Below are 72,089 nucleotides of genomic sequence, written 5' to 3'. Positions count from 1 at the left end.
TTGGAAGAAAAGATTGCTTAAGGAATTTTTAGATCTGTTGATTAAAGACGTTGGACTGGGTGGGACGCCTTTGATTCCAGCACTCAGGATGCCAGCCTGGTGTGCATAGTGAGTTCCAGGCCAGCCAGGCCTACACAGTTAGTCTGTGTCAGAGAGAAAAGCTCAGGTTCAATTCCCAGCACCCATGTAGCAGATCACAACTGACTATAATTATAGTTCCAAGGTCAGACACCTTCTGGCCTGCACAGGTACCAGGAATGCACCATATGGTGCATAAATTTAAATCCAGGGGGAAAAACACCTATACATAAAACAAGCAAACAAGCAAACAAACAACAACAAAAAAAGGAAATGTGTGGAACTCCGTATACTGCTTTCACGTATAGAAATTCATAATGCAAAGATTCACAGTAGCAGCTCTGAGAAGTCCCTCTGGTGAAGAAATCTATGCAGGATGGCGGCTGTATCTCAGTGGTAGAGTGTGGATTTAACATGTACAAGGCCCCGAGTTTCATATCCAGCACCAGAGTATAGAAAGAAAATAATTTAGTGTTTTCCAAACTTTTAAAAAAAATCTTTGTAATTTTTATGTATGTGTAATGTGTGAGAGTACATGCTCAAGTGTGTCCATGCAAGATGCAAGTATGTGTTCAGGTCAGACGACAGCCTATGGGTGTTGGTATTCAGTTTTCCATCTTATTTGAGACAGGTTCTATTCCTCTCTGGGTGAGTCAGGCCAGCTGGCCCTTTAGTTTTGGAGACACTCCTGTCTCTACCTCCAAGTTCCCTAATGAGCAGGGATTTCTGATGCTTGTGATAGTGAGTCCAGCTTTGATATGGGTTCTGGGGATTCAAATACAGATCATGTTAGTTGAATACTGCATATCATCTCCAAGAAACTGGAATGCTCAAAGCTGCACATAGGCAAATAACAGTGTTAACAAGCTGGCATTTACTACACTCATTTGCTTTGCTGTTACTGAAATCTTTGCCATAAAGGCCTGATTTTATTCTCCAATCTTTGCTTCCTTCTTGGCTTCTGATACTCTGTCTCTTTCCACTCTGTGTTACTGGCCTGGATGTTCTCTACCGTTCAGGTTTCAGCTCTGTTTGTTTATTTTTCTGTTCTTTCATCCTTGGGAATCACATACTTCTAATTTAAACTATCATTTGTATACAGACCTGGAGGAATCATTCCTGTGTGGTGGTTAGTTTTAATGTCAATTTTGCATAATCTGCAATCACCTGGAGTTTTTATGAAGCTGAGATTGGATTGTTGGCCTGTAGTAGATTGTCTTGCTTATGTTAACTGATGTAGGAATACCCAGGGTAGAAATGGGTGGCATCATTCTTTTTGTCTGGGTTCTAGACAATGTCAGGAGGAAAAAGTGACTAGCCTCGTGGCTAGCCCTGCCACCTTGACTTCCATGCTATGATGGGCTGTGTCTGGAGCTGTGAGGAAAAATTCAACCTTTTCTCCTTCTGAGCTTCTTCTATCAGGTATTCTGTCACAACAACTGCAAAGGAAACTAAGACACCCTCTCAAGGCAGCGCATGCCTTCACTCATGCACTCAGGAGGCAGAGGCAGGTAGATCTCTGTGAGTTCAAGGCCAGCCTGGTCTACAGAGCTGGTTCCAGGTCAGGCTCCAAAGCAATACAGAGAAACCCTGTCTCGAAAAACCAAAAACTCAACCAACCAAACAAAAAACCCCCAAAGACACCCTCTTCTAGTTCCAGTCTCATACCCTAAAATGGTGCTAAGTAATTTTCTTTTGTACATTCTGCTGATTTCTCAAATTTGACACATCTATGTTTCTCTTTCCATAAATCCACCCCTTTCAGACTTCCCTTAAGGACTCATTGCTAGGAATTTGGATTTGGGTAGAAAAATGTATTTTTAAATATTAGTAAAATCTTTATTCAGATAGAAATCTGTCTTTTTTAAACCATGTTTTCATCGGTTGGGACACTAAGAGAAAGAGTTGTTTAAAACTCAGTTGTATCAAGCTCATATAATGGAACACAGGTACAAGACTGGTGGCAGACACAACGTCTGTTTTTATCACCAAGAGTCACTACTATTTGGTCACCAAAGCCATTAACATTTTAAATGTAAAATAAAATGCCAAACATGAGTACCCTTCATATATATGAAGAATAACCACCTTTAGCCCATAAAGTTAGAGAAAAACCCATTTTAGTAGCAATAAAGAGGATTAAATACTCAGAAGTAAACAGTAACAAATGCACAAAACCCAGATGTGAACATCTTAAAGCATCTTGCCAGGCAGAGAGCAGAAAATGGAAAATCGTCCTCTGTTCTTGCATCAGATGGGTCAACATTATAAAGATGCCAGTTCTCCTTAAATCAATTTATAGAGTTAACACAGTTCCAATAAAAATTCCAAGAAGCTTTTTAAAACAGAGCTATATAAGTTGATACAGAGTTCATGTGGAAGAATAAACATTCAAGAATAGTCAGGACAACGTTGAAAAATAAAAAGAGAGACACTGAAGAAGATAAAATTCTTCCAGAGAAAAGGAAAGGGATTTAAAGAAAATAAACATTTATCTACTCATTAGTGTTAAAGATATGCAAAGAGGCTAAAGCAGAAAAGGGACAGTTTACTGACGGGAGTAGAGAGGACAGGGGTGGGGAGAAAACACAGCAAGACTGAGAAAGGCAATGATACTTCTGCATCAACCTTTTGGGTTTTTTGCTTGCTTGTTTTGGTTTTAAAAAAAAATGAATCCTAAAAGTTAGCATATAGAAGGAAGGGCTTCATCATGGTGTTTTCACAAATATATGCCATTAAAAATAGATCTTTTCTATAACTGGCTCTTAGAACTATGGTGATAAGACATATATCCTCCTCCCTGATAAATAAAATTAACTCCAGTCAGGATGTGAGGGAAAACAGAGGCAGAATATAAAGAGTGATAATAAATATAAGTGTATTAAATGAGCAACTTGTAACACTCAAGTGGTTAAGGAAAGAAAGCACTAACCTGGAAAATGGTATTAGAGCTATAAACTGTAAGATAAACTAACACATATCTTTGCATTGGGCTGAAGATATGGCTTAGCAGTTAAGAGCATGGACTGCTCTTGTAGAGGACCTGAGTTCAGTTCCCAGTACCCAAGTTAGTTAACTTACAACTACCTATTACTCCAGCTCCAGGGGATCTGCCACTCTCTTCTGGATTCTGAGGATATATATATATCACGCAATTCAAAAGTTAAAAATAGGAGCTGGAGAGACAGTTCAGCACTTAAGAGCCCTTGCTGCTGCTCTTCTGGAGGACCTGGGCTTGAGTCCCAGCACCTACATGGTAGCTCAACTGTCTGTAACACCAATTATAAGGAATCTTATGCCTTCTTCTGGTCTCTGAGGCACCAGGCATGCAGATGATGTACAGACAAATATGCAGGCAAACATATATATGTATATCAACTAACCAACCCCCAAAATACACTAAAAAAAAACCAAATTAAATAAACTTCAAGATAACCTTACTTATCAGTCATAAATATATAAGTACTCAAGAATTAAGATAAAAGCTTATTAGGAAAAGTATGATACTTAAGTTTTGACTCATGGTATATTTTAATCTGAATCACACTTAAAATATGTATTTTCTTACTACAACATAACCTGGCAGAGCTAATATGCTGTTTTTGTTTGTTTGTTATTTCTTCATATTATTTGGAAACAGTGTTTCTCTATGAAGCTCTGGCTAGTCTAGTACTTACTGTGTAGACCAGATTGCCCTGGTATTGAATTCACAGAGATCTGTCTGCCTCTGCCTCCCAAGTGCTAAGATCAAAAGATGGTTATATCATACCCATTAGTTTACTGTTTTCAAGTAGGCAAAAGCTTTTCTAAAAGCCTGTTGTTATGTTCATTAGCATGATAATGGGCATTAAACAATATATTATATATTATATATGTGGTAGAACAGAACATTACTTTAACTATGTAAAAATGTGTCACATTTGTTTCTGCTACATTTTTTAAAAATTATGTAAAGATATGTTGCTGTTTTTACCTTGCCAGCCTAAGGTACCAGATTGGTCTAATAAAAAGCTGAACAGCAAATAGCTAGGCAGAAGAGGGATAGGTGTAACTGGTGGGCAGAAGAGAGTAAATAGGAGGAGGAATCTAGGCTCTCAAAGAGAAAGACAGAATGAGGGAGGAAGAGAAGGAGATGCTTGGGGCCTGGCAGCCGCTAGCCAGAAGACACAGAATAGGACATACAGAAAGAAAGAAAGGTAAAAAGCCCCAAGGCAAGACATAGATGAAGAGAAACAGGTTAAATTAAGTTAAAGAACTAATGGGCCAAACATAAGGTGAGGCTGGAGGTCTGAGGAAGCCTGAAACATATACATGTATATCAAAAGAAGTATATACAGGCTAATTATATGATCTTTATTTTGCCATTAAGATCAAAGTAATTTTTAAAATAGAATTTATTCTTTCAGATATTCTCTATTCATTCCGACTTCAAGAATATGGTTATTTTCATATTTATGTTATGTACATGTACAACTATTTTTTGTTTTGCTTTATTTTTTTAAGATAGTCTCACTATGCATTCTAAACTGGCCTTGAATTTAGTATTCTACTGCCTCAGTTTCCTGAGTGCTGGGATTATGGGCCTGGCCACTTCTCTGGGTTGCCAACTAATTACCCTTATATAAACATATAAACTGGCTTTCTTTTCTCTGCTTTGTGGGGGTCTAGTCACAAATCTGGAGAAAACTGAATGAGGAAGTCATCCAGAGAAAATGAATTGTTTTTTATCTCTCCTAAAGCTAGTAAAAGTCCCCTCTGAGGGTTTTATTTTCATGTTTTTTGTTTCTATATATTTTACTTCTTTCTGGTTTTGGGGGGGGGGTTAGTATACAATGAAATTAGTTTCCTCATGGTATCTGTTATAGATCTGTGTCATTATATATATATATATATATATATATATATATATACACACACACACATATATACATATATATATATATATATATTTTTGAGGCAAAGGTTTTGCTATGTATCCTAGGCTTGTCTTAACTTCCTGAGTGTAGTGCTGGTCTTACAGATGTGCACAGCCACGTGTGAGTCTGAGGTATTAGATTCTTCAGCCTTGGACTGAAGTACATGCTGGGCTTTGAAAGCACCCTCCTCCCCCCTTTTATTTTTTGTCAGATTGAAGTAGTAGATCTCCAGTAGCCTGACAGCAATACCTGTATCATAAATGCAACTTAAAAAAACCCCAGAGGTCAGCCAGGCCTTTCATCCCAGCACTTGGGAGGCAGAGGCAAGGGGATCTCTGAGTTTGATGCCAGCCTGGTCTACAAAGCCAGTTCCAGGACAGCCAGGGCTACACAAAGAATCCCTGTCTCAAAAAATCATCCCTTCTCCCCAAAACTCAAAACACCAGAGGCAACAAACAATCAAATAACAAAAGCAGAGTGGTATTTTTACTTAAAATTAGGTTCTTTCTTGCCCTAAAATATACACAAACTAAGGAGAAGATCTTGATAGAGTTTGTGTGGATTCATGTGAATGACAGTTCAACAGTTAAGAGAGAAATGTTCAGGCACTTAAAAAGATTCCAGAGGGGGAAATGGGAAGAATTGCTGTGATTGGCAGGTGGTGCTGCTATCTGAGAGTAGCTGTTTCTATTCCTTTTGAGTTTCTGTGTTTTATTTCTGAAACTTTTTTTTTTTAAAAAGGAAATCTGGCAAAATACCAAATATTTTATCCTGATCATCATCTTAAAGTGATTTTTTGGATGATTTTGAAGAGTTATAGGGTGTGATGTTTTCATTTTATGTGGAAAGGAAAAAGCTAAGGAGTTATAATGAATAGAAGCGTGTTGTGCCTTTGAGGGATTGTGAGGTTCAAGGAGTGTGCCAAAATAAATTGTTCCCTGTCTCCACAAAGGCTACAGTTTTTGATGTCCTTTCAGGTTACTGAAAGCATTCCCTACAAGGGCAAGCGCCTAGTGCTTAGATACCAAATTTCAGAAAGTTTTGCATCTTGGAAGGACATTTCACTCACACTGAAGAGTTGTGTTGGCTCTTTCAACACAGTAACTTAAGTTATTTCTTAGGTAACACTGCCTGTAACTTGCATGGGCTCACACTTCCTCTGGCATTCATTCCACTTCATAGAAATGTCCTATTTGTGTCTCCATCTTCTCAGTTGAATTCTAAGCATCTAAAGAGCAGACACTAAATTTTGATTACTTAAATAACTCTGAATATAATCAAGAGCCAAGAACAAAAGTGGGAATGAGTGAGTAAATAAATCTTATGCTCTAACATAGATTTTATTTGAAAAGAAGACAAAGGAAAATGGAGTCTCCATGTTGCTTGGCATTTTCTACTAGGTGCCAGTTTTACCTGAGAGGTGACCTATTTCTTCATCATGGGGCTTTCCTCAGAGGGATTCCAAGTGCTCCAGTGTCTTTTCATATTTAGTGTTATAGGACCATCTCTTCATCAACTGTGTCACATATGTTATGGAAGCTATTGCTTTAAGGTACCTTAGTCATCATCACTATCCCTTCAGCTTTGTTAATGAGCTGAAAGGAAAATGTGACAACCTGGTTAAGAGTTACAATTCATCCCAGATCACTCCAAAAGCAAGTGTCTACAAGTGGTTTACAAAGTTTGTCAGCTTCTAGATCAACCCATTATTCTTGCCTATCAGTAGGTAGTCTAAGTAAGGATTTATAATCAAGAAAGAATGCACTTTGGATGTTGTTCTTTCTGTATATTCTTCTCTTGTTAATGTATCAGTGGATCTCTGCTGTGGAACATGGAGCTGGTCTAGGGTAGGATCTCAGCAATGCAAGTAACGAAACCTGTATCATGCAAGACTTGGAAGCAGAATGGCCCGGATACTTTTCATATTAGTCATCTTCAAAGAAATTCTAGCCTGTGGGATAGAAGAGTTATTTTTTGCTGATGATGTTTGAGACTGGGTCTTACTATATAGCTCCGGTGTCTTGAACTTATGTCTTTCTTTCCTAACCCTCTTGAGTGCTAAGATTACAAATATGTGCTGCCATGTCTGATTAAAATAGCTTTTGTTTTCTAAGTGGCAAAAAAAAAAAAAAAAAAATTACAGAAAATTTAAAAGGAAGCAAAGAGTTAAAATACCAAAATTCCATTCCCTTCTGTAGCAGGTTTATGATTTTTGAGATTTTTTTACTTTTTATAACTACATCTTTACATACTTATATTGCCAATAAAATATATTTTTTATTCTGTTGAGTTTTTTTGTTGCTTAATATTGCACTAACCACACTGCTTTCTATGCTGTTATATGGACTTTATACATACTAGTTATAGATTTAGGAAGAGTATATTCTTTCTAGTCAGATCTGGAAGGGTCATACACAGATTCATGAGCTGTTATTCTATTGCAGATACCCTCAGCAGCTCTGTTCCTTTTAGTTAAAACAGTCATCTGAATTCCTCTTCCCCTCCCCTGTGCTAGAGGCTGCAATTAAGGCATTTTTACATTTTATGACCCCCTTTATGGAAATGAAAAATATTAAAGAGCTTAAATGACTCATCTAAGTACCAAAACAAGTGATAGTCACAGTATAGCACTCCCTTCATTCCTACTGTGCACAGTGGTTCTGTGGTTTCGGCTGGCCTGCATATTTTCTCTATTTCCCTTATTGTAACAGGTCTCACCGCCCCTCCCCCAAGCCTGCTCAACCATCCAATCCCATTCCCTTGGACAGAATACTAAAGGTGGGGGTGAGAGCATGCAATTGCAGTTCTTTTAGGGTAACTTAGAAGTTGGGAGGATGCCAAATTTGTTCTTCTAGCAACAATTTTCCAGTTACCTGGAAAAGGTGTACTTTAAGATAAAAAGAAGAAAACTGGACAGAGATACAGAGATGAAGGGTGGAGAAAGAGACAGAGAGAGATGAAGACACACAGAGAGACAGGTTGTTGACCTGAATTTCTGGTTTAGGTATTTATCAATTCTGTGAATTATTGCTTTGTCTTTGTCTTTTCTATCAAAATGGGACAATAAACTTAAACTTGCTTAAGTTAGGTTTGATTGTGTTTTTATAACTTGCAACCACAAAAGTCCTAATTAACACAGTTCCTGTGGCTGTAGATAAGACATAGGTACCAGAGACTGGTAGTTAGTAAAGCAAATAGACCTAGTTCCTATAGCAAATTATGAAAGTGAGCAAGATGTTTAGAAGAACATGTCGGAAACAGCATTTTAATTATTTTGAAAACCATTAATATTTTAAAATCTTTGCCCACAACAATCAATCATGTAGCTATTTCTCAAAAAGTAGTCAAATATCCTTGTAGTTCACGTTTCAAATCATGGAGTGCTAGTGTAAAACAGGTGTTGTAATCAGGAAGTGGGGACAAAACGTATAAACTTTATTGTTCTGGTCAATTGTGATTCCTTAGGTATTTGTAAGGGGAGAAAAGGAATGAGAAGACATAAGGATGAACTGTTGATACATTTCTGGACCTTTTACCCTTGTAAAGCTTGTAAAGCTAGGTATGATGGCACATTCCTTTAATCTTAGCACTCAGGGAGATGAGTTTGAGGACAGTCTGGGATACACAGCAAGAGCTCCTTCACTCCAACTTAAAAGAAAAGAAAAATTAAAGAGAGAATTTCTTGGAGTAGTTTGGCGTTACCTACAGCTTGTTGTCTCTTAATTGAATAACACACTATTTGGGTTGAATAAATTAGCCATACTCAAAGTCGTTGATTGTGGAGGAGGGAACTAACTTAAGAAGTCTGGAATTTACTATTTTATTATCAGAGCAATAGTATCCTTTTGATGTATTAACGGATAAGAGTTTTCTCTTGCAGACATTTTTCAAAAATATTTGCACTAAAGTTTTACTATTCTGTTAGAGAAAAATAAAATAAACCCAAATATTTTAATGTTTACATATAATTAAAACAATAATTAAACATTTTCTTACTATGTAACAAAGTATAGGCTACAGACCTGCAAATACCCTATGACAGAACAATTTGGCAAGTAAGCAATTTTATTAGGACAAACAATAAGACTGTTAGTGTCATGCATTAATAATTTATTTTAAATAATTGTGTGACCATCCTTTTTGTAACATATGGATTCCACAGTACTTTTGTTTTATAACCTCATTCTTAAAAATTCCAGTGGCTTGTTTTCTTGTATTTCCCTTAATTGTGGTGATCTTAAACAGATCTTCAGTTTTAAATCTGCCAGTTGTTCTAATACAGATGCATAAATATATTTTCTCCAGTTGGCTCTTTACTACAAAGAAAGCTTGTTTGTGGACACCGTCAGGACATCTGCATCTTATTGGATTTAATTTTTAGTAATAAAGACCTCCCACATTACACATTCTTTCCAGCCTAAATTTGCCTGTGTGGGAAGCAAAAGAACTGTCAGTCAGAGAGAAAAAAGTAAATCCATATGCTGTGGAGGATTCAGCTTCCTTGGCTGCAATGAAAAAAAAAAAAGGAGTTGCGTATAGACAGTGTCCCAGCAGATCTTGTTTTTAATTTTTTTTTTCTCAAAAGGCTAGCTGCTGTGGTCTTAATGCTGGTATCCCTTCAAATTAGAATGTTGAAACACAGTCAGCAGTATGATAGTATTTAAGAGGGAGAGGCCTTTGGGAGGGTTCTTCCCTCATGTATGGAATTAAAACCCTTATTAAAAAGGCTTGAGGGAACTTATTAGTTCCCCCTTTCCTTCTACCATCTGAAGGCATGAGAAGGTACTGTTTAAGAGGAACTGTTCTTCTTGCAAGGCATTGGATCTACTGAAGCCTTGATTTTGGATTTCAGAGCTTTCCAAAATGAGCAATAAATCTGCTGGTTATAAATTACCCAGGCTGGCTGGATGTGGTGGCACACACCTTTAATCCCAGCAGAGGCATAGCACAGCTGTGAGTTTGAGGCCAGCCTGGTCTACATAATTCCAGGATAGCTCGGGTCATATAGAGAGACCCTGTCTCAAAACAAACAAACAAACAAAAAACCCAGAAAAAAAGATAAATTAACCAATCCAAGGTATTTTCTTCTAGCATCTATGACAGGCTAAGAGACTTTTTATAGCCGCAGATGTAGGTATATCCTAAACAAGTACACACACACACACACACACACACACACACACACACACACACACACATTTTATTTAAATTAGAAACAATCTTATTTTACTTATCAATCACAGTTCCTTCTCACTCCCATCCTCCCATGTCCCCCACTGATCCCCCATTCCATACCCCATCCACTCCCCTGGGAGGGTGAAGCCTTCCTTGAGGGATCATCCAAGTCTGTCACATCATTTGGGGTAGGACCTAGCCGTCCCCCCCACCCCCCCCACCCCAGTGTATCTAGGCTGAGAGTATCCCTCCATAGGGAATGGGCTTCCGAAGTCTCTTTGTGCACTGGAGATACATCCTAGCTCCAATGCCAGAGGTGCCATAGACTGACCAGTCCTCCTAGTTGACACCTATGTTCAGGGGGCCTGGTTTGGTCCTATGCTGGTTCCCCAGCTGTCAGACTGGGGTCCATGTGCTCCCATTTGCTCGGGTCAGCTGTTTCTGTGGGTTTCCCCAGCATGATCTTGACCCCATTGTTCATCACTCCTCCCTCTCTGCAACTGGATTCCAGGAGTTCGGCTAGTGTTTAGCTGTGGGTGTCTGCTTCTGCTTCCATCAGCTACTGACCCAGTACTTTTGATGCATCCCAGTTTATTGTGTTTAGCAAGCTATGGCTGCTTGACAAAAATTATGCACAAACATCCATTTTGCCTCACTTTTGCTCTGTTGTTCCTACATATATTCTCAGTCTCTGGCTCTAGCACTGTTTTCCATTTTGGGGTTCACCTCTACCCCTTATATTTATTGGTTTCATAGTCCAGTTGTTAAGACTGTTATCTAAGGACTTGGGCTCAAGTTGTGAAATAGAATACTAAAGCCATCCAAAATAGTCAAAACAGTATCTATAGCTTTAGAAACAAACAGAAGAGGCCAATAAAACTTGAACTGGTAATAGACTTTCATTTTTTTCAAGGCTATACATAATATTCCCTGTGCAGAGGACAAGAATGGAAAACTTGATTGGGAGGAAGATTCCAGAACAGCTCATTTCTCTAGGTCAATATCAACAACAGGATGAGGAGGGAATTGAACAACACATACTGCACTATTAGTGCTTCTTCCCTTAGCACAAATAAGGACAGCCTATCTTTCCTGTATTGCTATGAGCATCTCATTAACCATCCATTTCAGCCAGAGAAAAGATGCTATTAGAAATACTTTGTGTCTATTTAAATTAATGGGTAAGTTTAAACTTGGTCTAACAATCTTATTTTTTTGTGTGGAGCTACAAATATTGCTATGGTCTAGTCTTCAAAACTTTCTACTATTTTACATCCTCTGAGAAGACTTCTGCATCCCAGCCTCTGGTATCAATGGCTGTGACCTTATCTGGAAGTCAGCACTTTGCAGTTAGAATGAACAAGAGGTCTTTTCTAATAAAGTGGGCCTTAATCCAATGACTGGTGCTTCCAAGAGGGGGTTGTGGACAAAGAGACACACAGGGAGAATGTCATGTGCTGACGGAAGGAGAGGTTGAAGTGACGTGCCTAAGTCATGGAACGTCAAGGAGCACAGGCAATTCTACAAGTTATGAGGAATCAGGAAGGATGTTTATTTCAATGTCCTTGAGAGAAAGCAGAGTCTTGCCAATGCTTTCACTTCAGACTTCTAGAACTAGAGAACAAACACATCTGTTGTTTTAACCACCCATTGTGTGGTAATCCGAATGGCACTTTTTTGGGGGGGGGGGACTGTATGGCACTTAAAAGAAAGCAATATACTACTTTTGTATCAGTTAAGGAAGCAGAAATATGAACAATAAATTGTAAGGGAGGGTCAGTGATACATGAACATAAAGGAGACATACCTTTCCCAATGTCCTGGACAGTAATCCTTAGCAGCTTTTCTATGTACAAACTTCATAAGCTATGTGATGGTTTTGTGTGTGTGTGTTGAGACTGAAGATGGGAAGTAGGGTCTCAAGGTAGGCAAGAGTGTTACCAGGGAGCTATCTGCTCAGTCCTGACTTTTTGGCATACTGTTGTTGGTCTAATCCTTGAGATCCTGATTCTCAGTGAGACCCTATATGAAGAAAGTGAGGTGGAGAGTGACTCAAGAGGAACTTAGTCTCTCTCTCTCTCTCTCTCTCTCTCTCTCTCTCTCTCTCTCACACACACACACACACACACACACACAGTGTTCTTGCTTCTCTGAGACATTTTCTCATCACTGAAAGAGGCTTTGGCTCAACAAATGATCTCTGAAGTCTATTATAAGTGTAACTTCATGTTTCTAATTTGGCAATATCTACAATTGTAACCTATAATTAAAAAAAAAAAAGGCTAAGAGGAAAGACTCATGGGATTTAGTGCCCTTTCTTTACTGCTCCCTTTACACCCAGAAAACAAGAAATTTAAGTGTTTTATTCTCCCAGCTTCATTTTGGGTGCATGGACTTGAAAGACAAACCGTGTTTCAGCTCACAAGCTGTTCAAACCTCCTTCCGGCTAGAGCATTTGAATAAATAATTGACACTAATATCTGTCCAAGGGCCTCAAATCCTGCAGCTATTGGAACTGAGGGAATTCTGAGTTTCTGGGCCTCAGCAGCACCGCACCAGGCACTTTAACCCCTTCAAGCTTCTTTCCATCTTGGTAGGTTGCTGAAAGGATGCAATGGAATTCAAAAGCACCGATGTACCTGTGTATACATGTACCTAGCCACATTGCACAGAGAGAGCCTGATCTCCAAGGGTTCACACCGGCCCGGAGCGCGCTGGGCGGAGCAGCCGGAAGTGCCGGCGCGCGCTGTCAGCGACGCCGGAAGTCCTCGGCCGGCCTGGCGGTAACCTTGCGGGCCGGGCCGCCGCTGCCGAGGTGTGCTCTGCGCGTGTGAGCGTTGGCCCCGCGAGTCTCGTTAGCTGCTGGGGGCCGCCGAGGTCGCGCGGGAGGGCGCCGAGGGCCGCGGAGCGCAGGCGCGCGGTCAGGGCCTCGCAGCCGACATGTCACTGGTGGCGGAAGCGTTCGTCTCCCAGATCGCAGGTAGCCCGCGTGGGCGCGGACGGGGCGGGGGCGACGCGGGGCAGCGGCGGGCAGCCGCGTGGGGGAAGGGGCGGTAGTTTCCCTGCAGCTGTGGGGCGAGAGTCCGGAGCCCACAGCCCGGTTGGAGGCGGCCATGCAGGCCTGGCCTCACTTTCCGGAGGAGGAAACTGAGGACACGTGGCCAAGGTCACCCTGCCGGGGCAGAGTCCCGTCCACACTCCCCCCGCGGCGCTTTGTTCAGCGTTTTGGTGTGTGGAGGAGGCGCCGGGCTCGGTGGAGGTGGGGGCGTGGCCTCAGGGCCGTCCCCCAAGGCCTCTGTGGGTGTGGGGCAGCCTCTGGGGTGGTGGTTCTCTAGTTTGGGGTGCCCATCACCAGTCAGCTTCCCTTCTGTACCTGTTGTTGACAGGCCACCCAAGTTCTTGCTTCTCCGAGCCACTTGCAAAATCCGTAGGATTCTTTGAACTGTTCACAATTGGCATGAAGTTTTAAAAAAGTAAACACTTGATGGTCGTACTTGTTAACAGATTTATAATTTTTTTTTTTTTTTTTTTTCCTGATTGAGGTTTTTGTTTTGGTGAAAGTGACTATGGTAAAGAAAGTGAAGAGTTTAGGTTACGTGAGTTCGTTAAGGAGATAGGATAAACAGGAACATTTGAAATAAAGTAGTGTTTTGGAAATGGAAAGTATAATATGTTATTACTTTGCCAAGTGTATTGAATTTGTGTGAACAAAGATTTCCCTTTTCCTTTAAAATATAATTTTATAGGGGAGGGGAGAAATTTAAGTTAGATTTGTAAGCAGCCTGAAAGTAGCGATGCTTGTTTTGTTCCCCATTGTACCCTAGTACCTGTCTGTTGGTTCTCTATAAACACCATGACTTGAGTAAGTGAGATTTCAAGTAATGGTTATTTCTGTATGTTGTCATAGCTATTTGTAGTAATCTGTTGTGGTAGGAGGAAACTTTTAAAGATAGATAATTCTGTAAATAGTATTACAACAGCTCCTATTTCAAAATACTGCATGAATGAATTTTAGGTGTGTTAAATATTTAACTGTAACACAAACTAATTTGTAGTAAAATAATTAGAAGGAAATTACAAGGACGAGTACAGGATATTATTTTAACAATACTAGGTAGCAGAAGAGGTTCCTAGGCAAAACAGAATACACTCCATAATAGAAAATATTGGCATTTTCTATTGAAATATTGAATATTGAAAGCGTTTGAAGATAAAAGACATTGTGAATAGCTGGGTGTGGTGACTCTTGTCTGTAATCACAAACACTTGGAAGGCTGAGACACATGGATTGCAGGCTTGAGGATGGCTACCCTGGGTTTCAAATACAAAAATGCCATCATAAATAAATTTGTACATATTAATAAGAAAACCAATTAAAAAGAAAACCTTCCAAAAGAAAGACAAAGAATCTGAATGAGTATTTCATAAAAGGAGAAATACAAGTAGACAATGGACATGTGAATAGATGTGCTCCATGAATAACTGATAAATCTTCTACCTAGGCAAGTGTGAATATGATAATCTCTAGTATTGTCATAGAGAATAGAGAAACATTACTTTCTAACTTAGAGGGTATGTAAATTAGGTTCCCTTTAGGAGCAAAACATAGCAATATTTACTAAAATGTTATACTTTAACCCAGAACTCATCTGTATATGGTTTATCTGATAGAAATTTGAGCATAAATTCTTAAAAGAACTATACAATACTCTTTATTGTAGCCTTATTTCTGATAGCAAAAAATAAGAATGTTCCTGATGTATACAGACTTTGATATAACAATCCAATTTCATTTCAGTACCTAAAATAAATGAGTTGTCAGAAGAGATATTTACTCTATTATTAATATTCCTAATTGACAAGCTGTGGAAGCAAACTAAGTGTCAACAGATGAATGGGTCAAAAGGATGGGCATATATACATAAAGAATACTATTCAGCTTAATAAGAAGGTAATTCATTCATGATGATATGGATAGAGCTCGACATTATAGTAACTGACACCAGATAGGAATAGAATCACAGATACTGTTGCTGAACAAAGTTAATCTTGTGCAAACAGAGAGCAGACAGGTGATTACCAGAGGCTGGGGCACTGGGTGGTGGGTAGGGATGGGAGAGGTGGAAAGGGGCAACGTTGGTCAGAGGGCACAATCTGCCATTTAGACTCAAGGAGCGAAGTTTTGTGGTTTGTGTTCCTTCATGTTAACCACAGTTGGTAGTAACACTGTCTTCCTTAGGTTTCTAATGCTGTGATAAAGGCTATGACAAAATAACTTGGGAAGAAAATGTTTCTTTCAGTCCCTCATGAAGGGAAGTCAGGGCAGGAACTCAAGCAGGAACCTGGAGGCAGAAACTAGAGCAGAGACCACGGAGGAGGACCACTGCCTACCTGCTTGTTCTTGTAGTTTTCTCAACCTGCTTGCTTATACAACCAACCAGGACCACCTGCCCAGGGGCGGCACAATGCCCACAGTGAACTGGGTCTTCAGGTATCACTCATTAATAAAGGAAATGCTCCACAATCTTGCCCATTAGGCCAGACTGATGAAAGGATTTTTTTTTTTTTTTAATTGAGATTTCCTCTTTCATGATCTGAGTTTATGAACATTTGACAGAAACCAACCAGCACAAATGTGTTTTTCAAAATAGCCAAAAGGATAGATTTCTAATGTTATCACAAGAAAGTTGACTAGTTGATGATGGACATGTTAAGTAGCTTGATCTTTACATAGTATGTACCTATGTTAAAAACTTCACATTTGTCACTTCAAAAAATGAATTTATTTTTTGACATGGTGATAAACAGTTGTAATAGTAGCAGTTGGGAGGCAGAGACAGGAAGATTGCCAATTCCAGGTCAATCTGGGCTGTATAGAGAGATCCTGCCTCTAGGGGGGAAAAGGAAGAAAGAAAAATAAATTTATGAGCAAATATTTGTGTATTTACAGATACTAAAACTGAAGAAATACTATATATGTTAGCTTGTAGGCTAGAATTATACTAAGTAAAAAGTTACAGCATGACATTTGTCCTGTATATGAACACATATATGCTTACATAAGCAAAGAAAAACTTAGAGGAATTCAACAAATTCTCCTTAGGGTGTTTCAAGAAAAATCAAAGTGTTGATAGAGGGTAGAAGTTTGTGTTTCTGAATTGTTTGAATTACTGTAGTGTGCCTATTTTACTTTTGTAATTTAAATAATTACAAATTTTTAAGTTAAAAGATTATACTTAGTTAAGAACTGAAAAGAAAATGATCTGGGTTTGATCTTGACCTGTAAGTGATTTATAAATGTAACTCAAACCCAACAGCTATCCACAGTATTCTGTTTCTGGTCATAATTTCGTGTTTTTTGGTAACCTGTGGGGTAGAGATATGTATTTACATAGTTCTTGTTGTATTTTTTTTTTTTTTTTTTTCCTCCCTGAGACAGGGTTTCTCTGTATCTTTGGAGCCTGTCCTGGAACTCTCTCTGTAGATCAGGCTGGCCTCGAACTCACAGAGATTCACCTGCCTCTGCCTCCCGATTGCTGGGATTAAAGGCATGCACCACCATCCCGTTATAACAATAAATAATCATGACTTTTTTTGTAATTGAGAACTTAAATTTTAATATATATGATAGTTTGGTTATTCTTCCAGTGGACATGAACTAGCATACTTTTTTGGTAATGTCTTTTGGAAACTTTTAAGGCATCTGGTGTTTGTGGCATTTCTGCAGTGCCTTCCCTGAGAGGCTGATTTTTTTTTTTTTTTTTTAAATTTTAATTAGAATCAAGCTTGTTTTACATGTCAATCCCAGTTCCCTCTCCCCCCTCCCCCTCCTCTCCTGCCTTGTACCATCCCCCTATCCCATTCCCTTTTTGCTCCCCAGGGAGGATGAGGCCTTCCATGGGGGATCTTCAAAGTCTGTCACATCATTTGGAGCAGGGCCTAGGCCCTCCCCCATGTGTCTAGGCTGAAAGAATAACCCTCTATGTGGAATGGGTGAGAGGCTGAAGGACGTCAGTGAGCTGCTGTAGTGTAGGTTTGGAGTGTTCTCCAAAGACCCATGTTATCTAAAGTTTTGTTTCCCCTCTGTGGCATTGGGAACTAACTGGTAGAAACTAAGAGGTGGTGATTGTGAGACCTTGGTCTCTTTTGCTGTGTGTGAGCAGCTTTGTTTTGATAACACCTGCTTCACCACAGGTCCAAAGCAGTGAGGTGGCCCTAGAGTGAATCAAAACCTCCTGAGACAAAATAAACCTTTCTTCTTTGTAAGTTGATGATTTCATACATTTGTTAGAGTAATGAGTAATGGAAAGCTTAATACTAGAGAAGCTTTCTTTGAATTGCACTGTTTAACTGATCACTTTTGTCTCTTTACTAGCAGTGTCTCTCTCTTGCTCATAAGGGTTTCCAATTATTCCTTATCGAGGATTTCTCTGTCTCCACAACCCTTAACTTTTTTTTTCAAGGCTTTGTTAATTATTAATTAGCATATTGTTAGTCTGTGAATTAACTTTTTTTTTTGGGGGGGGGCTTCCAATCTTGCTTTACTCCTAAAATAATCTTTACATTGCAAGTTGCAGTGGGATTGTTGTCTTTTTAATTTTTATTTTCTTAAAATATTAAGTGAAACTTTTCTTGTTTCAACACCTTTCTTGGTTTCCCAATGTCAGTAGGGCTAAGTGTCTTAACAACCTCTCTATACGGAATTCCTAGTCTGTCATTCTGGCTTGGTCTTTTGCTCCTCTCTTCTCTCAGCCTCCAGCCTTTCTAAACCATTTGTAATATCCATCTTTATCCCATGCTGTTGTCTGCTTGAAGTGTCTATTTAAACAACTCCTGTTTCTTCTCAAGACTGAACACCATTTGAATGTGTGTCTCTGACATTTTTTCCTTGTCAAATGATATTAAAAAATAATAGTAATGATCCATGGTCATTATGGAGAATGAAAATAATCCAGAGAACTGTTAGGAATAAAGTAAAAATCACCCAGCAGCCTACTGCCAAAATTAAGACTTTAAAATCCCATCTCACATTCAAAATTTTGGTGAGCAAATCCATCATTTATTTCCCCTAAATTAAAAATACAGACAGATAATATAGAGAGTACATTTCCTTTGTCATATAATGGATCTCTTCTCATGTCTATGATGAAATTATATGCTGTCAGATTGAATGGCTATGTAGTATTTCATTATAGTAAAGACACCATAAATATGAGATCATTTTTTTTTTTTTTTTTTTTTTTTTTTGATACAGTAACAAAGTGTAGCCCTGGCTGTCCTGCAACTTTCTCTGTAGACCAGGCTCATTGAATTCACAGATCTTTGCCTGCCTCTGCCTCCCAAATTCCACACTTAAAGACGAGCACCACTACCACCTGGTCATTGTGAAATTATATTCTGATGGGTTTTTAGGGCTTTTGTTTTGTTTTGTTTTTATGAGACAGGGTCTCATGAAGTAGCCTTGCCTGGTTGGCCTGGATCTTGCTTATGTAGACCAGGCTGGCCTGGTCTCATAGAGCTGCCTCTGCCTCTGCCTCTGCCTCTCTGCCTCTCTGCCTCTCTGCCTCTCTGCCTCTCTGCCTCTCTGCCTCTCTGCCTCTCTGCCTCTCTGCCTCTCTGCCTCTCTGCCTCTCTGCCTCTCTGCCTCTCTGCCTCTCTGCCTCTCTGCCTCTCTGCCTCTCTGCCTCTCTGCCTCTCTGCCTCTCTGCCTCTCTGCCTCTCTGCCTCTCTGCCTCTCTGCCTCTCTGCCTCTCTGCCTCTCTGCCTCTCTGCCTCTCTGCCTCTCTGCCTCTCTGCCTCCTGAGTGCTGGGGTTTTTAGGCTGTTGTATCAATTCGTATAAATTAAAGGTTGGTGGCAGTTGGAGCTCTGTGTCTACACAGGAATACTTCTGTTATGTGGCTGACTAAGCAAATTCAAAATTTGAAAAGCAGACAGTAATAGTATCTAGGAAGAAGAGAAAACATTTTGGGACCAGGTGCTGTTTAGAATGTGTGATCTCAGACAAGACTTAGTCCCTCTTTTAAAAGGGCTTTTAGTTTTTAACCCAGGTTACCCAACATAATCTCCTTTTAAAAAGTCATATGATTATGAATTTTAATTGTGTCATTTGAATTCCTTCACCGTGGCACCTGCATAAGTATTAGAATAGCCAGGTGAAGGTGTTTTCTATGCCTCATGATGGCCGTTGGTCTTGTTTTGTATTCCTACCATTTATTGTGTAATAGTCTGGCAGTTCATATTAACTAGAGTAGAAAAGGAATTTGGCAAGTCAGTTTGGTTATGGTGATGTGTGCCAAAAACATTGAAGGTGTATATGATTTTTTTTTCTCTTTGCATTGGGACTTGTATTTGTGTTTCTTTCTTTCATTCATTCTTTTTGGGGGGGGATTGGGGGATAAATTTCTTAAAATGGAAGAGAAATTTGAATTACTCTTTTACCCAAGTAATATGGAAAGAATAATAATTTATGACTTTGAATGAACAGTTTGGTTCTCTAGATTATTATAGGCTAGATTTGAATTTTTGTTGTTGTTATTTTGTTTTTGAGATAGGGTTTCTCTGTATACCTTTGGAGCCTATCCTACAATGCACTAATTAGACCAGGCTTGCCTCGAACTCAGATCTGCTAGCCTCTGCCTCCTGAGTGCTGGACTAAAGGCCTGTACTACCAATACCCAGCTAGATTTGGAATTTTGAAAGGATTAAAAAAAAAATGGTACTGGATATTTGTCTAAATAATCTCTGTATTTTAAGTTTTTGTTGCTTCCTTTTTTTGTTTTTGTTTTTTTTTTTTTGTTTTTGTTTTTAGTGGAAACTTTACTAATACATAAGCTTCTGGTTTACTTATTTATTTTTAGTTAGTTGAGCATGAATATGTCCCTAAATGTAAGTATCTTGAAAATAAGTGGGATTAAAACAATCATGTTTAGCTCAGTGGTAAGGGACTTACCTATCATATGGGAGACCCTGGGTTTGATTCTAGCAACACACACACACACACACACACACACACACACACACACACACACCCACCCACCCCTACACACAAAAATGGGCATATTTTAAGAATGTATTTTATATTAATAAAATTGTGCTTTCTTCTATTTTTCCCCACATTAGTACAGGGCAATGTAGATTTATATAGCACCAAGAAAGGTTCTAGAGACTTAAATAAATGAAAAAATAGAGGCTAAAAGAATATTAATATTGGTAGAGCTGTAGTATAGCCCAGGGGAAGAACATATTCAAGGTCCTGTGTTTGATGTTCAACACCACCAAAAAAGTAGCATGGGTTTTGTGTATTTGTTTTTGTTGTGGGGCAGGGTTGTTGCTGTTCACAAGGCTATCATATTGAGGTCTCAAAGTATTTAATGATGAAGCTACAACAGATAATTGAAGAAATTTATTAATTTAAGAATATGTGCCAAGAACAATACATTCAATTCTTTTGCTCTTGAAAATAATTTGTTTTTAATATGCTGTTCTGAGGATTTTCCAGGGGTATTGAGAAAGGCACCAACAAATTACTGAGAAGTTATTGAACTGGCTGTTCCATTTCAGATAATTTTTGTTATCATATGAATAGTATTATGTTATGGAACTTTATTGATAGATGTAAAGTTGATATTGAAGGGGTAGGAGGTTTTAGGCAGACCTTTCTTACCCATCAGTTCCCAAATAACCAACATGGAATCTTAATATTAATTACAAATGCTCGGTATAGGCTTCTTACTAGCTAACTCTTACTTTAAATTAACCCATATTTCTTATCTATATTTTGGCATGCCCATCTTGGTTTTTTTTTTTTTTTTCTGCATTTGCTGGCAACTCCGCCCTTCTCCTTTCCAGCATTCTGTTTGGTTCTCCTGCCTAACTTAATTCTGTTCAACTATTGGCCAGTCAGCTTCTTTATTAAGCCAGTCACAGTGACATATATTCACAGTGTATAGGAGTATTCCACAGGTGATGAAACAGACAAAATAGGAAAAGTATAAGGTTATATTTCAGATGAGAGGCAGTGTATAGTTGATTGATAGGAGGATGACTATTTACATGTTCTTACTATATTCTCAAATATATTGCAAACTAGATTCTTAAAGGCAAATGCTTTGCTCCCTTTGAAAACTTCACTATGTTGCCAAGATTCTTTGAAAGACATGTTTACTGAAATAGTCCACAGTTGAGATATAATGTCAATTTTAGTTTTCTTGTAAGTTCTATTATAATTTGGTATTCTTAAATAACATCTCTCTGAGATGTGTGTGGAATGGAACCTAGTGCCTTGAGTATGTTAGGTAAATTTCCTGTCCATGATTTTTAATGATTTATCTTAAAAGATTTTGGTGATGGTTACCCTGTAAAATATGTCAGTATTATCTCTGAAGGCTTTTGAGTTATTAATGTTAGCTTAAGCTTTCCATATTTGAATGGAAATTGAAAGAAATATCAAATCTCTTAACATTTTTCAAATATTTAAAAAATATCTTGAGAAGTAGTTATTAGATAGACTGAAGAATAGATAAGATGTTGAAAATTCATATTTTCCATTTTTTAAGACAAATTATAATATTCAGTAAATTTAGCTAAACTCATTTACATGTAGAAGAGAAGTATTTGATTTGCCAGTAAGAAAAATGCATGATTTAATTTTTTATTGCTTTGTAAATGATCCTCTATTCTTGAACTCTCTTTTTATTTTTGTACAGTCTATAAATGAATCATGGTTTGAACTTTTTTACATCAGTAATAAAAATGAAAATTGATGGGTTAGTAATGAAGGCTCTTTTCATAAAAACAATCATTTTGTCATGACAATTTCCATTAATGTAACTGTGTTAGCAAAATAGAAGCCATAAAATGCATTTCATTGTGTGTTTTTGTGCTAATTGCATATTTTAATTACTAAGAACTTTTCTAAACCACAGAAATTTCTTTATAACTTAGTCTGCCTTTGGATTAAAAGAAGATTTCTGGTGTATATTTATACTATTGAATACAATGTTCTTCAATGTAATAGAATTTCTTTTTACATGTATTTCATTATTGGGCAATTGAAGCATTGACTAGAACTTTATGTAAATAAATTTTATCATCTTTTGAGTATTAAGAGGCCATCATTACTTTCCTTTTGTTAGTTTCCTTTTCTTATCAATCTTTATGGCAAACGAAAATGTTTTGGGGATGGAAGTATAACCCAGTAGAATACTTGCCTAGCATGCTGTCCTAGCATGCTTGAGGCCCTGGTTTCAGTCCTCAGCACCACAAAAACAAAAAAACAATTGTGGACATCTTGAATTATAAGTAATGTTTAATTGTTAATTTAAAGGGTTGTTACATTCTCATTGTTTTTACCATTACCATTTATCAGTTTAAGACACTGATTTGGGGCTGGAGAGATGGCTCAGCCATAGGCTCACAACCAAAAATATTAGACACTGATTTGGCTAGTGATGAGAACTAGTTATAATAATATAATAATTATTTAACTGGTAATTGATTTTTTTTTTGGTTCTTCAGTTGGAATTATGAATTATTGTTTCTATATTTTCCTCTGTACTAGGGGTCTACAGAGGAGGAAAGTCAATAGGGCATAGGTATAGACATGAATATGTGAGAGGGAATTTATTTGAGGAATTGGCTTATTTGATTATGGAGCATGAGATGTTGCACACAGGCTGTCTATAACCTGGAGACCTTGGGATGCTGGTAGTGGGTTCATTCCAAATCTGAAGTTCTCAGAACCAGGGAAGCTGATGTTTTAGTGTAAGACTGAAGGCTTGAGAGAACTCAGGGAGTGACTGATATTAAGTCTCTGGAGTTCAAAGATTGTAGTTCCCAGGGCAGGAGACTAGGACCCAGCTCAGGGAGGAGAGGAATCAAGCAAGAGAAGGAAGAGGGAGGAAGGGAACATGAATCTTCTCTCCTGCATTATTTATGGTGGTTGGAGGAATGTTTGTTTCATCTTACACTTTATAGTCCTTCATCAGGGGAAGTGAAGGGAAAAAATCAAGGTAGGAACCTGCAGGTAGGAAATGATGCAGAGGTCATTCATGGAGGAATGCTTCTACTGACTTGTGACCTGAACCTATAAGAATAAGGAAAGGGTCCCTGATGGCCAGGTGTTGAGGGGGAGAATTGGGGATGAGAAGATAAAGAAGGCAGAAAGCTGGGACCAGGAGTTCTTGCATAAGCTGATGGCTTATGAAAATTTATTAAAAAGTATAGTATCTTATACCCTGTTTGTAGGGGGAAATAGGCTGAAGTCAGCAGAAAGCTAAATCAAACAGAAGATACCTCAGACACAGCTGTTTTAGGACAGATAACCACACACTGAATTCCCAGGAACTGAAATAGTGACTCCTTTTAGGCCAGTGGTTCTCAACTCATGGGTCTCGACCTCTTTGGGGGGTTGAGCTACCTTTTCACAGAGGTTGCATATCAGATATCCTGTATATCAGATATTTACATTACAATTCATAACAGTAATAAAAATACAGTTATGAAGTAGCAACAAAAATAATTTTATGGTTGGGAATCACCAAAATATGAGGAACTATATAAAAAGGTCACAGCATTAGGAAAGTTAAAAACCACTGTTCTAGGCCATGGCTCTAGCCCCAGACCAACTCTTACCAAGTCTGCCCTTGGGCAAGGACACAGCTAAAGTTCCATTTGTCCTTCCATCAGGGCCTCTGAAAAAGTCTTGGATTGGCCTGGCTCCCAAAGGCTTGTTCTTAATGGCCTACTCAACCTGCTTTCTTATACATCCCAGGACCACCTGCTCAGGGTGGGTTTGGCCTTCATGTCAAATTTTAATTTGTTCTTGCCCCTTAGCTGATTAGGGGAAGAACATATTTACCAGTCTCTTCTGTAAACACCCTCACAGACACACCCACAAATAACACCTAGATTGTTCTCTGAATAGTCCTTGATCGCAACACCTAAAATTAAATCATTATAGTCCCCTAAAATATTTCTCCATCTTTTTCATGTGTTTGTATTTTAGAATTCATGGACAAATATTTATATTTCAACTTACTGTTTTAGATTATCTTTCTACCATAGATAATTGACTTTATTGGTCTGCCTGTAGAAAAAGATGTGGTAAGATTTGAGTTATGTTAGATGAATTAAATTATTTAATCTGTTGGAGTCATTGTTTTTCTTTTTGAATAATGTAGCAGCTGTCGTACAGATCAACTCTCTCCCTCTCTCTCTCTCTCTCTCTCTCTCTCTCTCTCTCTCTCTCTGTGTGTGTGTGTGTGTGTGTGTGTGTGTGTGGTTTAGACTTCTGTTGTCTTCGTTGCTTGCTGTTCACCTTATTAACTGAGTCAGGGTTTCTCTCAGTCTAACCCAGAGCTCACAAATAATGGCTACTCTGGTTAGCCATCATGTTCCAGGGATCCTTGTCTATACCTCCCATGTATAGGAACTAGGATTCTTAATATAATTCATCTAATTTTATTCTTTCAACAATCTTAGAAGACATTTACTATTTCCTCCTTTACAGTAAGATAATGAGGTCAGAAAAGGTTAAGCAACTTGGTCAAGTTTACTCAGATGATAAATTATAAAACTGGGAGAAGCTACATGACTTCAAGGCCTAAACTTTTTCTTTACAACACCTGTTTTCACTTACTGTGTTGTAAATGGTTGTTATCCCCTCTTGTTTCCTTTCCTTCCATGTTAACCATTCAGTAAAATTAAATTCTGGAGTACAATGACAATTTTATATTCATCTTTTTCTTATTAAAGTAATTTATGTTTTAGGCATTTATTAGCTTGTTTGTTCATTTAAATGGCTTTAATATTTTTTTTGGGGGGAGGGAATCTTAAAATTACAACATATCACCAAAGTATGTTTTAATACATAGTTTTCAGTCATATTCACAAATATATACTTGAGTAAATAGAGTAAGATGGTAAAAAATCTTTGAATTAATCTACAAAGAGCCTCAGTATCATTTTATCTGAGCTAAATGAGTGAAAGAGATGAAAATAATATAATCTTATTTTAAGTGCCACTTGTGTCTCTAGGTCATTTATTTTAAATGTGTATATTATGTATATTAAATGAACAAAAAAAATGGATCGTAGACCTGCTAAATGTACTTTCTGAAATGAATGTTATGTAGTTTATGTATTCACACACTGCAAGCAACTAAGGCCCAGATAACTTGTAACCAAGGCCGTAACTCTGTAAAACTTTCTCTCTCTCTCTCTCTCTCTCTCTCTCTCTCTCTCTCTCTCTCCCTGTCTGTCTCTCTCTCTCACACACACATATGTATGTGCTGAGATTATAGGCATGCACCACAGCACCTGGTTTTATAGGGCACTGGAGATTGCGCCTAGTTCTTTGTGTGCACTAGGCAAGCATTCTATAACTGAGGCACATTTCAAGCCCCACAGAACCCTCATTGAGTCCTTATTTGAATCTGTTAGTCTTTAATCTCAGTGTATGTACTTTCTTGCTTTAAATTCTAAATTGTGTTACCACTATGCTACACAATGCTGCTTACCTGTGTTTTAGATTTATGAAAATGATATTATGGCTCCCTTTTAGTTAAAAACACTTTCTGGCATTAACTGATCTCTCAAACTGTTGAGGTCCTGGGGGGATTTTTTTTTAATGAGAAAAAGATTTATTTTTATTTTTAGTTGTGTGTGTCTGTGTTGGTATATGCCTGTGAGTGCAGGTGCCTTTGGAGGCTAGAAGAGGTCATTGGATTCCTCAGAGCTGGAGTTAACAGGTGAGAGTGTGAGCTGCCCAATACAGGTGCTGGGATCTGAATGTGGGTCCTCTGCAAGAGGTCTTAACCACTGAACCATCTCTCCAAGCCTGGAAGAATGGTTTTAAACTCCTGTTTTGGGGAGAGTCACTCCTTAACACATTTGTTGTAAAGTCTTTAAACACCTCTCTTCACTTGTACCTTGGGGACATGATTTAATCATCTTGTGATTATTAGCTGGGATTTGTTGTTACTTTCTTTTCTATAGCTTGCAGGTCAAATTAATGTTGAATTTAATATCTAATACAACATTCCTTAAATTCCCATTTTGATAGTCATATTATATTTTAACTCTAACTATCTTAAAAACCCATTTAGTTATGTTTGCCTGACAAATGATGGGTTTTAAAATTAGTGTATTTGTTGGTATCACTGAGATCATCAGTCTGGTGTGTTATATCAAATTAGTGAATTTATTTCTTCTTTGTATGTTCTATGGTAACTCTTGATTAAGATCTGCCAACTGCTTGTTTGAGCATTTTGTTGCTTGTATTTGCATTTATACCTTCGGCAGAAAGTCATTTGAATTTGGATATAGACTGCACATGTGTCTTACTCTTTTTCTGTAACACTGTAAGTGGTGTTGCTGGGCTGAAGAAATGACATCTGTAAGCTTTTGGAATATAGTCGCCTAAGGATAAACGGAGTTTGACTTCATTAGTGTACAAATGATAGGTTTGTGTAGAGTTATTATAGCATTAATCAATTTGATGGATTGGAAAAATGACAGAATTGAAGTAGCATGTAATATTAGTGCCTATTATTCTACAAATTATGTCTTCACCTATGCTCATATGCCAGAGGAGTCATGTTATGCATTAGAAATGCAGAATTTAAGAAAGGAGAGACCAACAACAGAGGGCACCTCTTTTCATGGCCTGTCTCTTGTCCTCTTAGATTAGATCAAGAAATGGACCTTGGTACCTAGACTTTTTTATTAGGTTACCACTTTGATAGTGTGTGAAGTAACCCTGAATGAATGGGATGGAAGAATCATCTGTCACCAGAATGACTTATCACTTACCTTGACATTGAGGACACTGAAAGTGATATGTAAATTCTCTAAGAGACCTAATGATATACATATATGGATTTATTTGCTACCAGTCATTTCAATAGTATTATAATAGACTGCTAGTAAAGAATATTGATATTTAGGATTATATTTACTGATAAGGCTTAAGGCTAGCTTAAATACAATTAAAATAATGTTGAGCAAATATTTATGTTTGCTGTTGTTAGTTTATCATATATTTCTAGCAATTTATGCATTATTTTATCCCCTAAAGACTGAAACTTAGAGTTGTCTTCTTTTTTGCTTTTGGTAAAGGAAGACACTAAGTAGGGAGTAATCAGAGTACTGACTAGAGCAAAGTAGAAGTTGGTAAAGGACTGGCTAGCTTTTCAATAGCATCAGTTGGGATATGCACTTAGAGGGCTTTGATTTATTTCTAGTTCTTTATTATATTTACAAAATGGTAATATGTTTTCATAAAAATAATAAATTTAAAGGAAATTTGCCTGAGTACTGTTAAAGTAGCAATTCTATTGTTTTGAATTAAGATTTGTTTTATTATGTAGATGAGTGTTTTGCCTCTGTGTATGTTTGTGTACTATGTATGTGCTTGGTACCTACAGAATTCAGAAGAGGACATCAGCACTCTTGGAACTGGAGTTGGAAGCCATGGTGGTGAAACATGAACCTAGGTCCCAAGAATAACAAAAGCTCTAACCATCGAACCATCTCTTTCAGCTCCCATGTTAAAGTAGACCATTAAGAGTATCTTTGTTTTAGCATGGAAAAGATGAAATAGTTTTTTAATCTTAGAAAAAAGATGTATCTTAGTTTTATTTAGAATGTGTGTTTGTGTGTGCATGTACATGTATGCCATAGAATGTTTGGAGAGATCAGAAAAAAACCCCATAGGAGTTAATTTTTCTCTTTACACAGTGTGCGTCCTGGGGATTGAATTTAGGTCAGCTTTTACCTATTGAACCATATGGTAATTTCTTTTCTTAGGACAAATTAATTTCTCCAAAAGTGGGGAGTAGTTTTTGTGTTAGCACACATGTACATTCACATGTGTACACATGAAGGCCAGTGGTTACTTCCTACCTTATTTTGAGACAGGGTTTCTCACTGAACCTGGAGATATCCTGTCTGCCTTCCAGCTTTGTGGTTCTAAGCATGTGCTGGAGCGCCAGGGGTTTTCAATGGTTGCCGGGTGTCAAACTCAGGCCCTCATGTTTGTTTGAGTGACAAACATTTTACCAACTGACCTATTTCTCTAGCTGCCAAAGTAGATAGTTTTACTTTGGAATTCTTACAAGTATATTAGCTTGAAATGGTAATTAGACAACAAATTAAAACTTGATAAATTCAAATTTACAACTGCTGTTATTTATTGGAAGCAGCTGAGAATCTAAGATTTTAACAAAAAACTTCAGAACTACAGAAAAACTTTTGTATCTAAGAATTTATTTGTAGGAAATGAGAGATACAATATTGACCTCACAATATGAGAGGGTGGAAAATAATGTATGACAGATGACAAATACAAACTTTTTTTTTTTTTTTTTTTTGAGACAGGTTTCTCTGTGTAGCTTGGTCTCTCTATAGACCAGGCTGGCCTTGAATTTACATTGATCCAGGTGCTTCTGCCTCGAGTACTGGAATTAAAGGCGTGCAACACCACTACCTGGCCAAATACAAACTTTTTTAAAAAAAAGTTTCATTTTACATTCCAGCCTTAGTTTTCCTCCCACCCCCTCCTCCTGTCCTCTCTGCTCCCCCTCCCACTCCTCCTCATGGGTAAGGACTCCCATGAAGAGTCACAAATACAAACTTTTATGAACAGTACACATAAAAGAGAGATGATGTGACAATTAGACATGGCTCTGAACATGTTTGATTGGGGTTTTGCCAGTGAAAAGAAATATTGCAGGGAAACAATTTTATGAATTTTCATAAAAGTAAGAGTCTAAGTGTTCAGGGAAAATTTGACATACTCTAGTTAGACAGAAAGATCTTGGTGTAGACAAAGACCTCTATTATCTACTGATTCTTGTACGTTCCTCCCTCAGCCTTTTCTTGGCTAAAAAGCTGATTTTTACCATGAAAGAGAAGGAGACTCTCTTGTTCAGGAGTACATGAGTTCTATGGTGAAATTTGACATAAGTACTTAATTATAATGACATTCTGCCATGTGAGGTTAGAGTATATATCTTGTACTATGCAAGACAGAAGAAAATATCTGTAAATTAGCTGTGCATTTCTTACCCAGATATAAATCCCAAACCTAAAATATCTGATATTTTACATTAACTACATAGTTTTCATCAATGTCTTCATTGTGTGATAAATTCCCGTGAAAAAACAAAGCAGAAAGGATTTATTATGGTTTCAGAGGTTTTCATTCCTGGTGGGCTGGCCCCATTGTTTTGGAACTTGGAGAATGCAGGACAAAGTGAACTACTCACTTGCAGGTGGCCAGATAGCAGAATAACATTGGATTGGGTCAGGAAGGATGGGCCTTCAAAGACATATCCCCAGTGATGTACTTCTTTTAACCTACCTCCTAAAGTTTGTAAGATTTCCTAGAATAGCTTCATCTGGCCACCAAGCCATTTAACACATGAGCTTGTGGGGGGCATTTCATATTCAAATCATAACAATCAGATATTAGTGCTTATAGTAGAATATTATTTTAAGTTGTGTGACTTTTGTTTATTCTGCATTCATTTAACTCTGTGAAGCTGTGGTTCTTTGCCTGTCTAACACACTTGATGGTTTAATAAAGAGATGACTGGCCAATAGTGAGGCAGGAGCAAGGATAGGCAGGACTGGCAGGAAAAGAGTATAAATAGAAGGAGAAACGAGGAAGAAGGGAGGAGTAGCAAGAGAAGAAGGAAAGGAGGAGTCGGCTACCCAACCACCCAGCTAGCCCAGGAGTAAGAAGGAAAGTAAGATATACAGAAGAAAGATAATTAAAGTTAAGAAAAGCTGGCTAGCAACAAACCAAGCCAAGGCTGGGAATTCATAACTAATAATAAGATTCCGTGTGTGATTTACTTGGGATCTGTGTGGTGGGTCCCTCAAAAAGAGTAAAACTCATGTCACAACAAATGTTATACTTCCAGGGCCTCATAGTTGAAGCCCAAACTCTACCATGCTGTCTCACTGTTAGTGCTTTCTGTACCCTGTGACTTTAATCCAGAGGGCATCATTTTAAAATCTCATATTCTCTCTCCTGCAGTATTTAGCATGCAGAGCCAAATAGATTTAGCAATCATGGTTGTTGATTCCTTTAGTAGATATCAGACACATAAAAAGTTTACACTAAGAGTGAAAGTAGGAAGAGTTAAAAAAGTAAGTTGAAATTGGAAATCTAACTGTGTTCAGGCAACTGCTTACTAGTTTTTAGGATTGTGTTGTATGGTCTTGAAGTTGTCTGGATATTTTTTTTAAAAATGTCTTTGTCCATGATAGAGTTTCCTTATCTTCCCAGCAGCACTGTTAGCATAAAAGTGATACGGAGTAATAGTAAAAGAGGTGATAATAATAAAACCTAACATCATCCAGCCAGCATTTCCTGTGTGCCAGGTTCTAAGGATGACCTGAATTCCAGACTCAGTTTATTTTATGCTAGGAGACATAACTAAACATTCAGATTTAAATCTATCAACTGTGACAAGTGGTGTAAAGGGTGTCTGTGTAAGGGAACATTTGAGCAGTTTAGGGAGAGCAATAAAGACTTCTTGGGGTAAAATGAGTGTCTGAGGCTCTTGCTCACAGACTCAGAGATCCCAGGACTGGAAGAGCGGAACACTTGAACAGGTTCTTTCTGAGAGCTGGCTCTGTTCAGCTGCATAGGTTATATGTCCACAAACAAACCAGATTCTACTTGAGCAAGTGATGTTTGAGCTGAGATGTTATGACATAAGAGGAGGGAAGAATATTGTAAGGAAAGTAAACAGCACAAAAGAGTTCGTTGTATTTAGAAACTGGATGGAAGGCATTATGGATGGAATGCAGGGTGGGAAGGACTTGGAGAACCTGTGTGATAGGTAGAAAAGAGGCCAAGAAGATCTGGGGCTTCATTCCAAGAACCACATGTAACTCTTGGTATAGTTTAGGCATAAGTAACTTGCACTTTGATAGTATTGAACAACCCTTTCTCCCAACTTGCATTTTTTTTCACCAACTCCCTTTTAAGAAACATATTTTAGTTTTACCTTTTCTAGTTATTCTGAGGCTACTCCTCTCTGGATGTTTACAATGGCCTTTCGTACTAGGGAGTGGTTTAGTAGTAGAAGTTGAAAGTACATATGGGTAGGTGATATGAAATATTATTTACTATTGGAAGTAATTTCATTTTATTTTTTTATATATTTATTATTATTATTATTATTATTATTACGTATTGATCCCAGTTCCCTGTCCTCCCTCCCTCCTATGCCCCCGGGTCCCCCTCCCATCCCCAGTCCACAGGGAGGGTGATGCCTTCCAGGAGGGAATCACCAAAATCTGTCAAGTCATTTGGAGTAGGGACTAGGCCCTCCCTTCTGCCTCTAGGCTAAGGGAGTCTCCCTCCATGGGGAATGTGCTCCCAAAGTCCTGTTGTGCTCCAGGGATACATCCTGGTTCCACTGTGAGAGGTCCCTTATTAGACTGCCCAGGCCTTCTAACTGAGACCCACGTTCAGGAGGTCTGAGTTGGTCCAATGCTGGTTTCCCAGCTATCAGTCTGGGGGGTGGGGATAATTTTATAGTCTAAAAGCACTTCAGGTCAACTGCAGAACAGTTAGTTAAAAACTGAAAATGTTTTGTTGTTTTAAAAATAAATTTAAAAATGCTAAAGGTATTTGCTGTGGAATAATCCTTTCAAATTGGTTTAATAAAAAGCAGACTGGCCAGTAGCCAGGCAGGAAGTATAAGTAGGATAACGAAACCAAGGATGCTGGGAAGGAGGAGGGTAGAAAGAGGAGCCACCAGCAGATGCAGAGGAAGCAGGACATGTAGAAAGGGGTAACAAACCATGAGCCACATGGCGGAGAGTATATAAGAAATATGGGTTAATTTAAAATTTAAGAGTTAGCTAGTGACAAGCCTGAGCTACTGGGTGAGCATTTATAATTAAGATTCCGTGTTGGTTATTTGGAAACTGGTGGGTGGGAAAGAAAAGTCTGCCTACAGGTATTATAAGTCTCTATTGTCATTACTATGCTTTAAATTTATTTGATACATAACTCGGGGCAAGTGATGGAGTGGGTATTGACTTGCTTGACATGGAAAAGAGAAAAGTGGAGAAAAAGTTGTTTTTTTGGACTGCCTCTGTAGTCAGGTATTCACAATAAAAGGCTTTAAATCATGTTACTCGCAGCAAGAAGTATTTGTATTTTTTTTTCCGTAGACCCTTTAATATGGTTCCTCATATTGTGGTGACCCCCAACCCTAAAATTACTTTGTTGCTATTTCATAACTGTAATTTTGCTACTGTTAGGAATCATAATGATATGTTAGACCCCAAAGGGCTTGCAACCCACAGGATGAGAACTACTGACTTAGACTGGCACCTCCATGGATTGTTGTTGCTAGATAGATCTAGCAGCATGCCACCCAACCTGGGATTTTTGCTTTTGGTACACTTACAGAATAGCACTAGTGATTTCATTTCCCACATTATAATTATTTAAACTAGGTCACGTTGACTGTGCTAAAAGACCTCAGTGGTGTTTGTATGCTTGGGGATGAGTCAGGTAGCAGGTCATTTTCTGCATACAGTTTCTTTCCTGTTTATTAATGGCGCTAGAATTCCCAGGTGCTAAAATAAAATTGCTACATAGGTTCCATCAGTCTACTTGCCTTCTTACTTAAACTGATATGTTCTATTTGTGAAGAAAGTATCAAATGTTTGGTAGAGTTTCTTCCTGGGAACTTACTTTCAATAACTTATGAGTTGAAATATATCTTATACATTGGACCAAAGACAACATTAACCCCCTCTACCTTAGTTTCCAGCTGTAGGTCTTTCATACCAGAGCTTTTGATATTTATAGGCAATTTACTTGCAGTCAGGTAGAATGTAGCAAAATTTCTATTGCTTTAATATACTCTGTTGGCTTAGATATGGAGAATCCATCATAGTGGAGGTGATGAATTAAGTGTGTGTGTGTGTGTGTGTGTGTGTGTGTGTGTGTGTGTGTGTGTGTGTGTGTGTTTTGGTTGAGTTTGAACCCAGTGCTTTATTTATGCTAGATGAGCACTGTGCCCCTGAACTACTGAAATTATTGAAGCCTGAATTAATGTTCACATTATAGCTTATATTATAAACCAATAGAGTAGCTTCTAATTTATCAATATATACTCTGCATATAGTATACATTTAATGATAAATTGCTTGCAGTCTCTAGTATAGAGACAAAATAGCTAAACAAAAATTAAAATTCCCAAAATATTCTAGAACACTCCACTACAATAATATTTAAGTTGCTTATCCATGTTTAAAGAATGAAGTATGGAAAAAAAAAAGAATGAAGAATAGTAGGTTTTAATTAAATGCTCATTTTCTTTTTTTACTTACAATAAGCAACTGTATGCAAGACATGGTACATTGTGGTCACAGAGAGGTATAGGACACATGTATTCTCTCAGGAAATGAGTTTTAATATTTACCTTTTGGAAATTTTATAAATATTATTTCTGTACTTTATTGCTTTAGCCACATTTATATGGTAGATAAAAGTAAATGTTTGATGATTGCATGTCTCATAATGAGTTGTGTTTTTTTAGAGAAGTAAAGGTGTGTTGACCATAAAATTTATCCTAAAAAGTTACTTTTGAGTAAGTTGCTAATGGTAGTTTATTTTTGTTGCCTTGGCTTTTAAGAATTGTATTATGCAGTTTAATTAGGTTCTTATTGGAATTTTATTTTGTTAAAATGTTTACAGTAAAATGTAAATATTTAGTCTCACCACTTTTTTTGAGACAATTTCTCTGTGTAGCCCTGGCTGTTCTGTCTCCCAAGTACTGGAATGAAAGGTGCGTGTGCCACCACCACCCAGCATAATATTGTAGCTAACAGTATTATAGAAAACTATTCACAGCCCATTATTTGCTTAATAATTTTCTGTTATTATCACTGTCAACCTAATTTTATGTACACCAATTAGGTCACATGTAACATTTGCAACTCTTGATACTGCTTTTTATTTTCATTCTAAAGTATAAGAAAAAATTTAAGTGTTTTTTTTCTTTTACCTAGTACCTCTTAAATGATTCATCTTAAAAATGCATTACATATGCAAATTAAAAAAATCAACTGTAATTGTATATTAAAATGATTTGTTGCTGTTTCAAGAGACTGGATTAGCATAAACACAGTTAGAAAACTATCAGTTATTAACTATCACAGCCCACTCTCTTGCTAAGAACAATCACAGTTGCTGTATTATGATTAGTTACTTTGATGTTTTATGTCTTTTACAGAAAAGAATCTAGTAAATGAGATCCTGATAATTCTGTATATTCTGTTAATACAACTACCACTTCTTTATTATTTTATTATTTTTAGTTTTTGTTTTCAATACATTTGGTGTGCAGTTTCCCATTCCTCCACTCCTCTTATTGTCCCCTCCATCTCATCTCTGCCCTCCTTCCCCAGATCCACTCCTGGTTTTTGCTTCTTCTGCCTCCTCTCCCCCCACCGCCCCCCCAAGACAGGGTTTCTCTGTATAGTCTTTTTGGCTGTCCAGGAATTTGCTCTGTAGATCAGGTTGATCAGACACTATTTAGAATCAAGTGTTTTTTCTTAGCATGGATAAATTGTTATATTCTCCTTGAGGCTGGAATCTTGTGTAGATGGGAGAGTAAGGGTCAAGGTCAAGCTTACTATCAGACTTAAAATTAGTTTTACTGACTCTGTTTCACATCATAAAACTTATCATGCACTAATGCTTATCATTTTGTAGGGTGGCAGTCCAGGGTCAAGGCAATGGATCCTTTTGTATTCGTGGGGATTCCTATGTTTTAAAGTACTATTTTTAAAAAAGGAAAGATGGTCAGGTTGTTAACAGATAGGTTTAGTTCTTTCATCTATTATGAGAAAGTTTACTTTTTGAAAAGCTTATAGTAAAATGTTCTCAACATTATTTTACTGTTTTTTTTAAACTGAATAAAATGCCAGTATTTTTTTTTTATGAGAACAACATTTTACATATAGTTAATTTAAGGAAGCTAACTTTATTTTTTTTCTTTGTCTTTTTAATTGGGCAAAATATCCCCCTCATTCTTTTTTTTTTTAATAATTAACATCCCTTGATACCTATGAGAAGATACTGTCTCTATGGAATTTGCAAAGAAATCTTAAGCTGAGTTCTAGCCTGTGATAAACATCAAGATCTAAAGCAACCTGAGCGGGGCTGGGGTTCATTTCATCTTACAGCTTACAGTTTATTTTTATTTATTTATTTTATATAATAAGTCCATTTAAATGAAAACAAACATTTATAGACAATATTTGGGAATTTGAGTGTTGTTCTTTCCAAACTATTTCCTGCTGGTAAGGGGCGCTGTCATGGGGGATTCTAAGAAGATGCAGAAATCATGCTGTAGTCTGTAAGGTTGCTTTGTCCAGCTGTTTTGAATGTAGGATCACCTGGTACTCTGTTTCAGGTGGTCTGGCTTGATCAAACTACATTAGTCTGGAAGGAATCCACAGCTTTTCATTTTCTGTGGAAACAAAAATAGAAATTCTTTTCCCCAGTAACTTGTCCTTGAACTTAAATTTTGGAGTCAAAGCATTTTTTAAATTTAATTTATTATTTTACATGTCAATCCCAGTTCCCTCTCTCTCCCTCCCTCCCTCCCTTCCTTCCTCCCTCCCTCCTGCCCTCTTTCCCTCCTTCCCTCCCTTTTACCCTCTCTTCCCTCTCACATGTACCCTAACCACCCTCCCCTCCCATCCCCCACCCCAATTCCATATGTAGGGGAATGCCATCCAGTTGGGGTCATGTAGATCTGACAGGTCATGTGAAGTAGGGACTAGGGCTTCTCTCCTGTCTCTAGGTTAAGGCAGTTATCCCTCCATGGGGGATGTGTTTGCAAGGTTCTTTGTGTACCAGGGATACATCCTGGCTCCACTGTCTGAAGTCCCTTAGACTGCTCAGTCCTTCTGGCTGAGACCCTGAGTCAGTCCCATGCTGGCTTCCCAGCTATCAGTCTGGTGGCCCTATCCCCTCTTTTTCTATGAAAAACCTTATCACACCCAATAAAGAATACATTTAAAATAGTCTAGTCTTCTTATGCAGCTTATGGTAGTATGATTCATTGCTGTGGTTAGGTGTTACCTTAATAGGAGATTTTAAATGTTTGCCAATGTACATACTAATGGATTTGGCTAAGTATTGATATTCTTTTGCCCCTTGTACCTAATTATCATTACCTTGTTTCTGCAGCCACAGAACCTTGGCCTGAAAATGCAACCTTATATCAGCAACTGAGAGGTAGGTTCTTATACACAATTAAAAATGGCTTTGTATTTAAAGTATGCTTATAACTAACAACAAATTCCCAAGCTAAACTGAACCAGCTGACCAACCAAATAAACAAACAAGACTCTCTGCAACCCCCAAATGTGCTAATATAATTGCCTGCAACAAGAATGTAAAACACAATGAAGGAATTCCCTTGTATAATTTGTCTGCGAGATTTTCCCTAAACTTGTATCTGCTAGGTAAACCAACTATTCATAGCCTATAAGGTCCTTAGTTTATTATTGACTCATTATGTTGGTTGCTGTAGGCAGTGTAAAATGATGTGGTTGCAGGAGCACTTGGCAGATTTACTGCACCAATAGCTGAGACAGCAGATTTTTGAAGTCCTGTGGTAAAGTGGGCTCTCAGTAAAAAGGAACTGTTAAAATGTATAGGCTAGGATGGTTCAGGCTCCCTTTAGCAGCTCTTCATATATCATCAGATCACATTATGGACCCCATTTGGGGCTCAGCAGCCTGCTACAGTTGTCAGAAGACTGCAAAGTAATGAAGACTAATAGGCAGCAGCCCCCGTCTTCTAAGCATGGAATTTTTATTGCAGCGAACTTGTCATCTTTCTTTTGTGTGACAGACCTAGACACACTGCAATATTAACTGTAAGCTGGTTTATGTGGTTGTGAATACTTTTACTTTAAACTAGAGAGATTTGAACAGATACTGTTTTATTTCATTTTAATGAAAAGAAAAAAACATTTTTTAAAAATATGAAAGTGAATGTTTTAAATAAGCAAATTTAATTGCTGATAAAATGAGATAAATGATCAAGTAATTTTAGAACAATCCTATTTTATCATTATTTACATATGATAAATTAATTGAAACTATTACATAACAATATTGATACAAAGCTTCATAATTGCTTTAGTATAGGATATCTCTTTTTAAAATAGAAATAGCTTTTAAAAATATTTTAAAATATTTTGCTTATTTAGCAGTTAAACTTTTGACTCAGACCTTTCTTTATGTTTCCACAGGGGAGCAAATTTTGCTTTCTGACAATGCAGCATCTCTTGCTGTGCAGGTAAATATGTAAATTATATATATATATATATAGTTTTTTTTTTTTTTTTGTTCTTTGTGCTTGAGGATGTATGTCATTTTGAGCTGCAGTCCACCCCCTACTGAAAATCTTATACTGTATATTTAGAGTTTTTCTGTGTGATTTAAATATTATCAGTATAGTCTTACTCTTCTGTGAAGTATAATTTTATACAGTATTTTCAATTGTCAGTATGTAAAATAAACGTCATTATCCATTATCCATTTCTTTAAAGAAAAGTATTTTTAGGTGGTAGACATATTCTGTCTTAGCAGTTGTCTTGTTTTTGGTTAGATACAGTATTTTGTTTGGGGTGATAATTTCATTACAAACTCAACTATTCCCTAACTTATTTGTAAAGAGTTGTTCACTACATATTTTTAATCATTATTCTGCTTATTATGTACATGCTAAGCTTAATTCTGTTAGTCTTGAAGTAGATAGAGTCTTACTAGCTATTTGTCATATATTTATTGATTACATGTATATTTATTACTCCCAGTCCACTTATTGAGTACAACTGCTTTTTAAATTTTATATTACAGCTGTGTAATAAAAAAAAATGATTTTTTGGCAGTATAAATTTAAAAATTGTACTATGGCGTACAGGGACAATTATTTACTTTGAAGAAAGTAAATGTTTCTGTAAGTTGTAAAATTATGTAAACATTTTACATATTTAACTGCTAAAGCACTTAGTTTAGTGGTTTCAATCACAAAGATTGACTGTGCTGCATGTAAAAGGAATCTGGAAATATGTGACATATATTGGAGGTGATACTAGAGTCCTGGAGGACAAAGAGAAAGAGGAGGAGAGAAAGTATTTATCAAGCTTTTGTTATGTTGGAGGCATATGCTAAGCATTTAATTTTAGGTCATCTCATTTATATTTTTTATTTAATTTGATAACCTCTGTGTTTAAGAGAAGTGTCTAGAACTGTCATTCACCATGGCAGAGATTGCTTGGTATTCATCTTTGTTTTAAGGCAGAGAAGGAAATAAAAGATGGGAAGAATGTGCTTGGACATTAATTTATTAGTTGATGGATGTATTTTTTTTTTTACAATTGTTTTATATCTTTTACCAAGAGTATAAACTATACTTTTTGCTTTTATTTCATCTTTAAATTCTATTTAATTAATCTTTATTTTCTTTTATCTTTTGATAAATAAATTTTCAGTTATGTGTAATAAATATAGCCTTTATACAGTTTATTAATCTCTTTAGTGGAATAAATGGAATTTAACATTGTACACACACACACACACACACACACACACACTTACTCATACAGTTGCTTGGAATAAAGAATGTACTTAGTAGGTGTATATTGTATAAATGGTTTATTAGTGTGGTGAAGCAATCTTGCCTGATAAATGACAGCACAAATAAATTATTTGCTGTGTGTAAAATAATATTTTCAATCTTTGTATCTTTGAAGAGATAGCTTCAGGGCATGGTGAATATTTTGGTTGAAGCATTGTTTCTTGACCCCTTTTAATTGCTATTTAGGGGATAGCTCTTTAAGGATTTAACAAAGCTAATTAACATTCTTTCCTAAGAAAAATCTTCTAGTGCATGTAGTAAAAGAAAAATATACCAGCTTGGTTTGTATGTGATTTCAGCAGGTTTACTTCTTACTGAAGTCATCTAAGAATCCCTTAGGAAAAAACCCTTAAAATGAAATATATTGTTGTACGGAGTGCTGCAGTAATTAATTTTGAACAAATAGGAAAGACTTTTCAGTAGGAATAAACTACTAATGATTTCAGTTAGGGAGAATTTGGCTCCCTGAAAACATGACAGGGGTTAGGAATGTGGGTTGTCAGCACTGTTGGAGGTATGCATTGGATATCCTTAGTAGACAGCAAGGGTGCTGCTCACTCACTGTTCCACAGTGTATAGGTCAGCTTTCTACAATGAACTCTTCACTTCCAAATATAAGTGGTGTCAAGTTCGAAAGACCAAAGGCTAGATGGTTCAATCAGTTTTTGTACAAAGCAAAATACGAGAATTTAAAAAAAAATTGATATTCAAGTTTTTCTTGGAAGGAAAATTAAAAAGACCCAATGTAGTACATATTGTTGTTGTTATGGCCCTATTAATTTGTTTTCTCACCATAGTTTCTGAAATCATAGTTGCAACTGAAAATAATACCAAAAACAGGCATTCTTAAAATAATAGAATTTTGCTTAACCATTTCAAGTTTTTATCCTACATATGTCACTTAGATGATAAATTAACCAGCATATATTAAAAACTCTTGGTTTTCTTCAATATTCTTTGACTTGACAGCTGATAGTAGCCATGACTATAAATGTGACTTTCTCACATATCTGATATAAACTTTATGGAATAATTTTCTTCTATATAGAGCAACAGCATCTGTTTAGAAGAACCAGCTAAATGTTTGATGTATAGAATTGATCAAAACAGCATGACAAGTATCTATAAACTGTATATTTTCTAGAAGATAACAGATAGAAAACATTGGACATTTTAATAGTCTACCAATTATACCATCAGGAAATTCAGATTTTACTTATCATACAGGCAGGTGTTTATTATATTCTGGAAGCTAAAATGCTTGGCTATTTTTAATAAAAGGCACTTTTATGACTTCAGTTTAAAAGAAAATAATTTTCTTTCTGGTGATCATTTCCCCTGTGATTTGCTTTCTTTGTATCATCTATCTGCAAGTATAGGCTTACCTGAGTGCTGCTTGGCCATAATGTGATCTTGATTGTTGGCTGTAGCGAAAGTTAGTCTGATATATTTTCATGAGCTCAGTGTTTGGCTAACATTGTATGCATACATGAATAGAGACATCGAGGGACTTAGGCTTATTCTGATTGGTCAAACAAACCTGATAATTCTGTTACTTTTGTTTTTTACACTCCAAACTTAGACCAACTACCCAGTAGATAGCTAATATGGTGGAACCACTGAGTAATTCAAAATTTCTAGTAGTCTCATTTTAAAAAATGTAGTTAATTAATTTTAGTAATGTTTTACTTAGCCCAATATATCAAAATATTATCATAATCAGTACAAAATTTATTTTAATTTTTTCAAATGAAATTTAAAGTCTGATATGCACACTTAGCATTCATCTCTTTGTGCTAGCCATATTTCATATGCTCAATAGCCATGTATAACTGTTGGTTCTTGTATTGGACATTGCCAGTTTAGAAATACAACATGAATAAATAAGTACATTTGAATTCTTAAGAATCCATTTTACAAAAAATGTTTTTAAAAGACTTAAGTTCTGAGTGTGTACTGTATTCCTTTAATCCCAGCACTCAGACAGAGTTAGGCATGTCTTGTTTGAGAACAGCCTGGTTTACATAGTGAGTTCCAAGACTGCCAGAGCTACATAGAGAGACCCAGTCTCATCAACAACAGCACCAAAGAAGTTATGTATGTACTGTTTAAGTCAGAATATTAATTATATAGCAAAGGGAAATGGGCAGTTTATCTCTGTTCCAAGGACTATCTTCAGAACTCTGTTTCAAGTTTCTTTCTCTGTAAAATAGACATAAAGTAGATACTGTTCCATTGGCTGGCTAGTGGGAATCAAATGTATTAACATATTTAAAACATTTAGAAAGATATTTGGGGTATTGTAAATATACAGTGGATGTTGATTATTTCCTTCTGTTCTGAATCTTGGCAGAAATACATTCAGTCAATTTCAACAAGGTAATTAGAAGCTTGCAGGCTTGATAATGCCTAAAGAACACTGCCAGGAATAATAATAAATAAATATATATATATATATGTATATATATATATACATATATATATATATATGGTTTTAATGGGAACATTTTTATATTCACATGAACATTAATGATTTTATAGCTACAGTTACAAGATTTTATTAATTCCTTAGGAATTTCATGTGTGAATTTTGATATTTACCCTATTACTCCTCCACCTCTTCCAGATTCACTCTCCATTTTCACCCTTTTCCCAACTTGTGCCCTTTTTCTTCTTTTTATTACCCACCAAGTTCAGTGTCTTCTGCCCATAAATATATATATATATATATATATATATATATATATATATGAATGAGGCTATCCACTAGAGCATGTATAACCATGGTTTCATGCTATGACAAAAATGATAATGTGTAAACCTAATGTTATCTAAGAATATTAAGACATTTTAAAATTTAATATTAAAAGTATTTGCTTATAACCAACTCTACTGAGAGCTTTTATATAGAGTATTATGATCAATCCTTACCACAGCCCAATGCAGGGAGCTACTATTACTCTTAATTTTTAAAATGTGGGGGCTAGAGATGTTTTAGTGGTTAAGAACACTGAATGCTCTTCCAGAGAACTCTGGTGCAGTTCCCAGCATCCACATGGCAGCTCACATGGCAGTAACTTCAGTTCTAGGCATTGCATGGTGTAAAGACATACATGCAAAACACCCACATGAAAAAAAATTTAAAAAATTAAGATCTGCCACATACATAAAATCCCAGCTTTTTGGAGACTGAGGCAGAAGGATCATAAATTCAAGTCCAGCTGTGGCTAGATGAGTTTCAGGCCAGCCTGAGCTATATAGTGAGACCCAGTCTTAAACATCCAGCAACAAAGCCAGAAAACACAAAACAAAAAGTAGAAATCCTAAAAGTCCAGAGCTAGTTTTTCTAAAGATACAGAGCCCACTAATTATGGAGGAAAACAGAAAGTGATAGTTATTGGTTGAGTTCTGTGTATGGGTACCTTATTTTTATTAGCTTAATCTTTATGAGTCTAGTGCTGTGTGAGTTACGTGTCAGAACAATAGTCTCCTATGGAAATACTGTGGAATTGGCACTGTTACAATGCCTTCTTCTACACAGAGGAAAATGGTGAGGCAGAGGGGTTCAATTGTTGGCCTAATAATACATGACTCCTCTACCCCCCAACCCACCCCTGAGATAGGGTTTCCTTGTGTAGCCCTGGCTGTGCTGGAACTTGCTCTCTAGACCATGCTGGTCTCAAACTCAGAGATCTACCTGCCTCTGCCTCCTGAATGCTTTGATTAAAGGTGTGTGCCAACACTGCCTTGCTAATAAGTGAATTTTTAATTATACATAATTTCTGACATTTTCTGCTATATTACATACAATTCACATAAAAGTATGGAAGAAACATGTCTTAGTTTTTGGAATTTAGAAATGTAGTAAAGGTATTCTTGTGCTATTATTAGGCTTGTTAAATAGTGAAAAAGAAATTCTTTTTGAAAAATACTAAAGCTATAGAACTATAAATTGTTGAGAAGAGAATTAATACCTGTTTCGACTTTAAAGATTTATACATTTTTTTTGTGAATGTCATATATATATATATATATATATATATATATATATATATGAAGATATTACCTTCTAGTGGGGTTTAGAAATAATTTCATTTAATATATATGAAGCCAATTTAAACGACCTGGCTTTTCTTTTTTGTGTGTCGTTTGAGTTGTTTTTTAGTGTTTACAGACTGATGATCATTATTAGAATACTACATGAAAAAGTAGTCTTTTTAACATTAAGAATGACATTTAAGCTCAAATTAAAAAGAAAGTCTTTCATTTAATCTTTATTTTCCTTGATTTTTGTGAGTAAGTAACTAAAAATGAAAAAAACACAAAAGCTATTTTTTTCTGTTGACAATATTGTCAAAAATTGAACATTTATGGGTATCATTAATGCTTTGTACACTAACATGTTAGATGGGCTGATATTTACTTAAGCTGACTCTTGCTTTTGTCTTTTAGTAAATGAACCTTAAGTGGAGGTATTTATTAGTGGCGAAATGGTCAAATTCTAATGTAATCTTTGGAGGCGAGCAGTGAGGAGTACCTTTTTCCTTTGGATTGCAAGTCAGTTGTTGTATTAGAGAATGTATGAAAATAGTTCCTTGTCAAGTCATTTAGATAAATGGCCAGAGTAGACAGCTTGCCTGCAGAATTTTAGGTAAAATAATCTTGAGTATTTGGTTGGGTTGCATATATTTTTGTTTTAAACAAGTTGTTATATGCAGTATATATCAGCTGATATTTCAATAGAGAATGAATAAAATATTGTAGAAAATATTTAAAATTAAAGCTGCTTTTTTCATAGTTTTATAAAATATGAATTTAAAGATTTTAAACTCTGTCCTCACTTTGATCATACTCTGTAAAGTGAGGTTTCTGTATTTACTTTTAGAGTTAGGCGACAGCAATAACAACTAAGAAAAAGAGAACAGCAGCAGCCATCCTTCTCAGTATTCTAGAATGAGCAAGATGAAGGCTGCAGAGGTTTCCTTGATATCACCGCATTTAAATTCTTGAGATTTATTATTTTATGTTACACTAATTAGGTCATGATAGTAAGTTACACTTAAAACACCTGGCATGAGTTATGAAGTATAAGTGAATAAGTATAAAATGTGATGTTTCTAAATAACACTGAACTTACATAGCAAGCAGACTTTAACAGTAAAACAATTTCAATATTCATATTAGTTCTTTAGCACATAAATGGTATGATTTGTAACTAGCTTTGTAGGATTTGCAGTCATGAAGTATTGCATATTCAAAATAAAATAGGTGACTAAGTTGTCATTTTTAGTAATTTGTGAAATAGTTTATACCAGCTAGTATTTTCTAATACAAATATTTTATTGAACTTATTAAAAAGCATGTTTCTATTGGTTTCTGAGAAATTATAAGTTAGAGTACCATCACATTTTTGTTTGTTTTTTTAAAAGGTAAGTATCAAAGTGTATGTTAAAATCTGTTGCAGTTAAATAGAACAATGAAGACATAGTGGTAAGAAGAAGACAATCTATTTTAAGTAGAAAAATGCTTGCATTCTTCATTATTAGATGTACAGTATCAGCATAATCGATCTAGCAGTATTATATTTGAGCTGAAAACACACTTAAAATTGAGACCATACACTATCCTGTGTGAGTGAAACATCTTTCATATAGTTCTAAGATGAAATTACCCTTGAATGAATAGCATCTTCATTTATCTTCAAACCTCTTCTGTGCTTTTAGTGAATCTATTCTTTCAACATTCCACAGGAATTACATTATACTGTTATACCAGAGTACCTCTGCAATGTGAAATAGATTGGTTTGGAAAATGAACTTGGCTTTGCTATAAATTACATTCACAGGTACAAAGGAATTTGTTATTTTGTTTAAAATAGTCACAAATATAATTACAGTCTTAATTTATGTTAAACTACAAATAGCGCTATTACTGTAACTGTATTAGGAACTTAATATGTCTATTTAAGAATGATACCTAACACTTCTCATTTGTAACCTTAGATACATTATTTCAATTATGGGGTCTGAAGCTGTTTGATATAAAATGAATTATTTTGTTGATAGATTTGTTCATGGTTTTTAATTTTAAAACGTCTCTCTTTGGTAAAGTGGAAAATAATTTTTCAGTTGTCACCACTGATTTTTCTTTGTGTTCTGGTGAAACAGAATAGGAATTAAAATCAGAATCATTTTCATTTTGTGCCCTGAAAGTGGCATTGCATGATTGAGAATAAGTCTTATAGAATTTCTACATAAAGTGTTTCAGTTGTAGTTGTAACATGAATATAAGTTTTGTCCTAAGGTGAAGCCTGGGTGGTGAAGTCTATGGAAACTCCTCTGGTTGGATTGAAATGGGTCATCACCTAGCTAGATATTGAGCAGCTGTGTCAGCATGCTCTGTGTGATGGAAGAAACCATCTTAAGCTTTCCTCAGTCTTAAATTGGATTAAAGAAAATGATTTTAAAATTTGGATTATTTAACTGGCACTTGGCTGATTTATTGCTGATAAGTACATTTTGAGTGTATTATGTGTTTAACTCATAAGATAAATATTAATATACCTTCAAAATAAAGAAGAAAGAAGCTGGCTAGTGCAGCTCACTGATAAATACCCATGGTTGTGTTATAATTACTTATCTGAAATGAAGTAAGTATATTGTATGTCCCTACTATGTGTTTAGCTAATCAAAATTAAATTTTTTTTGTTACTGTTATTTTTCTCAGTTGAAACTATAACAAAACTTTACATCTCTTCATAGAATGTAGAAAACACTTTGTTTCCCTTCACTCCAGTCTCCAATGAGTGCCAACTGTGCTGCTGGTGTTGAGGTTCTTGGTATATAAGAATTATTCTTTTTTCTGTTTGACTGCTTTATAACTTCTTTTTCTTAATTTTCCCTTAAAATTTATTTTCATTTATATGTAACTTTAATAGGCAGAGCCTATTTCTTTTTCTAATCTGATTTTGGTTGCTTTTATAAAGAATCTAATATTTTCCAAGCTGTCAGATGTTGATGTATCTAAAATGGAGTTAAATATTCTGGGAATAGTTTTCATGGGAGTATGTACTAAGGATGGTTCTAGTCTCTGATGCAAACTGTCTTCATATGTTCTTTTAAATGTCATTTTCATGCTTCGGCAACAGATTTGCCCTATATAAAGTATCTTTTGCTTATTGAGTTATGATTTCTGATTACTAAATAGGTAAATTGAACTTCTGTTTTCTAAACCAATGCCTGCTTATTGATAGGTATAAGTATAGATTTTTAAAAATAATAATTAGTAGGTGTGGGTCTACTTTAAAACACTGAGCTTTGGATTCATTAAAAGATGACAGTCCTTAAGCTTGCCAGTGCTTTTCAGTAACTTATTGTATGCCAAGGATAGGTAATAAAGACAGTCATAGTCTGTAGGTACTGATAGAACTTATCCCGAAGGGGGAGGTTTTTCATTGCATGATTTTGATAAATTATAAAGGAAAAGTTTATGTCAGTGCTATATGTTTATTTACTTCTTGTTTTTGCTTTGTTAGAAAAGATTATATAGTTTTGTGTGTTGAAAATCAATAATTTCCTTTTTTCCTTCGGCTCGTAACCAATATTGTAAGAACAAGCTTACCCAAAAGTCTTACTTTTGATGAGGTGTACCTGGTGCCAAGATCCACATCTTTGACTTGGGACAGAAAATGACAAATGTTGATGAATTCCCACTTTGAGACTACATGGTATCAGATAAATATTAGCCACTCTCTTCCAAAGCCCTGGAAGCTGCGCATATTTGTGCCTACAAATACTTGGTAAAGAATTGTGGCAAGGATAGCGTTCATATTCGAGTGAGGCCTCACCCTTTTCATGTCATGCAGGTCAACAAGATGTTGTCTTGTCCTGGGGCTGACACACTCCACTCCAGACAGCGAAGCCCCAGGGCACAGTAACCAGGATTCACATTGGCCAGGTCACCATGTCCATTTACACCAGGCTTCAGAGTAAGGACATGTGATTGAGGCTCTGCCTAGAGCCAAGTGTACGTTCCCTGGCTGCTTGAACAGAGAAGTAGGTCTCACCATGCAGTGAGATTGAAGACATGGTTGCTGAGAAGCAGCTCCTTCCTGATAATCTTGCATTCCTGAGGGAGTCCATAGTACTCTCCTGTACCCTACCAAATCATGTTCAGTAATAAATCTCATATCCAGTCAAAATAAAGAAAAAAGAAAAAAAAAATCACTCAGATCATTCAGTATTTTATATTCTTTCAAAAAATAACTTGTTTTTTCTATCCCGTTAGCATCTAGAGATTTTTATTTTAACTCACAAATTTGCAGTTTGTTTTATATACTATTAATAAGAATATAGTATATAATATTTTCTTTTTTTCTCATAAGTAGGTACCCAAAGTAATAAACTATGCAAGGTCAACTTTCTTTTGAAGTCATCAAAATTAAATAGTCTCCCTTCTCAGATGGATAAACAAGTTAATATCACTACCATTATAATACCTTATATTTGTTGAACTACTCTGTGCCAAATGTATCAAAAGTGTTTGACAAATAGCACCTTGATCAACCTATATAGCTAAGTTAGGGATGTATGGAACTTTCAAGGTTATGTAGTCCCTGAGATTCACCCAGATATTCCCTTTCACTGGGAGTCTTCTACTCTGTCACCCTCTTGATATTTTATACTGACTTGCAGGGATTTCCATTTTTCTAGTATATGCCCACGTTAGTCTTCCCTTTAGCCAATCTGAGGTTGTTAAGGAGTGGGAGAGGCTTATCTATTCAGGAAAAGGATGGCTAGAGGACTCCTTCAGAAAGTACAATTACTCTAAGTGGTGCTAGGGACAGCAGACAGGGCAGCACTACCTTTATGCAAAAGTCATGGCTAAGGAGGCTCACTTTGGCTGACTGTTTCCAAGTATGTGCATTTCTCACCATTTTCTGTACTTAAATTCTGCAGTTGAATCAAAGGCTGTTTGATGTTTGAAGGTATTAACATTGTAGATTCTATATCTTTATCTGTATATCTATATATCTACCTTCTGTTAAAAATCATATTAGACTTAACTTTTCTGGAAATGGGTGCCATTTTGGTTTTATTTATTTATTGATTGATTGGTTTATTGTTTTTTGAGACAGGGTTTCTCTGTATAGCTCTGATTGTCTTGGAATTTACTCTGTAGACCATGCCAGCCTTGAACTCACAGAGACCCGCCTGCCTCTCTGCCTCCCGAGTGCTGGGATTAAAATCATGTGCCACCACCACCCAGCAGTTTTAAATTTAACTTAACCAATTTTCTCCCATATTTCTTTCAGGAATATCCCTAGCATGTTTGGTAATAAAGACTTGAATTGTGATATGCATGTTGTTTGAGATGCTGCTGAGGCATCTCTCCAGTTCTTGTAATTTCTATTTGTAATGTTTAACCGAGTCACTTTGAGATTATGTCAGCCTTTCATGCCTTGTTATTTTATGTACTGGCTACCCCTGTTATAATCCCATGCTATCCACCAGACATCACCCTATCCCACAGAAGTTTGGTATCTGTGCTGAATAATAAATGCAGTAGACCTTAGGCACAAGTGCCTCTTGAATATGAAAAAATGACTAGACAGCCTGAGAAATTGATTTGAAAATTTTGTCAATATTATTAAAGTTAAATTTAACCTAAATAGCAACTTGTTGCTAGTGATTACCATATTGGACAGCCTTGTTATAAAACATTGGGATAGAATATGCTAAGGAAATGGTTTCATGTTGTTACTTCTTTGAATTGCTTTGGAATTAAGTATCCAGCTGAACAATAAGAAGTTGTTAACCTAAATTCATTGTTATAACCAAAACTACATTTTTCTCACCTAAGAATAAAAATAAATATTTCTCCTTCAAATAAAAATCAAAATGTGTTTCTGGTTAGTGTATCATAGGCTGTTGTTTGGAGTACCGACTCAGACCCTCTGAACGTGGGTCTCAGTTAAAAGGCCTGGGCAGTCTAAGGGTCCTCTCACAGTGGAACCAGGATGCACAAAAGGACTTTGGGAGCACATTCCCCATGGAGGGAATTCCCTTAGCCTAGAGGCAGGAGGGAGGGCCTAGACCCTACTCCAAATGACAGATTTTGGTGATCCCTCCTGGAAGGCATCACCCTCCCTGCGGAGTAGGGGAGATATGGGATGGGGGGTGTCAGGGGGCATGGGAGGGAGGGAGAGGGAACTGGGATCGGTATGTAAAATAAGAATATATATATGAGGGGGTTGGAAATATCTCAGAGGTTAAGAGCTCATATTTTTTAGTTAAGTTTCTAGTGTTGGATGGCTTATGGCTACCTGTGACTCAAGCTCTAAAGCCTTTGACCTTCATGGGTACCCATACATGTCTGCCCCCCCCCCATACACACTTAAACATTTAAAAAGTGTGAAAGTTGAAAGTACTGTTTTGGAACTTCAGTTCCCTTCCTTCTTATAAAGAGAGTACAAAAGTACTAGTTAAGTCAGAGCTTCCTTTTGCTTCGGAGTTTTTACATATTGAAGATAATCATGGTAATACTTTTTTTTTTTTTTTACATTCTTAATATTTAGATGGAAGTTCTCTATGATAGCAAGCTTCTTTGTGACCTCTAGATGAATTCAGAAATTACTTCTGAACCAGTGATGAAGAGTAAATGTATTAATGTTACAAAATTAATCTTTGTCTATTAAGAATAATGCCCACAGTGGTTTGTAAGATGAGTGCTGTTAAATTGGTCAAAATTCAGTTTTTTATTAATAAACAAGGAAAATATTTGGGGTTTAAGTATGGGTTTTATTATTCAACAATATAGTTCTACTTTTCAAAAAAGTGAACTAAAGTTCTATGGAATATTGATTGGTATAATTATACTATACATGTAGTACAATTTCATACCATATGTACCCATTTGTATGGTGTTAGTGGTTGCTAATTAACAGTTAAATATTATTCAGGCCTTTGAAGAGAACTAAATTCTTTCAAACTCTTGCTTCGTTGAAGGCCTTAGTTTCTCCTAGACTTTCCTTCTCAACAAATGATTTCTCTTCATATTTCACAGTTAATGTGAGTACATTCTCATTTTCTTGTCTTTTTTTGTTTTGTGTGTGTATGTGTTTATGTGTTCATGTGTGCATGTATATGGAGATCAGAGGTTGATGTCAGGTGTCATTTTCCACTCTTTTTTTTTTTTTTGGGTAAAGGGGCTCACTGTGTACTAATCCTGGCAAGCCAGGTTGGCTGTAAACTCAGAGATGCTTCTGCATCTTGAGTCCTGGAATTAAAATCTTGAGTTCTGGAATTAAAATCATGGGCACAGTGGCTAGCTCCACCTTACTTTTTGAGACAGGTTTCTCACTGAACCTGAAACTTGACCAGGAATCTCCAGGTCTCTGCTTTTCCCTAGGTGGGATCACCCTGTGTTGTGGGTCCTAGGAATTTAAACTCAGGTCCTCAAGTTTGAGCTGAACTTTTGCTGACTGAACTGTCTCCTCAGCCCTAGTCTTTACTTTTATGAAATCAGTTTGTAGTCAATCACTGTTGATCTCTGCTTTCTTTATGAAAAGGGTCCTGTTTCCTGATGCTTCTCTCTACCTGGTTATTATTATCTCTGTTTCTTCTGATCATGTCTGTTTCTACTGACTGCAAGTCGTTTGTAGTGCTGAGATAGAAACCAGGACCCTGCACTTAATACCTGCTGCTGAGACTTCTCCCTGCAGGGAAAGGGGAGAATATGGCTGGGTGAGGGGAGGACAGAGAACCACACCTGCCACAGTAAACTCTTGCCCACTCTGTTTGCTTCCCTCAGACAACATTGCAAAGTAAGCAACATCAAATCCTACAGTATTACAAGTTAGTTGTAGGAAAATTGAAGGAGATGGTAAGGAGGCCAGCAGAAATACAAAGAAGAAATAAAGACATTCATTGGCTTTCTAAAACATTTCTTTTGTTTGGGGGGGGGGGGTCAGTTGTACATAAGTTACAACAGTGTAGTAGTCAGGCTGTGAATAAAGGGGATTTATTTATTTATTTTTAAGGGAAGCATTTGTACTTTATTAGAGGACTGGAATTTTAATTTTCATATAGCCATACCACCCTGAATGCACCCAATCTTGTCTTTTGCTTTTCTTTCTTTCTTATTTCCTTTGAGACAGGGCCTCTATATAGCCCTGGCTGTTTTGGAACTCACCATGTAGATCAGGCTAACCTCAAATTCAGAGGTCCGCCTGCCTACCAAATACTGAGACTAAAGGTGTGTGTTATCACACGCAACTTATATTTTTTCTTTAACATAAAAAAATTCTTCAAAAGTAAAAGTTTTTAAAATTCTGGTTTTGGATATTGATAGGAGATGTCCTATTGAATGCTGTGAATATATGTTTCTCTTATTGGTTGGTGAATTAAGCTGTTTTGGTCAATGGACAGTCAGGATGTAGCCAGGCAGGAAGTATAGGCAGGGCTACCAGACTAGGAGAATTCTGGGATGAGGAACGCCAAAAAGTGAGTTGCCAAAGAGACATCATGTAGCTGTGGAGAAAGCAAGAGGCAGGGGTATCACTGTAAACCAGGACCATGTGGGGATACAATTTTCATAATAAGAAGCCTGAGCTATTAGCCAAACAGTTTGTAATTAATATAACCCCTTGCATATTTATTTGGGACTAAATGGCTGTGGGACCTGTCAGGGCAGAAACTTCTGTCTACAAATGTAAATAGGAGTTCTTAATTGGTCTGATTAATAAAAACCCAGAGTCAGATATAGAGGAAATTGCTGTGAGATTAGAGAGAAGGAGTAAGCCACAGCCACACCTTACCTCCCAGCACACAAGAGAGTGAGTTCCTGTTTTTCTCTGCTTATATCCTGTTTCTGCCCAGTGATCTCACTTCCTGTCTGTCTGTATAGACCTCCAGACCTCTGTGGTTAGCTAATGGCAAGCTCCATTCTCTGGGCTTTATTTGTACTAGCAAGATAACATCACATATCCCCTTTTTTGTTTAAATGAAAAAAAAAGATGATTATAGCTAATATAAGAAAAATATATACAATAAGTACAGTACGTAAATATAATATATATACGGGCAATAAGTACATTAACAGTGTCTTATCCATTAGCATTTGACAAATTCATAGAAAATACTTCATATCTATAGTTTCTTGATGAGTTCAAAGTCTTGTACTTAATTTACTTCTATTCTGATTTGCATTATCAAATTTTCTTTAATATCTTTCAAACCTGTTAAGTCATATTTAGTGAGTTACTTTACTGAGCCTGGTAAATAAGGAAAACATAACTATACTATCTAGTCTTCAACTCCTTCAGAGACGTGAGAAGGAAATAATATTAACTGAGTAAACAGTAAATGTGAGCAAGCAACTTCCAAAAAATGTGAGAAATGACAGAAACAGCTGGCTGCCTGGACAATCACCCAAAGTTGCTCTTCATCGTTGGGGCATCCATCTTTGGCCTATAGGCCTAGTGTATCTGACAGACATTCTGTGAAACAGGATAATCTGAAGGACTGGACTGCCTTGTCTTGGCAATGTTTGCAGTCACTCTTTGCTGTCCAATTTGGACAGTATACTGTCAGCAGTTGAGGCAAGGACACTTTGCCCAGTGGCTTACCTTTGCCACAAAGAAAGTAAACTCCATGTGTAGTTTCTTTGATGCCCATCATCTTCTGCAACGTAGATTGGTGCTGACAAGAGCAGACATGTCTCATTATCATAAAACATGTTAAATGCCATATTTTGTAGATCTCTTAAATGTTTGAAGATGACCTATTTTCTAAAATATATCTGTTTGACCTTGTAAACATTATCTAATGTGACTACAAGTTCAATTGTAATAGTTGACTAATTACTAAACTACATTTCCATATTGTTCTATATAGTTGATAATAATAACATTCAAGGATAAACATTTGTATTATATTGTTAAATGAGCTGTATAAGTACAATACCTTGAACGATATTAGAAATGTATGTACAATATGTTTTAGGGAAATTAATATCAAATTTGTACCAATATACAACATTTGCCTACAGTATATAAAAATCCAATCCAAAGTAAAATATTTAAAACTAGTAGTTGCTTTTTAAGAGTAGATTCAATAATAAGTCAAGGCCATGTGGAGATGCACAGATTAATAGAAATGGGCTAATAAAAAAAGAGCTAGCCAATAAGAAGCCTGAGCCAATGCCCATTGGTGTGTTTATTTGGGACTCACCAGCTACAGGGCCAAGAGGAACAGAAAATTCCATCTACAGGATGTACTGTGATTTACCTTCTCCATTATTGGTAGACATTTAATTCCTTCAAAATTTTTCTTTCTATAAATCAAGTAAATAACTTGTCTCTTTAAAATTTTTATTTAATTTTATGTTTGTTTATTAGTTGTTATGTGTGAGAGAGCATGAACATGCATGTCACCATGTTTATAAAGAAGTCAGAGAATAACTTGCAAGTTGGGTTCTTTTCACCACATTGTAAATGGAGGTTTCTCATCTTAACCAGTTCCATAGTTGCTTTTAAAATAGTTATTCTGAGGCTTAATATCAATTATAATTGTTTGGCTGACTAGCTTCTCAATTAAATTAGTCCATTTTTATTATTTTATGTTTTACCACAAAGCTTATAGCTTGTTACCTCACATCTTGCTTCCCTGGTGGCTACATGTCATCTCCCGACTCCACCTTTTTTCTGTCCATAACTCTGCTTTGATTTCCTACCTAGCTATATTCTGCCTGGCCATTGGTCAAAACTTTACTCATCAACCAATAAAAATAACACATATTTGCAGCATACAGAAGGACATCCCACATCGCTACATTGGTTTTGAGGGTGTCATTCTTGGGTTGTCAGGCACCTTTACTCATTGGGGCTATCTCCTTCTCTCCTTGTTAACCTAGAAACCATGTCAGGATTTTGAGGATTACTGAAAGAACATTGAAGTAGCCGAAATAACATTTTGAATTTTCTAATACAGTAAGAAAGATGGTGATCTTGCCATGAGTCAAAAAATTAAACCATCAGTATCTTAGTAAAATTTTGACGTTTGACGTTAGTCATCCATTAAAACTAAAGCAATATGTTATATTGCTTACTTACATAAAGTAATGTAAAATATGAATAACACTTTTAAGTGTATGCAATTGTCTTACAAGTCTTATATATTTACTAATGACTTAGTCTTTTTTTTTTAAGTAAAATGATATTTTTGTTTGGAAACTTTAAATTCATCATTTTCCAATGGAATATTACTCTATGGAGTATGTAGTTTAGAAAAGGAATGAAGAGTTCTTTTCAAATATGCATGTATTTTTTTTCTAGGCTTATTATATTTCTCTTTATTTACAGGCCTTTTTGCAAATGTGTAATCTGCCTGTCAAAGTGGTGTGTAGGGCAAATGCAGAATATATGTCTCCATCTGGTAAGTGTGTGTGTTTTCTGTTAATACTGTGTTTATTTGTTATTTGATACTGAGGATTGAACCTAAAGCCTTGGACATGATGCTAGGTAATTGCTTTACCACTGGCCATATTTCTAGCCCCCGATGTTAAAATCCTTAGGGTTTTGTTTTGTTTTGTTTTTGCCCCTTTGAAGAATTGTCACCCTTCTTTTATCTAATGTTTTAAAGTACTTTTTATTAAAGCTTCACTTTTATTTTTTAAATGATAATAGTGATCTATGTTATATGCTAGTAGATTTAATGCCAGTACATTTAACTGCTCCCAAATAAATAGGATTCAAATAATTGGTATAAAAATATGATGCTGGCCAGGCAGTGGTGGCACACACCTCTAGTCCCAGCACTTGGAAGCCATAGGCAGGCAGATCTCTGTGAGTTTAAGTCTAGCCTGGTTTACAAAGCTACACAGAGAAACCCTGTCTTGAAAAATCGGAAAAACAAAATACATATATATATTGCCATAAAACTAATTAAATGTTAAATATAATATCACCGATTATTTTCATTTTGGTTTTGCTAGAGCAACAGCAACACAGAATCACTCTTTTATGAATAAGTGATTGTGTAGGTATGCTTTATTCCTTTCTTATACATAAAAAATTTGTCAATCTCTTCATGTGGATATGGTGATTATTTAGGAATTATTTGTGTTTAATATTTTCTTTAAGGGTGGTAATAATTGTTAGACCCATCCCATAACACTGAAATTCCATATAAATGTACATCTATTAGATTTCTGAATAAACTTTTAGAAAACATTTCTAAGAAAAAATTTCTAGACAGAAATCCAATAGATTTTGGATTTTTAGAGGTTTCTATTGCTGTGGTGAAACACTATAACCAGAAGCAAGTTGGGGAAGAAAAGAATTTATTTGGCTTACATACTTCTGAATCTCAGTTCATTGAGGGAAACCAAAGCAGTAATTCAACCTGGGTGGGCATCTCGAGGCAAGAGATGATGCAGAGCATGGAGGAATACTCCTCATGGCTTGCTCAGCCTGCTTTTTTGTAGGATCACCAGCATAGGGGTGGCATCATCCATAATGGGCTTAGTCCTTCTACTTCAATCACTAATTAAGAAAATGCACTCCCTCCATTGAAGGCCATCCCAATACCAATAAAGCCACACTTTGTAGTAACACAATTCCCTATGAACTTATGGGGGCCTACCATACCTACATATAAAATAATTAGTAATTTAACACTGAAGTTAAAATAAGTGGCAAGAAGTGACATAGTTTATGTATTTAGGTTACTGTGCTTATATAATTTAGGGATTAACTTAATTTTCCACACTCTGAAAAGCAAACAGATAAATATTAGAGCAAGCATGTAGTATGCTAACATTTACTGCCATATATTCAGGCCTTTTTACTAAGATATTTATACTTCATCTTAGTATTTCAAATTAGTATTATTAGTATTTCCTTTATCATGATTGGGAGTGATAAGTGCAAAAAAACTGCCTACTTAATAATGTAGTTTTTTTTTTGTTTGTTTGTTTTTTGCTTTTTTTTTTTTTTTTTTTTTTTTTAAAGAGACAAGGTCTCACTGTCTTAGGGTTTCTGTTGCTGTGACAAAACACCATGACCATGGCAATTCTTATAAAGGAAAATATTTAATTGGGACTGACTTGACATTTCAGAGGTTTAGTTCATTATTATCATGGCAGGAAGCATGGCAGCATGCAGGCTGACATAGTGCTGGAGAGGAAACAGAGTTCTACATCTGGATCCATAGGGAGCAGGAAGAGACAGTGAGTGACTAGGCATGGCTTGACCAGCTGGAACCTCAAAGCCCACCCTCCAGTGACAATTCTTCCAACAAGGCCACACCTACTATTAGTGTCACTCCTTATGAGCTTGTGGGGACCATTTTCATTCAAACCATCACACTCACTATATTTCTTTGGCTATTTGGGCACTCTCTATGTAGACCAGGCTGCCCATGAACTCACAGAGATCCTCCTGCTGTACCTCCTGAGTGTTGAGATTAAAGGAATGTACTACTAACACCAGACTTGTAATGGGCTTTTAAAATAGAGAACATAAGACAGCACACATTAAGCCTGTAGTAGCTGTGTCCAGTTATTAACTATTTTCCTGGGGAGTTTACTTCTCTTCTTGTAACTTCATCTGTTACATGAGCTAATCAGACTAGATGACATCTAAGTTTCTAGTTAATAGTCTCTGAATGTACAGACTTACTTGGCAACATGTTAATGCTTTCTTTAGGAAAAAAACTGAACTAGTTAGGGCCAAGGAGATGGTTCTGTATTTAATCTGTACACATGAGGCACATTGTTCAGATCTCCAGTGCCCACACAAAATGTTGGGCATGCCAGCTCCTGCCTGCAATCCCAGAGCTAGGAAACAGAGACACGCCGGTCTAGCTAATCTTCAAGCTCTAAGTCCAGTGAGAGACTCAAAATAAGGTGGGGGCAGACTGGTAGAAATGATATAAGGACATTGATGTCATATCAACTTCTGGCCACTGTGTGCGCACGCACACACACACACACACACACACACACACACACACACACACGCTCATGCACACAAAAAGAAGAATAAAATGATCTGGGGTGACTTCTGTCCAAAATGAGAAGCAGAACACACAGTTCTTCTTTGGCCACATAGAATTGTCTCTTGTGTTTTTCCCTGGTATGTGCAATAAAGACTGCACATTGACTCTAGTTAGCCTTGTGAGAAGAAAAGGATCATTCACTTCTTATCTGTTGCTTTGATCTCTTACTCTATCTTTATTGGATATATTTGCATATTCAGTTGACTAGCCACATTATTTCTGTGCTTTATTACCTACAATGCTAGTTTATGTATGTGGAGGTAGGTGTGGGTTTGTTAAATGCAGAGACCAGAAGTTGATATATCTTCCTTTGTAGCTTTCTACCTTTTTGTTGGTTCATTTTCTTTTGAAATAAGATCTCTCTGAACCAGTAGTTCACTGTTTGGCTAGACTAGCTGACCAGCCAGCCTCTGAGGTCATTCTGTCTCCATCATTTAGCACTAAGCTTACAGAGCTCTTAGCCTTTGTGAGGGTCCTTGGAATCTGAACTCAAGTTCTCATGCTTGTGCAGCAAGTACATAGGCTTCCCCTCAGCCCCCGTTTAATATATTTGCAGGAAAACAAAGTACCCTCTCTAAGAATATGAAGCTAACTGAAAAAAGAAATAGTCTGCTTCTGAAAATGTTACTCTTGAGTGGGCTGGGGAGATGGCTCAGTGGTTAAGAGGACCTGAGCTCAGTTCTCAACACGCATGTCAGGTGGCTCAGAGCTACCTGTAACTCCAGTTTCTATTCCTCTGGCTTCTGTTTAATGCCACTTGTGTGTATGCACGTGTGCGCACATGCACACACACATCAAAATAAAAACCTTAAATATCATACCTCACAATACCCATTAGTCTAGGCAAGCAACAGTTTTTTCCCCCAAAAATTCAGATGACCTGTATTTAATAAAGGTTTTTTTTTCAAGTCAAAACCAAATAACAATATAGCCTACTGTTTGTCCAGTTTAGCTTGTCTTTTGAGATTTATGAAGCAATAGAAGGAATATATTGGTAATACGGAAACAAAAATACATCTATTAAGTGTCATGTTCCAAAAGGCTCCCTTTTCTTTGTAGTGCCATCTCATAGATGCAGAGGAAGCTTCTTTGGTGCCAGGCACCTCATCCATTTCCCTCAGGCTGACTAAGTCAGAGAGAAGTGAATACACTGCAAAGTAGCAGGAAGACGCCTGCTGGTGGTGTGAACTCTGGTTGAACTAAATGCAACAGCAGGTTTCTTCCTTTCACATTTGGAGTGGACTAGATTGCTATTTACAGACCATTTTTTCCTTAATCTCTAATAGTCATATTAAGCATTGATGTTTATTAAAATGGAATAGTAACCTCTAATGGTAGCATTTATTTAAAGATACCAGTTTTCTTTCTCTCCCGCACTCCCCTTACTGAGCTGTGAACCTAAGGCTTCATACTGGTCAAGCACTGTAGCTATGTCTCTTAGTGTTACTATTTTCAAAAGCTTACTGTTTTGTTTTATCCTCTTGTGTATTGGAAACATAACTCAAACTAGCATAACCTCTAAGGTGGTAAATTCTTTGAGTCCAAGACATTTATTAATTCATTGTATGTGTTGTTTTTGTTTTTTATTCGTTTTGCTCTTTTAGCTGTTTGAGGGACCAACTACCCAGCTCCCAAGTAAATCACATGCAGAGGCTCATTCTTAGTTATGAATTTTGGTTTTAGCTTGGCTTGTTTCTAGCCAGATTTTCTTAAACTATATTAACCTGTCTACCTTTTCCCTCTGGGCTTTTCTTTGTTTTTTTCTGTATGTCTTACTTTGCTTCTTACTCTGTGGCTGGCTGGCTGGCTGAGTAGCTGGCCTTGATGTCTTTCTCTGCCAGCCCACCTATCCCTGTCCTGCCTCACTTTTGGCTGTTCAGCTTTTTATTAGGCCCACCAGGTGTTTTAGACAGGCATAGTAACACAGCTTCACAGAGTTAAACAAATGCAGCATAACAAGTCACACATCTTAAAATAATATTCCCCGACAGTTATGTACTAAGAATACTGACTTCAGTGGGTTTCAGATTTAATACTAGAAAGCATAAAAGAAATCTTTGGAAGACTATCTTTCCCAGCACCCAGGAGGCACAGACAGGTGGATCTCTGGGAGGTTGAGGCCAGTATGGTCTACAGAGTGAGTTCCAGGTCAGCCAAGACTATATAGTCAGACCTTGTTTCAAACAAACAAACAAATCAACAAGAAGCCAAAAAAAGCTTTTCAGTATAGTTTTGTGCTGTGCTGAAGAAAATCCCAGTTAAATTTCTTTGGAAGTCTTCAGTGATCCTAAACTAGTGTCCTGGCTTGGTCTGTGTGATTTATAATCAGTCTTGTTTAGTGTTCTGAAATGAGAACATGATGATTTGTTGACATATCTAGGCATGTGCTACTATGCTTGGCTGTCTTATTTTAAAATCTTTTAGCAATCATTGTTTAAAATTTGTAGACTGTAGCAATGCTTCTGGCTATCATTTGGAAAATTTTAATTTTATAATATTTCTTTATGAATGAAACAATCCTGTTTCTTGTTATTATTACTTACTAGCACAAACTTAATTTCCTGCATCTGTTTTCTCACATCTTTTTTCCTTCTCAACAGGAAAAGTACCTTTTATTCATGTGGGAAATCAAGTAGTGTCAGAACTTGGTCCTATAGTCCAGTTCGTTAAAGCCAAGGTAATGAAGAAAAATAGTAAATGCATTTGACCATTTTCATTGACTTTTAACCTAGCTTTATGAAATACTAGTATAAATTATTAGAAAATATTTCTAAACTGTAAGGTGGGTGCTTTTTCATACTATAAATCAGTAGCAAAGATATAGGTTGATTTTTTTTTTTCTAATGTAAGATATGAGAATTTCTGTCAATAAATGAAGATTTTTTTTCTATTTCTTTCTTTCTTTTTTTTTTTTTTTTTTTTTTTTTTTTTGAAGCTTTTGCTTTTTAAAGAAATGCGTGGTTGACCTTTGAGAAAAGAGATGTAGGATATGTTTTTAAGTTGAAAGTATTAAATTATCTACTTGGCAATCAGTAGTTCATTTCATTTGTATAATTTAGATTTTAGCAGTTAAGAAACTTCCATTAGCCAGGTGGTGGTGGCACACACCTTTAATCCCAGCACTTGGGAGGCAGAGGCAGGTGAATCTCTGAGTTTGAGGTCAGCCTGTCTTGAAAAAACAACAGTAAAGCAGCACTTTCATTAATATTTAGGGAAGTATTCTTCCAGACTTTTACATAGATAGAAAACCAGATCACACTGTTATGTGTTATTTTGTCCTTTAAAATTACCAATAAGTTTAAAAGTGGTTCCATATTCATGACTGTACACAAATATATATATCTTAAAAAGTATCACATGTTTTTCTGTTTTGTTGCATGCATTATATAGTTTTTTAAATGGACATTTGGCTATTGACCATTTATTTTGTTATTTTTGAGTGTTAAAATGAATTTTCTTTTGCATAAACCTGTATACATATTTCATTAAGATAAATTCCTAAGACAGGCATGGTTGGCACATACCAACACAGAAGTGAGAGGCAGGCTGGTCTCTGAATTTGAAGCTAGCTTGATCTACAGAGTGAGTTCCAGACCATCTAGGGCTGCATATTAAGACCCTGTCTCAAAGCAAACAAATATAAATTCCTGATAGTGTTATTGGGATGCTTTGGCATATACCTTTTAATAAGATTGCCAGATTGAGTTGGAAGTTATACTGTTTTATTATACTGCCCATTGCTACATGTCTTTCTTCCCTTCTTGTTACTAAATTGGCTCCCCCCTGCTCCCCATCCTTGCCCATTTTATAAGTAGCACCTATTTGGCATTTCTTTCGTTTTTAAGGTTTTGTGACTGAAAAATACAAGGTTTACTATTGACCATTTTGGTTTCTCTTTTATGAAATAATTCATCTTGTAATTTTTGCCTATTGAAAATATGTGTATATAATGATAAATTACTATTACTTAGTAGTGATTGAATATTAGGTATACTTTTATGCACAATTTTGGTTTAAAAAGCATTTTGGAAATTAATCCATTTTACATTTACATGTTACATTACTTGTTATGATAGTAAGATAACTGAAAGATATTGTATATTTAATACGATGCTCTATAAAATTTTTTTAAATTCCCCTTAGGGCCATTCTCTTAGTGATGGGTTGGATGAAGTCCAAAGAGCAGAAATGAAAGCTTACATGGAATTAGTCAACAATATGCTGTTGACAGCAGAGGTATAAGAGTATGAGACTTGAAATAATTATAATCTTGTCTAATCTGTATTCTCATCTAAAACTTTCCATATGAGGTACCTTAAAGCCATTAAGAAGCGGGCTGGGATGGTCATCTGAGTTGTTTGATCATTATCTATAAACAAGTTTCCAGATATTTTCAGCTCTAGTTTTCTGTTTCAAGGAATCTTACTGTTTTACTTTAGCCTTTTGAGGTTTACTTTAATAATGCCTATGAAATAATGTTTAGTCATATAGTCTGTGCATAAGAAATGTTTTGTTTTGTTTTTTGTTTTTTTTTTTGTAAAGTACTGCCAATAAATTTGGTAATTCTCTACAGTGAATTAGCTAAGAAAACAAACATATTTGATTTTCAAAGTTAGCTTATTAGGAATCACCATAGCAAGAAATAAGTTTGACCCTTTCTTTTTGGTATTTTAAAGTTTCAGTGACTGTTCTTTTGTTCCTAGTTGTATCTCCAGTGGTGTGATGAAGCTACAGTAGGGGAGGTGAGTGGTTCTGCAGCATTCATCTTAATTAAAATTTAATGAGAAAACACTTTTGCTCAGAATCGCAAGTCCCTGCTCATAAATGAAACATTGTGGTTTATACCATTAGTGATACAGTTTTTCACTTACTTTAATTTTGCTTGCACATACGTTTTAGGGAAGCTATGTGTCATTGTTTGATAGAACTGGTTGTAAAGTACATAAAAGTTTATATATTTTTAAAGGGAATGGTTTAAAATTTTAATTTTTTATGTTGTAAGCTATATAATGTTTTCTTTTTTTTCAGATTGCTTTTATGTATGCTCTCTGGAAATACATACATTTTAGAATTCTGTTTGTAAAAATGCATTAGTTTTAGGAAGGATTCTGTTACAAAGTTTTTTTGCTTTAGATCACTCATGCTAGATATGGATCTCCTTACCCTTGGCCTTTGAACCACATTTTGGCCTATCAGAAGCAGTGGGAAGTGAAGCGGAAGATGAAAGCTATTGGGTGGGGTAACAAGACTCTGGACCAGGTTAGTACAGTTTCAACTCTTATGCATTAAAAATGGCATTACTTTAAGAATAATCTCAGTGTAATATTGTAACATAAACAATAACATACTTCCTGTTATTTCTCTCTTGTGATGTAGTTATATTTCCTTTATGAAAGTTGCATGTGCTTATTATTTGCCTGTAAGGTCTAAATGACAAATAATTTTTGAAATCCTGCCACCTCAGAATTATCCCTCTTCATTTGGAGACTATTTTTCTAGTCTTAGTAGTACTGTCCTCAAATGAGATCATATTATGCCTATTATTCTATAACTTGATTTCTTTTCTCCCCCTAAACAGCAGTTTATGGAAATCTTTATGTCAGTAACAGATTTGCAGTATGAGAGCTTAAAAAACTTTATTAAGCATTGTACTTAACTGAGGTTTTTTTGGGGGGAGGATGTTTTAAGTTTATTAAAGTAACAAAAAAATGTATAGATGTAATTTTCAAGGTCATGAGGTTGAGCATCAATCATTTAAGGTAACTGGTGTCTCTTTTTGCTATCCCTGATTTCTAGCCAGACATCTTACTGATGTGTGCTACAAGGTTTAGCAAGTGACTGGATAGAATGAGATCAATCCTCAGCACCTTTTAGAATGTTGTTTTTGTGGGGCAGGCTCCCCTCTCAATCTAAACAAACTCATTAACTATGTGGACCCAGGAAAACATTGTTTAGAGAATTAAATTTTGAGAGAAAAACATTTTGTTAAACAGGGGTCAGTAACTTAATACTTGTATTTAATGTTTTTTTTCACTAATTCCCATTTATATCAAAGCATTATTTATGTCATGTATGTCAAAGCATTATGACTAAGGTCTTAAAATTTAAACTGAGTTGCTTTTTTGTTATAAACTGTGATATAAATTGTCTTACTTTTTATTGTTTTGCTAATTTAGATATTCTTTTTGGTTCACTGCCTGTGTAGGTCTTAGAAGATGTAGACCAATGCTGTCAAGCCCTTTCCCAAAGACTGGGAACACAACCATACTTCTTCAATAAGCAGTAAGATGTTTTATTATTATGATGTCTTTGCTCCATATAGCAGTTCCAATTGCCTTTTATCACAAAGGTATTATTTTTTTTCTCAGAAGTACATATAACTCTGCTTTCCTTGGTGGGGACCAGGTGTGTGGCTGTTCTTGTTATGTACATGAAAGTGCTCCAGCCTCCTTGTGATCATGTAATTGGTGAAGTCCCGTCCTTGTCATTGAGTTTTCTTAAGATCAGTCTTGCAAACCAGTCAGTTTTTGTATGGTTTGACAAAGATTTTGATAGAGGTAGTTCAACGTGTTTTAGAAGTACAAAATATTAAAATCTTAAACTTTCGAGTAAAAAACTATGAATATGTTGCTAATACAACCTTAATCTGTAGTGAAAGATGCTAAAAGAACAAAAGAGTCATTAAGAATAAGCAGAATACTGTTAGAAGGACAAGAACTATTTATCCTTTAAAATGAAAATATCTTAAATGCAGACATTAAGGAGTATAGATAAAAGTATGTATGTGTGTGTGTGTGTGTATGTATATTATATATGTGTGTGTGTGTGTAAACTGAGTAACTTATATTCTGTTAACAAGATTTAAAAATTTTAAAACTAATTAAAAAGGCAAAGGTTTTCCTTTAATTTTGGGAGAGTTGTTTCAAAACAGTGTTTCTCTGTGTACCCCTAGCTGTCCTGGAACAAATTCTGTAGACCAGGCTGGCCTTGAATTCAGAGATCTGGCTGCCTGTGCCTCCTCCTGAGTTCTGGGATTAAAGGCACGTGCCACCATTGACTAGCAAAAATTACAATTTAAAATATTGAATGTGTTGATCCAGTATAATATTTTAATCTCAATGGCTTTCTTAAGACTATCTTTTTTTCCTTTGACTTATTATTAAAAACATTGTTTTTTAGGTTGATAATATTTTTCATGTGTTTTTATGTGTGTGGTGTGCATGCAAGTGTGTGTTCCCGTATATGAGCATACATGTATATGGGTGTACATACATGGATAGGCATGTGCCTATGGAGGTTGATGTCAGGAACCTTCCTAGATTGCTCGTTGCCTTATTCTTTTGAAGTAGGGTCTGTAAGGTCTCTTATCAAACTCAGAGCTTGTTGATAGGGATGGTTTCTGCAGAGCCAGAAGAGGGCATTTGATCCCATGAAGCTGGAGTTAAGGACAGTTATGAGCTGTGATGTGGGTTCCAGGAACCAAACCCAGCTCCTTTTTCAAGAGCAGCCAGTGCTCTAAACCACTGAGCCATCTCTCCAGCTCCAATAATTAATATCTTTTTAATATTGAATTCCTAGTAGTTCAAATATTGAGAAGTGGTATGTTTTATTGTTTGAAGTACATTATTTATTTTATTTATTTTTGCTTGTTTGTTTTTCGAGACAGGGTTTCTCTGTGTCTTTGGAGGCTGTTCTGGAACTACCTCTTGTAGACCACGCTGGTCTCGAATTCACTCTGCCTCTCAAGTGTTGGGATTAAAGGCATGTGCCACCACCGCCTTGAAGTACATTATCCTTGTTTACCAGTGACTGAGTTTTGTTGTACATGCTGCCTTTTGGGGTAGGCAGGAGAATAATTTTTAGTTAAAGTCATTGTCAAAGGGTTGATAACTATAGAGATCTTTTAGCATGTGATTTAGAGAAAAATTAAAGATATTAGTTTTGTTAATACGTTATATTTAAACTTACAGAAGAAATTGAAATTTAGACAGTTGCAAAATAGAAGGTATGCATTTGATGTTGGTATTTAAGATGCAAGTGTTAAGAAATTTTACTTAATGTGATACTTAAGATTGAGGAATATATTTAATTTCTATGCCTAATCTTTTAATTTAATTTTCTGGAAATAAAGCTATTACTGTGTAGCATTGGAATTTGTTGTGTAGCTCAGGCTGACCTCAAAGCTATGCTCATTCTTGCTTAGCCTCCCAAGTGCTGGGATTACAGGTGTGTACCACATGCCTGGCTGCCCATCACTTAATCAGTGTTAGAGGGAAAGAAACTACATTTAGGAAAAGATAACTTGTAATTTCATTTTGGTATGGGAAAACTTTTTTCATTTTTTTTTTAATCTGTGGCAGGAGTCATGGTATCTTAGATAGTAAGGAACTGGCTTAAAATACACAGATTAGATTCTAATTCAGAATCCTTGAATTCTACCTTTGGCTCTCACGTACCTGAGCATTGACAGATTCTCTTTTTTTTATATCCTACTTTTATTTCCTAAAATTAAAACCAACTTTGGTTGTTGCTGAACTAGTGGAGATACTGAGACAAGACTTTTAAAAGAAACTAAATGATTTTTGTTTGTTTTTAAAAAAGAAAGGATGAGTTTAAGGCCAGCCTGTCTACTGATCTAGTTCCAGGACAGCTAGGGTTGTTAGACAGAGAAATCCTGTCTTGAAAACCAAAAATCACAAACAAATAAATAAAATGAAGAAAGAGGAAAAAGAAATTAAGGGAGATCTTGTGACAAGAACAGTAATTGAGAAAGAAGACAGAAAGGGCTTTGCTTTTTCATGCTTTAGTAACAATATCAAAGCTCACTATTTTATATGTGTGTGTGTGTGTGTGTGTGTTATACTCTTCCTAGTAATGTGAGGAGATGGCAAGGTAAATAATATTAGAAAAGAAAAATTAGGAGACACCTAGACCAAATTAGTAGTTTTGGAATTAGATACTATAAAGAATATTAGATAGTTGGATGTGGTGGTACATGTCATTAAAGAGGCAGGGAGAGCGCTGTGAGTTCAAGACCATCTTGATCCACAAAGCAAGTTCCAGGATAGCCAGGACTGTTAAACAGAGAAACCCTGTCTTGGGGGGTAAGAGGTGGGGAACCAGATTAAAAAAATAATAATAATGAATAAATAAGATGAAAAGAGTGTATAGAAGGAAACTTTTAAATGGAAAAGCTTAAGAAGTTCTCATTTTATAATACTGTTTGCATTTTGATATTCAAATGAAAGAATACATATCCAGCAGACATGATGATGACATAAGGTAACAGTAAGATATTAATAACTTATCATCCTAGAATATTTGCATAGTAAAAAGTCTGCAAAAAATGGCTGCAAATACATTTGAAACATCTTACAATTCAAAGGTACAGAATTGGCACACACACATGCACACCCATATCATAATCCACAAAGTCACTTTTAAGCAGAAGAGTGGAAAGTAATATTTTTTTCTTCATAGCATAACAAAGAAATTTATGATGATGGTCTTTGTGTTATTCAAAGTATTGTAGAAATTTTGAGTAAAGGAAAGTTTTGCAGTTTATTTTGCATTTATTTTGTGTGTGTGTGCAGGGATCATGCAGGGATTGAATTTGGGTTATCAGGCAGCCAGTGCCTTTTTTTACCTGCTAAACCATGTCGCTAGCTGGTAGATTTTTGTGGTTGTTGTTTTGTCCTTGTGTTTCATACGAGTTGTAGGTTTTTTTGAATTGGTTGCTTCTTTTTTCTTTTTCTTTCTTTTTTTGCATAATTCATATTTTATAAAATTGCCACTTTTATGACTATGGTTTTAAGTTTTAAGAAATATGTCTTGTTGTATAACCACAAGTTTACTTTAGTTTAAAAACTTAAATTGCTTATGTATGTGTTGCTGGGGCTTGCCATAGTGCAAGTGTGGAGGTCAGAGGACAGCTTGGAGAAGCTGGTTTTCTCCTTTCACCATGTGAGTTCCTGGGATAGCACTCAGGTCACCAGGCTGGGCAGTAAGTGCTTTACCCAGCTGAGCCATCTTTCCAGTCTCACAAGTACTGTTTTAAAAAGAGGAATTGTGGGAATTGATAATTTGTAAAACTCAGAATCAGTTAACATGAGTCACTGAAATTTGTAAGGATTGCAGGTGATAGTGAATACCTTTAATACCAGAACTTTTGAGGCAGAAGCAGGTGAATTTGTGAGTTTGAGGTTGGGCTGGTTTATATAGAAAGTTCTAGGCCAGCCAGGACCACATAAGGAGACATTGTCTTAAATTTTAAGGACTATAAGAAATGTGTTTTTGTCCTACCTCCCTCTCCCCTCCCCCTGTGCTTCCAATTTGTCAGAGATCTTGTCCCTTTCCCCTTCTCCGGGGGACCATGTATGTCTCTCTTAGGGTCCTTCTTGTTTCTTAGCTTCTCTTCCATGTGGATTGTAGGCTGGTAATCCTTTGTTCTGTGTCTAAAATCTATATATGAGTGAGTACATACCATGTTTGTCTTTTTGTGATTAGGTTGCCTCACTTAGGTGGGGAGAAGAGGAGGGAAGAGGACAACATGAGTGATCAGGAACATTGAGTCAGGGGATGAATAGAGGAGAGCAAGAAAAGAGATACCTTAATAGAGGGAGCTTTTATAGGTTTAAAGAGAAATCTGGCACTAGGGAATTGTACAGAGATCCACAAGGATGACCTCAACTAAGAATCTAAGCAATAGTGGAGAGGCTACCTTAAATGCCCTTCCCCAATAATGAGATTGATGACTACTTTAAAGCCATCCTAGAGCCTTCATCCAGTAGCTGATCGAAGCTGAAGCAGACACCCACAGCTAACCACTGAGCCGAACTCCTGAAATCCATTTGTACAGAGGGAGGAGTGATGAGCAGTGCTGGGGAAACGCATAGAAACAGATGACCTGAGCAAATGGGAGCTCATGGAACCCCAGCCAGACAGCTGGAGAACCAGCATAGGACTAAACCAGGCCCCCTGAACTTGGGTGACAGTTAGGAGGTCTGGGCAGTCTATGGGGCCTCTTGAAGTAGAACCAGTATTTATTCCTAGTGCAGGAATGGACTTTGGGAGCCCATTCCCCATGGAGGGATACTCTCTCAGCCTAAATACATAGGGGAGGGCCTAGGCCATGCCCCAAATGATGTGTCAGACTTTGATGATCCCCCGTGGAAGACCTCACTCTCCCTGGGGAGTGGATGGGAAGTGGAGTGGGGGGGGGTTGGAGGGGGGTTGGGGGGGGAGGGAGAGGGAACTGGGGTTGATGTGTAAAACAAGGTTGTTTCTAATTTAAATTTTAAAAAAGTAAGGGAAAATGTGTTTTGATAATATATGTGCTTTGTTTCATTCAGCTATTATAGCCTACTTCCTCATGGATTTTAGAAAGCAACTTTTTGTATGCTTGTACCACATAGGTATTCAGTGCCTTTGGAGTTTTAGTACATGACATTTTGATCACTTCAGGGTACTTCTGACAAGCACAGATTCATTGTTGACCTCATTCAGAGCTTTCATTTATTGATAAAGAGTGCCCAGCCATAGAAGAAGTGAAGGATGATTGACATAACCTGTATTAAGAAAATAAGACCCCACTTGCAAGATAGATACCTCTTTTTAAGAAATGTTAGGGATATAATAAGAAAGTTCATATTTATGTTACTTGTAGCAAAATACCTTACTTAACTCTGTATTTATCCACTTTATGTCCTTGGTTCTTTGTAAGGATTTGCTTGCTATTGATTCTTCATGTGTAATGAAAAAATTATGGTGCTGTTAAATCCAATGACTCTTGTTATTTAAAACAAAAAAAATGAAAAAATGCTACCCTTTAGACTGCCTTCTTAAACATGACCACAGATAGCACATTTTCATTTTATCTTATTTTTAGACAGGAATTTGTGTATAGCACAAGATCACCTTGAATTTACAATATTACTGACTAAGCCTGAGTACTGCAGTTAGAGGCCTGTGCCAAGTTGTACATCTTACTTTATATAATACTCCATCATTGCATCAAAACAGGGAAGACTGCAAAGTGATGTGAATAATCACTGTTAGAGAAAAATCCCACATTCTGCAGCGTAGTTGTTTTTCTTTCCTTCATCTATCCAGCAAATCATGGAGACTACAGATACTGTACTAAGGTCTGGGGCTATAAAGATTCAGGCAGTGTTTGCTACCTTTAAAACTTAGAGACCCTGCTAGAGAAAACTGTTCAGTAAGTGTAGTGTTAGTGTGGTATAAGGCATACAATCAATCACCTTTTTATTGACTCTTGTAATGGGCACGTGGAGAACTTGTGTGTGTGCTTTCTATATATTAGAATATTTTTTAATCTGTTTCTGCCAGTCTGGAAACGCACTGTATTTATTTAAAATATTAAATGCAGGGCTAGAGATGACTCAGATGTCTACTCTATCAGAGAACCTGGGTTCAATTCACAATACCCATATGGCAGCTCACAACTGTCTGTAAATCCACTTCTAGAAGATCAGACACCCTCAAACAGACATACATACAGGCATCAATGCACATGAAATAAAAACACACAAATAAATAAATAATGGATGCTCTATGGCAAATTTAGAATGAAAAAGTTCTATTAAGTTGGATTTATTTTTGTGACTTTTTCCTTTTAAATTGATCAATAAGATATTCTTTGAAAAAGAATGCTTTCTAACATAAAAATGAAGTACCTTTCAGCTTTTCTCATCTTTATTTTTTTTTTTTAGACCCACTGAACTTGATGCTCTGGTGTTTGGCCATTTGTACACCATTCTTACCACACAGTTGACCAGTGATGAACTTTCTGAGAAGGTGAAAAACTATAGTAACCTCCTTGCTTTCTGTAGAAGAATTGAACAGCACTATTTTGAAGATCGGGGTAAAGGCAGGTTGTCTTAGAATTGTATGTCAATTAGTTATTATTTAAAAAAAAATCTAACTTTTGAAATATGTATTACCTGAACATTATAATAGATATTAATTTCAGAATTTCAAAACCAAAAACACTTTTTTGAAACCTCAGAAAATTGCATAATATCATATACATGTTCTTTGTACTGTTATTTGTGTCCACCTTCATTTTTGAATTGTTTGATTTGTTACATTGTATTCTATATCTTGATATTTTGTTTCTTTATGAGCATATAAAAATAAATGTTAAGCAATTATGGTTGTTTCATTTACTTTCTTGGTCTTTTTGGCTACTCACTGAATTTAGTACCCATGGAATAAACATTTCTCTAAGAGAAGTAACTGATGTATGTACTGAGACATTGAATACACGGTGAAACTGACCATGGGAAAGAATTCTTTAAAAATGTACTGAGAAAGTGGGGTGACTGGAGATCATCCAGTGAGGCACACATTGACCATTCTTCATATCTAAATTGAGTTGAATTAAACAGTGTTTCATTAAAGCAGGTATGGGTTGAAAATTCTATTTTATGGAGATGAGAGCATCTTGATATTTTTTAATTCCTTTTTTGGGGTAGGGGGTGAAGGGAAGGTAGTTTTCATAGGAGTAGTGATAGGAATCCATATACAAATCTAATATATCTCTCTCCCACCATAATAGTGATGCTGTAAAGAATCAGATGTAATTCTGCTATTACCATGTTGAGAGTGATGCTGCCTTCTTATCATTCACCAAACATTTCTAAGTCACTTAATCTTTACAGAACATGTAATGATAATTATCTCCAGTTTAAAACACAGGAAATGGAGTCTCAAACAATTTTTTAAAATTTTCATACATGTATACAAATAATTTAATCATATCCATTCCTCCCTCCAGGACCTCCTGTGCCTTTCCCTACATATATTCCATCTCCTCCTCAGCTTCCTGTCTTTAAAATAATAGAAAGGTTTTATAACCTTAGTCAAATTACTCATGTTTGTGAGGTCATCCAGTGTGGGTTGTGGGATAACCTACCAATGGCTTCCCCCTTCCCAAAGAAAAGTAACTCCCCTTTCTCAGCGGTCATTGATTGCCCTTGGCTTCTTGATGAGCCGTGGGGTATTGGGATGGGCCCTTCTCCCCTCTATGTTGACATAAACTTTCTTACTTTCATTTGTATTTCATCTCCAAGGTAACACTTTTTCTCCCCTTCCGGACAGGGTCTCTGTGCAGCCCTGGCTGTCCTGGAACTCACTCTGTTGACCAAGTAGGTCCTAAACTCAGATTTGCCTACTTGTGCCTCCTGAGTGCTTCTATTAAAGGTGTGTACAGCTAACTGCCAGGCTTTAGGCTAACACTTTTAAAGGGTAATTACGTTTCATGTTTCTATCCCATGGAGTGCTTCTTTAAAAGGAAGAAAGGAGCAAACAGTGCCTTACTGTGATTCCAATGTTTATAAGGCATGCAAGTTTATCAAACTGTATTGTATGTAAATTAGAGCCCAATAAAGTTTATTTAAATAAAGTTGATGATTCTCTTCTTCCCCTCCCCTTCTCTTCCCTCTCCTTCCCATCTCTGCCCTCCCTTCTCCTTTCCTCCCCATTATAGGATATAGAGGTATTTCTTTAAAGCTCACTAGCTTTGGGAGGTAGTCCAGGCTGGCCTTGAACTTGAGATCTCCTGAGTTCTTGGACTTTTGAATACCTGTTTACATTTGGTTATTTGTCTAGGACTTCTGTTTCTTCCTAGTATAAGAAGAGTCTGTGGTAAATCAGCTCTAGACTGAGGTTTGCTTTTTGTTGTGCTTATGTTCCATGCGTGGCTAGTGAGAAAGGTGATTCTTGTTTTCGATGGTTTAATTTTTCACTTCAGATTCTGGTTAAACCCGATAGCCACCTGGGTTTCAGTCCCCTGTTCTGCTTCCTTGCCCCTTATACCACTGCATGGTTTTCAAGTGATTTGATGCTATACCACATACTGCTTTAGGTAAGAAGAGAGGAAAGTTTTTAGTTGAAGATGTCAATACTTAATCTGTGATTCTTGAGAATGTCTTCTTGTGGTCATAGACCTCTATCCAAGTTATTTCATGCTTTCTTCTTACCCCTCCACGTCTCTGTTTAGCCTGTACTCACAAACTCAATCAAAAAGATAGACCTTGATGAGGAGAAGTAGACAGGTGTTAGTAATGGAGCTATGCCATGTAGAATTCATCTATGTGAAGGTATTAAAATAAAAAAAATAAAACTATTTGTC

General features: G+C 36.4%; 1 protein-coding gene across 3 annotated transcripts; it reads left to right on the top strand.

Annotated features, from left to right (window-relative positions):
• The first annotated feature begins 12,968 nt into the window (after positions 1 to 12,968).
• Positions 12,969 to 70,104, top strand: Mtx2 (metaxin 2). 3 transcript variants are annotated; one of them, XM_051184443.1, is made up of 11 exons: positions 13,048 to 13,149; positions 36,414 to 36,461; positions 37,486 to 37,532; positions 49,837 to 49,945; positions 54,238 to 54,310; positions 59,536 to 59,612; positions 61,079 to 61,171; positions 61,639 to 61,677; positions 62,069 to 62,194; positions 63,141 to 63,217; positions 69,667 to 70,104. In XM_051184443.1, exons 3-11 carry the CDS (start codon positions 37,510 to 37,512, stop codon positions 69,836 to 69,838), a joined length of 789 nt encoding a protein of 262 aa, XP_051040400.1. In that variant the 5' UTR covers positions 13,048 to 13,149; positions 36,414 to 36,461; positions 37,486 to 37,509; the 3' UTR covers positions 69,839 to 70,104. The 3 variants fall into 3 exon arrangements, with proteins under 3 accessions (XP_051040401.1, XP_051040399.1, XP_051040400.1); XM_051184442.1 differs by lacking the exon at positions 49,837 to 49,945 and having other exon boundaries at positions 12,971 to 13,149; XM_051184444.1 differs by lacking the exons at positions 49,837 to 49,945; positions 61,079 to 61,171 and having other exon boundaries at positions 12,969 to 13,149.
• The last annotated feature ends 1,985 nt before the right edge of the window (positions 70,105 to 72,089 follow it).

The sequence above is a fragment of the Phodopus roborovskii genome, unplaced genomic scaffold (genome assembly GCF_943737965.1).
Source record: "Phodopus roborovskii unplaced genomic scaffold, PHOROB, whole genome shotgun sequence".
Classification (NCBI taxonomy): domain Eukaryota; kingdom Metazoa; phylum Chordata; class Mammalia; order Rodentia; family Cricetidae; genus Phodopus; species Phodopus roborovskii.
The sequence above is the reverse complement of the archived record's forward strand: the minus strand, read 5'-3'. Positions and strand labels throughout refer to the sequence as shown.

Coding starts and splice junctions, on each gene's coding strand:
- Mtx2 (XM_051184442.1), top strand. CDS start 13,110: ATGTCACTGGTGGCGGAAGCGTTCGTCTCCCAGATCGCAG. Junction 13,150..36,413: donor GTTCGTCTCCCAGATCGCAG/GTAGCCCGCGTG, acceptor TTGTTTCTGCAG/CCACAGAACCTTGGCCTGAA. Junction 61,678..62,068: donor ATGAAGCTACAGTAGGGGAG/GTGAGTGGTTCT, acceptor TTTTTGCTTTAG/ATCACTCATGCTAGATATGG.